General features: G+C 45.5%; 1 protein-coding gene across 1 annotated transcript; it reads left to right on the plus strand.

The window, feature by feature from the left end:
- Window positions 1-13,453: 13,453 nt before the first annotated feature.
- Window positions 13,454-50,836, plus strand: APOB (apolipoprotein B). The gene is made up of 29 exons (XM_044262005.1): window positions 13,454-13,529; window positions 13,786-13,824; window positions 14,779-14,894; window positions 15,885-16,030; window positions 18,074-18,227; window positions 19,075-19,230; window positions 20,758-20,882; window positions 21,572-21,657; window positions 22,827-23,046; window positions 23,794-24,021; window positions 24,245-24,362; window positions 24,469-24,615; window positions 25,276-25,487; window positions 25,762-25,999; window positions 26,569-26,745; window positions 28,112-28,303; window positions 29,409-29,576; window positions 30,250-30,461; window positions 33,191-33,373; window positions 34,191-34,312; window positions 36,062-36,272; window positions 37,073-37,248; window positions 37,370-37,557; window positions 38,010-38,155; window positions 39,124-39,497; window positions 40,021-47,202; window positions 47,588-47,702; window positions 47,811-47,994; window positions 48,922-50,836. The coding sequence occupies exons 1-29, from the start codon at window positions 13,454-13,456 to the stop codon at window positions 50,545-50,547; spliced, it is 13,317 nt and encodes a 4,438-aa protein (XP_044117940.1). The 3' UTR covers window positions 50,548-50,836.
- The last annotated feature ends 21,253 nt before the right edge of the window (window positions 50,837-72,089 follow it).

Raw genomic sequence — 72,089 nt, forward strand, 5'->3', positions numbered from 1 at the left:
CCTTCCACTGCAGCAAGCACCATGGCCAAAACCTATCTCAAGAAGCACTTGGGCACTAAGGAAGCCATACTTAGCTCTATGAGGTAGATACAAGACCATTTGGATCATATCTACAGTCAGGTAATCAGCTAACAGGATCTCCTTCTCAGGAAAAAACAAAACAAAAACAAAACTAAATGAAAGCAAAAACACCCTTCTCAGGAAACACAGAAAGTATGCATCTATATCACAGCCCACAATAAGGAGAACATGTACTTCTGTTTGTGGTCCCCGTTCAGACTAGTATGGGTGAAAGGGTGTTCACCACTACCCCCAACATTCACATATTGCTGTGGACTGAATTGTGTTGCCCCAAAATTCATATGTTGAGACCCTTATCTCCAATATGACAATATTTGCAGCACTCCTCTCTCCTCTTTATCTCCCTCTCCTCTCCCCACCTCACCCCTACTCTCCCCGCCATGTGAGGACAAGGCTTCCTAAAAGTCAGGAAGAGAGTTCTCACCAGAACTCAACTGTGGGGCATCCTGATCTCAGACTTCCAGCATCCAGACTGTAAGGAAACAAATTTGCATTGTTTAAGCACCCAGTATTTTGTTATTCCAGTCCAAGCTGACTAAGACGTATGTTGAAGCCCCAACCTTCAGTACCTCAGAGCATAACCATATTGGAGAAAGAGCCTTTAAGGAGGTAATGTAGGGAAACGAAGTCATTAGGCTGAGCCCTAGTCCAATATGAGTGGTGTCTTTATAAGAAGAGGAGATTAGGAAACAGACACAGAGGGAAGACCATGAGGACACACAGAAGAGAAGGCAGCCAAGGAGAAAGGCCTCAAAAGAAACCAACCCTGCCAACACCTTGATCTTGGACTCCTAGCCTCTAGAGTTATGAGAAAATACATTTCTGTGGCTTAAGCCATGCAGTCTGGGGAACTTTGTTACTGAAGTCCTAGGAAAACTAATACTCAGGCTACTGGGGAAGCACTTTGGTATGTTCCACATGTACCAGCATCACAGTCCATAAAGCCACTCAAAACAATAATTAATTCAGAGAAAATGGAGTACCAAAATGGTGGATATGATAAAGAAAATGTGAAGGAAAAGGAATAGGACAGACAACCTTAATAAAGTGGTGATGAGAGCTGAGACCAGGTGACCAGGGCAAGAGAGTGAGCACACTGAAAGGGACCCAAGTGAGGTCAGGGCATGGGGGAGGAGTCACACACAGGAGCTACCCCTTCTCCACCTGTGGAAGAACGGTAAGGCAGGGGAGTATGACAGGGTGAAGCCCAGGAGCCAGCTGAGGAGATCAATAGATGGGGTCCAGTCATCAGAGGAAAGAACTCAGAAGCTACTCTAGTTATGTGACTCTCCATACCCCCCCTACTTCAGGAAGGTTCTAGCTTCTCTGAGCAGTAAGGGAGTAAATAGTTCATTGACCCTCTAACAAGGAGACACAGGACTGTTATTAATGAAGTGAGAACAAAGTAATTATCTGGATAATTCAGACATCCATCCCCATTTTCAACTAAAATGTTCAGGTAAAAAAAGTATAAGAGTTAAGAGGAATAGATTGATTTGAATTAATTGCCTCAATTTACCATTTTATATTGGACTTGTCCAAAGTAATTTACAAAGATGACCTTTAGCTATACTCATGGGTCAGCCAGTGATAGAGAATGTTATCAGCCAGTGTTGCATGAAGGGACTCTGGTCCCAAGACCTGGTCTGGAAGGAGAGAACAGACATATCATTTCATACTGAGTCATCCTCAGAGGTGTTTTCTGGGTATGATGCAGTGTCTCACATCTTAGAGGGTGAATCCAGTAGGATGAGCCATGCAAAGACTATTATGTACAGAACAAGTCTGGAAAAAGAGCTGAGGTATCTGAGCCACCTTCTTGAGTACCTATTTGGGGAAAATGCATGAAGGCAAGAAGAAGGGGACATTGCAATCAACAGCATTTACATGAAGATCTCATCCAAAGAGCAGCAACCACCAGTGTTCCAACATGCCTGGACGTCCCTCCCAAGCACATGGCATCAGAAATCTGAATGTTATCAAAGACCTACTTTAGAAAATGCCACTCGGCCCCATCTCCTTCTCTGGTTGTGAGTGCTAGGACATGTTTATGTTGCTTCCCTGAGTGTCCTCTCTGGAAGCCAGCTGAATCTAAAAACCCCGTGCCTTAACTCTCTAAGAAGTGCCATAAAGAGTTCAGGATTTCCTAATCTTCTCATTGAGATTCAAGAGTACAAACTACTTGGGATATGGAGTCATAACACTTGAGTTCAAGTTTTAGCTCAGCCAGTTATAAGCTAGGCAATCCTGGAAAATGTTTAACTCCAGAGATCCTCAGATGCCTTCCCTGTGATATAGAACATAAAATACACCGGGTTATTAGAAGAATTAAAAGAAATAATGAATACCAAAACAATGTGGAATTGCAGCTCTTCTTAGTAAGACACTAGCTTACTCCCCAGATAGTAGGCAACTTGTGTGTGAACAGAGTCACTGAGATACAACCTTGTGCTGCTTATTTGATCCTCTAACACATTCGTAATTGGCCCTTGTAGGCATCTGTGCTTGCACAATGCAGATAGTAGAATCTGGTGAGTTATGTGGAATTTAACTCCGGTTTCCTTATTTGTAAGGCTGATGGTTAAAATATCCACTGGCAGATTTTTTCTTTCGAATATTAAATGAGACCATTTATGAGTTAAGTACCACAAGGACTGGTACATTTCTGGTGTTTGATAAATAGGGTTTTGGGGCACCTGGTGGCTCAGTTGGTTAAGCATCTGCCTTTGACTCAGGTCATGATCCTGGAGTCCGGGTTCGAGCCTATGTCAGGCTCCAGGCTCAGCAGGGGACCTGCTTTTCCCTCTGCCCCTTCCCCTGCTCATACTCTCTCTCACTCACTCACTCACTCTCAAATAAATAAATAAATCTTTAAAATATATATATTAGGGTTTTAAAACTATTCGTAATGATATGACTGTTGTTCCGTTGCGCTCGGAACAGAGAGATGGCCTTTCTTCCTTCTCAGGGGCTGGCACACTGCTATCATTGGTCTGTTGGTTTACTGGTTTGTATATTCCCCACTCTAACTCCTACCCCCACACTCCACTTTTGTTCTTCTCCTCCTCATCCCCAAAGTAAACATTTTAAGGTTTTTTTATGTCAGTTCATTTATTTTATTTATTTTTTTACTAGTTTTGTATGTTTCCTTGTAAAACATGTTAAACTGTTTTGGGTACAAAACAAAACAAAAAACTTCATTTCCCTAATCTCTGAATCCTTTCTGGAGAAAAAGAGATAATGGCTCTCACAGCATTATGGCATTTTGGACTATACCAGAAGCTTTAGAATTCAGCTTGAGACACCAAAAATATCTTTTTTCTTTCTGAAATGACAAGGGCTCCGGGCCTGTCCCTCAGGGATTGTGACTCTCAATCCCAGGTGACTGGTCACTGCTTGGAAAGCACCAGGGAGGAGCAGAACCCTGATAAGGGACTGATCCTGCTCCTTGAGCAATAGGACTGATGTCATCCTTGTGGGGGACAGGTCACACTCTATTAGCGGGAGGAAGGAGAGGTTACTCTGGGCCATCCATAGGCTTATAAAACTTGGACATTTCTAAAAATGAGGCTCAAAAGGAATCTTCTATACACAATAATAGCTCTAAATGGGTCATAGACATAAATACAAAACCTGAAACTATAAAGCTTTTAGGAGAAAACCTTTAAGGAGAAAAAAATTCATTTTCTTGACCTAGTTTTAAATGATATATTTTAGGTATGATGCCAAAAGACCAGCAAAAAAATAAAAAATTAATTAGACTTCACCAGAATTTAAAACTCTTGTACTTTGAAAAACACCATCAAAAAAGTGGAAGGAATCCACAGAATGAGAGAAAATATTTGCAAATCCTGTATCTGATAAGACACTCATATTCAGAATATATAAAGAACTCATGGAACTTAATAACAAAAGTTAAAACACTCAATTAAAAAGTTCAAAACTATGAGAGACTCTGGACTCCAGGAAACAAATTGAGAGCTACAGAGGGGAGGGAGTTGGGGGATGGGATAACTGGGTGATGGGTATTAAGGAGGGCACCCAATGTGATGAGCACTGGGTGTTATATGCAATTCATGAATTGTTGAATACTGCATCAAAAATTAATGATGTACTATATGTTGGCTAATTGAACATAATAAAAAAAAACAATTATTTTAAAAATACTAAAACAAACAAACAAAAAAGTTCAAAACCCAAAGGATTTGAATAGACATTCCTCTAAAGGACCTTTCTCAAATTTCCCAAAAGAACATGAAAAAAGGCCCAAGATCATTGATTGTCATGGAAATATCAGTTGAAACCACAATGAAACTACCTCTTTACACCCAAAAGGATGACTGTAAGCAAAGAGATATATAAAAATAAGTGTTGGCAAGGACACAGAGAAGTTGGAACATTCATATAACAGTGGTTAGAATGTAAAATGGTGCAACCACCTTGGAAAAGTCTGAAGTCTGGCTCTTCCTCAAATGATTAATCATAGAGTTTCCATATGACCCAGCAATTCCACTCTTACCCGAGGGAAATGAAAATATATGTTATGCAAAACTGATACACAAATGTTCATAGCAGCATTATTCATAACAGCCACTAAGTAGATATAGCACATGTCCATCAACTGATGAATGGATAAATTAACTGTGGTATAGCCACACAATAATATATTGTTTGGTGATAAAAAGGAATGAAATGCTACAATATGCATGACCCTTGGAAACCTTATGTCAAGTGAGAAGACACCAGTCACAAAAGACCATACATTGTATGCTCCCATTTATATGAAATGTCCAGAATTGGTAAAGCTATAGAGACAGGAGGAAATAGACCTATGATTGCCCAGGGCTGGGGAATGCAGAATTTAGGGGGTGTTGGTTAACTGGTTCAGAATTTCTTTTTGAGGTGATAAAAATGCCTAAAAATTATTGTGGTAAATGTTGTACAATTCTGTGAATATACTAAAAATGATTGAGCTATAGACCTTAAATGAGTGTATATTAATAAAGCTATTAAAGAAGTCCCTTTCAAGGGCAGATCTCAGAACACTGAAGGTGGCCAATATTTTTCAAAGTAAATGTATTAAGGTTGAGTGCCCCCATTTAAAAAAAAAAAAGAACAACAAGGGACCCCAGATACTAAATGGCACATATTTCTACCCACTTTCTGTTTCAGAGACCAAGAAATCAAAGTAGCCCAGGTTGTGGGGCTGGCTTGACCCCTCCTCTGCCACACCCTATATTAATAGGGAGGAAGGAGGTAAGGTGAAACCATCAAACAATCTGGTAATTTCTGGGTTTTGACTTCAGAATATCAGTAAAACCTGTCAGAGAAACTTCCATTCCCAGATTGGCACCTTTCTCAGCTTTCCCTGCAGTGGATGGTCTGTGACCTAGACCGGGGGCGGGGGGGGGGGGGGGGCGGCGGCTCAGAAACAGAAGGGGCGTGATGGGGCGCCTGGGTGGCTGAGTCAGTTAAATGTCTGACACTTGATTTCAACTCAGGTCATGATCTCAGGGTCGTAAGTCTGCTTGTCCTTCTCCCTCTGTTCCTCCCCCCCAGCTCTCTCTCACCCTCGCTCTTTCTAAAGTAAGTAAATAAAATCTTTTGAAGAAAAAGAGAGAGAGATGCGAGATATGGCCACAAAACATTGCTATCCATGCACAGGACCATTTGTCCATCTAATAAGCAGGCTGGGAAGCTTCCTTTTTAGGGACTCTGAATTGCTACACTGTCGGAAGCATTATTTAATTCCACAGAAAGTACACCAGTTAGGTGGTCTGCTAACAGGTGCCCAGCAATTCTCAGACTGATGGGACACTTATATTGGGAGACAAATAGGATTCAAGGACCTTAATGGCCCCTTGAGACCCCGAATCTCTGATTCCATTTAATTAGTCACATAGCAATATTTATTCTGAATATGAATCCACAAAAATTTCAATGAGCAGTAGATTACAAGGATACATGTCGATGTCAAGGAGTCATCTTCATAAAATAGTGTCCAAGCAATTTTTTTGTAATCAACATAGATTTAATGCAATTAGAGTAGAATGAATGATCTAGATTATAATCGAGGAGAACCAAGTTTTTGTCCTGACTCTGCCCTTGTCTTGGACACTACAACCACGACCACAGGCTGCCCGGGCCTCAGTTTCCCTATGCATCTAGAGTCAGTCTTTTAAGATCTCTGTGTCTAATCCTCTATAAATCCCTGCTCCTCTGTTTCCCTTTATGGCTCTGCAAAGGAGAACTGTGCCCAATCCTCATGGCCTTCTACACAACCTAGTGTTGTGGCATATGCACTATACTTAATGCCAAATATACACTGTGTATTTTATATAGTAACTCTCCATTAGATCAACGATTGAACTAGCCAGAAAGCTCAGTCCCTGGTTGGGTCACAACAAACTGTCCTCCCTCCCGCTGCCCAGCCCACTCTCTCCCCAGCCTTTTCCATGGACTCAGCTGCCTGACTCTCAAGAGTCCCAGCTTCCTGCAACCTTCTATTTTGGTGATGCCACCGGTCCCATTACCCAAATCCTGCCCATCATCCAAGATGCAGCTGAAGTCAGGACCTCTGAACCCCACATTGGACCTGTGAAGTCTGCAGAGGCCCCACACTGGGCACTTTATATACACTAACTATCAGCTGTGATGCGTATCCATGCTCCTCTCTTCATCTGTAAGCTCTCAGAGCACTTAGAGTGTGCTTACAGCCTCCCTGAATACTTGAGAATCCGAGATTGTGTGGGGATGGCGAGTCTTGCTAGCCAACCAGCCATCAGTTGACCATCCGCACAAAAGGTCTCAGCCTTTTGAGGGTAGTATATTCCAGTCCTTAGCCCTGTGAGAAAATAAAGGAAACTTAAGGGAAGAAAAAGTCAGCAAAGAGTCACTGACAAAAGTCATCAAAAAGTCTTTCAAAGAAAAGCTAAAGAAGGTGTATACCTAAGAAAGTTTATCTGAAGTCAAGGCAAAGACAAAGACCAAAGTTAGACATGAGAAGGAACTTCCTGAGAGTTTGCCAGTAACCCCAGGAAGGCATGTCTTCTTCTTACCAGGAAATCCACTTAAAATGAGTGGAGTATTCTATTTCTTAGATGCAAGAATGCAAGTCTTTATGGAGGCAGGTGGCCTCCCAGAAAACCCGTCCTTCTCAATGATTCCAAATCCTTTCCAACCCCTAACCACCATGAGGCTGGAGCCCAGGGCGACTTATAAATTCTTTTTTTAAGTTGCACAGTCTTCAGAGAATCAAATTAGTCAGAGCTGTGGAGGGCATAAGAGGTCACCTAGTCCTGTCTACTCATTACACAGGAGAGGGACAGACACTCAGACTTTTGGAGACGGTCCCATAATTGTGGTTCATAGCAGCAACTCTCTCGCATACAGATGCAAATGCACCACCACACATTCTAAATTAAGACTGAGAGCTGCTGGAGGGGAACTGGGTGAGAGGACGGGGTAACTGGGTGACGGGCACTGTGGAGGGCAGCGTTGTAGTGAGCACTGGGTGTTACCTGCAAGGGATGGGTAACTGAACAAGACCTCTGAAACTAACGATACACCGTATGTTAATTAACAAAATTTAAATACAATAAATAAAAAGATATAGGGGTGCCTGGGTGGCTCAGTGGGTTAAAGCCTCTGCCTTCGGCTCAGGTCATGATCCCAGGGTCCTGGGATCGAGCCCCACACCGGCTCTCTGCTCAGCAGGGAGCTTGCTTCCTCCTCTCTCTCTCCCTGCCTCTCTGCCTACTTGTGATCTCTGTCTGTCAAATAAATAAATAAATAAATAAATAATCTTTAAAAAAGATACAGACACACGCAGACAGCACCCAGGAGTAAAAATGAAGTGCACGGATAAAAAAGTACCTGTCTCACACCTACCATCTCACATTATCATCACAGGAAGTACATCCTCGCTACTGTCTGCCCAGCCTAATACAAGTTGTTGGTGAGCAAGAGGGACCAGGGATACAAAAGGGAAAACCACACACAATTCTTGCCCTCCTCACTTATGTCTCTGGCTGGCAAGGTAATATGGAAACACATGAAACATTAAATCATATTACCAGAGAAAAATAGAAGTTCAGGGCAATAGTAGAAGGCTATGTATGAAGAAATGTATGAAGGCTCTTCATGACCCGTTGTTCTAAAATGGAACTAAGAGACCAGAGTCAGAAGCGTTGAGGTCCAGCTGGGCTGGACCAGGAGAAAGGTTCCTTGAAGTAGGTGGGGCTGCAGCCTGCCCCGGAAGGTAAATGGATGAGATGGGCGTAATCCCGGAAGTGCTACTTCACAGGCACAGAACCTCATTGCCCAGACAAGAGTACTGATTTCTGAGGTCCCCCCCAACACTTGTAAGAGCTGCTGCTCTCCATTCTTACTTTATCTCTTGGATAGCAGAAGGAGGGAGTAAGAAAATTTTTCTTTTGCTTCCTCACAGGACTTAATCACCCAACCATCATGCCTTCATTTGGTTGACAATGCCTGACCCACTATCTTCCACCTATGCCCTCCACCTAAATGCAGGCCCCATTTTTTTCTTGACATTCTTATTTGTGTATGTGTATGTGTATGTGTATGTGCATGGTGTGTGTGTGTGCATGATGTGTGCATGCATACATGTACGGACCACACTGGGCCTGCATGGTTCCAGCTACAATTCCTTTTTTTTTTTTTTAAGATTTAATTATTTATTTGACAGACAGAGATCACAAGTAGGCAGAGAGGCAGGCAGAGAGAGAGGGGGAAGCAGTCTCCCTGCTGAGCAGAAAGCCTGATGCGGGGCTCCATCCCAGGACCCTGGAATCATGACCTGAGCTGAAGGCAGAGGCTTAACCCACTGAGCCACCCAGGCGCCCCCCAGCTACAATTCTTGAGGTTTCCTTTCCAGCTTCTGGGGACCATTTGCAAATACAATGTAGTCATAGGCAGAGAAGAGATAGGCTAATTAGTCCTGGTCTGTACTGGTCCCTATTTGTCAGATGAGTTTTTTGAACAGCATAGCTGGGAATAATTTGTATCAGATTGCATTTCCTTGTATTATGTCAACGAGAAGATTTATTTGGCATCATGGTCACTGTTTGTAAATATCCTGGAAGCAATGGGGTATAAATGAATGCCACAGAATCACCCAATAGTATGCAGCAAATTATGTACTGAACATCTGTATCAGGATGTGAACAGCTCTGAACTCAAAATATCAGGCTTCTGGGGGGCCTTTACTAACTCCCACAGTTCCCTTCTGGTCATCAACAGGTGAACCCAATGCAGAGTTTCACTTCTAGAGGTTCCAGCTGGACTATTCAACATTATCTAATTCCTTGAAAACTGGTCGGTGGCTTCCTAATGGGGACGCAGGCCTCTGTGTTTACTCAGACTGATGGTTCACCCAATGGGACTTTGCATCTAGGAGCGACGAAATCACCGCTACTCTCTGGGATTAATCTTGGTGACACCAGAATGCATCTCTGCTAGAGTCACTAGTCTGCCTGCTGTGGGAAGGCCCTCATGTGCCTCAGAAAGGGCAGTGATGTTGGTGGGAATGCAAGCTGGTGCAACCACTCTGGAAAACAGCATGGAGATTCCTCAAAATGTTGAAAATAGAACTGCCCTATGACCCAGCAATTGCACTACTGGGAATTTACCCTAAAGATACAAACGTAGTGATCCAAAGGGGCACGTGCACCCGAATGTTTATAGCAGCAATGTCCACAATAGCCAAACTATGGAAAGAACCTAGATGTCCATCAACAGATGAATGGATCAAGAAGATGTGGTATATATACACAATGGAATACTATGCAGCCATAAAAAGAAACGAAATCTTGCCATTTGCGACAACATGGATGGAACTAGAGCGTATCATGCTTAGCGAAATAAGTCAAGCGGAGAAAGACAACTATCATATGATCTCCCTGATATGAGGGAGTGGTGATGCAACATGGGGGCTTAAGTGGGTAGGAGAAGAATCCATGAAACAAGATGGGATAGGGAGGGAGACAAACCATAAGTGACTCTTAATCTCACGAAACAAACTGTGGGTTGCTGCGGGGAGGGGGGTTGGGAGAAGGGGGGAAGGTTATGGACATTGGGGAGGGTATGTGCTTTTGGGTAAATTGGAAGGGGAGATGAACCATGAGAGACTATGGACTCTGAAAAACAGTCTGAGGGGTTTGAAGTGGCGGGGGGGTGGGAGGTTGGGGTACCAGGTGGTGGGTATTATAGAGGGCACAGCTTGCATGGAGCACTGGGTGTGGTGAAAAAATAATGAATACTGTTTTTCTGAAAATAAATAAATTGGAAAAAAAAAAAAAAGAAAGGGCAGTGATTTCAAATACTCAGAAATGTAAGGAATCATCAAGAGACAAACAGATACTCTGGACTCTGGGAAGCAAAGTGAGGGTTACAGAGGGGAGGGGAGTGGGGGGATGGGGTACCCGGGTGATGGGTATTAAGGAGGACACGTGTTGTGATGAGCATTGGGCGGTATATGTAACTAATGAATTGTCAAACACTACGTCAAAAACTAATGATGTACTATACGCTGACTAACGGAACATAATAAAAAAAGAAAGAGACAAACGGACAGCTATGCCTAACCCTCCTGGATGCCCTGTTCTGCTTTGGCTTTTCCTCAACCCAGATTTCCTATTTTTGTTCTATTAATCTCTGCCTCTTATACAGCAGGGTTAACTAGTTCAGTAGGTATGCTACAAAGATACTTCCGCTCTGATACACACATAATAAGTTACTTTTCTTTCTTCTCTTTTTTTTTGGCCAGGTATCATGCTATCAGTGCAATTATTTATATAACTGTTTCATTTAATTCTCACAAAAATAGCTAGGAGGAAGGTAGAGAATTTTAATCCTATTTTAAGGATGACTACACAGAGGCTTAGGAGGGTAGAGTCACTTGCTCAAGGTTATAAACTTCCCAAGAAAGCCAGGACTCAATCTCTGGTCTTCCTGAGTCTACTACTCACACTGGTTTCCTTTACATCAGCTGACCTCCCTGGACCAGTGTGCTTTCTGCTCAGTGAGTAGCTTATACCATAAAATTTCCTGAATCTTAATTCTATTTAATGTCTCTATGGAAACTAGTCAATATCCTTTGAAACTTAGAACTTGTTGAGGAGAGGGAACTGAGAAATATTTTACTCAAAGGAAAAAGATGAAGGAGATGCCTGTGGTCACAAACAATGCTAATGTTTTCCAATAACTTTTGACAAAGGGTCTAAGTGGATTCATAATTTAAGAAAAGTCCATATATTAATCCTCATAGTATTTCTGTGAACGTACTCAGGTCAACTCAACGATTCAATGTTTGCTCCGTGGTGCTTGTGTCCTGGGCCCCGTCAGAGGATGGAGCCCAACACAGGGTGACTCTCTAGAGAAAATGAGGGAAACAGAGAAGCTAACCCCCATGTTTCCTTGTGTTGGGCTTTCTCCTTTAGAGAGGGTGACAGCTCAGAAGCATCCAAATACCCCACAAATTTTCCCAACATCCAAGTTATCAGATTCATTTTTGATTCCCCAGTCACAACAATTATGTTCCTGCTGACACAGACAATGGTACAGAGACCTCATTCATCACCTCCATTTGGTTCTTCCTACCTAAATTTTTTACCCATTCTCTTTAAAGTGAACATGCGTTTCCAAAAATACGAACATCAGCTCCTCCGATGGAAAGTCAGTCATAAAATCGTTCTAATAAAATGCTCAGAGAAATGATGTGGGGGGCGGATACTTCTTCCAGACCTTCCACAATTCCGTGGCTCAGGTACCATCAGCCTAATAACAACTTTAATACAGCGTGAACGCAAAACCGCTGGTCACAGCAGGGAGTTCCAAGGCCCAAGGAGTTCCTGGCTAAAGACCACCATACGCCAATGAGGAGAAATGTGGAAACAAGTGCCAGGAACAAGGCCTATGCTGTAGGGTGCATCTCCCCTGAGAGCACGGAAGGAACCTTTCTTTTTTTTTTTTTTTTTTTTGTTTAGGAACCCTTCTGGAACCACCCTTCTCACCACCAGAAGGCTGCAGCCCTTCACAGGTAGTTTATTCCATCTGGATACAGAGGCACCTACTTGTGACTAGTAAGCACTGGCTCATGCAACAGGCGACTGTGTATCTGGTAGTCCCCGGTCTCTGGGTCCTTGCCCCAACCCCTGCCCTGCACTCCTCCAGCCCTTCCGCCCCACCCACTGTAGCGCTCCTGACAGCCTACCTTCAGGGCCCGCCAGCAGTTTCCCGTCTCTGCATCTGTTCACCAAGTGGACTGGAGGTGCCTTGTGGACAGGCCAGTCCCCCGTGTCGGTTCATCGCATCTATCATACCTGAGCACGGCTCCTGGGTGGATCGAGTCCGCGCAGCTGAAATATCCATGCTGTGTGGATTCCCTACAGCTGCGAGAGGAGGCACCTTGTTAAATGTCTCCTGGAGGAAGAAGGGAAGGATTTGTGGAGGAGGCTCTGGGGTGTTTCCAAGGAACATGCAGTCTTCATCCACCACTCGGTTTCTCCTCACTGGCCTCCCCATCCCTGGAGGAAACCCAGGAGCTGGTGCATGCAGGGAAAAACCCGCTCTCCCCAGTTTCCCAAGAAGATGGAGGGGGCACCTCAGTGGGATTTCTTGAAGATTTTGACCCTTGCACTCTTGCTGGGACTGGGACTAGGTCCCTCAGGACACTGGGTCAGTCACTCACCAGGCCTCCTTCCCCTTTCCCTCTGCTCCCGCCTGGTGGGCTGAACCCCAGGCAGGTGACCCATAGCCACAGGTACCTATCAAGAGTAGGGGCGCCGGGCCACCACAAAGTCCAAAGTTTTGGTGAAAACAAAGTCACCATTTTGGCGAAAACGGAACAGAAAGGAAAATGTCTCAACCAAGAGGCCGTTGAGGACTAGTTCTGGAAATGGCTACCAAGTCAGAGCAGGGAGCTGGGGTGGGTTTTGTCCGGGTGCCTGGTCCTCTTCTGAAGGCACTACTGGGTCGGCGGCGGGGCAGGGTCCAAGTTCCCCCAACCCCACCTCCCAGGGCCCGGTTCTAAACAGGCCCCAGGACAGGAGCGCCGTGGTGCTGCTGCCTCGGCCTGGCCTCAGCCCCTGGCCGGCCCCTGCTGGAGCTCAGAGGCTGCGGAGACTGGTGTGCAAAAGCAAACAGGCCCGGCGGGCTGCCCTTTGGACCTTTTGCAATTCGCCGGGGCGCTACGGCCTGGGCGGGCGACCTGGTATAAATGGGGCGCGGGCGCCGGCCGCGCATTCCCTCCTCAGTGCGGGGCGGCGGCCTGCGGGTGCCCGTCCCTGAGGAGCCAGCCGGCCAGCCAGGCGACACGAGGCGCAGCGAGGGAGCCGCCCGCCCCGTCGCCATGGGCGCTCCGAGGCCCGCGCTGCTGCCGGTGCTGCTGCTGCTGCTGCTGCAGGCGGTCGCCGGCGCCGGGGCGCGTGAGTGGGGCGGCCCGGCCTGCGGGCCGCGGGGGCCTGGGTCCCGGGAAGAGGGGTTGGGGGGCCGGGGACCCGGACCGGCGGTGGCTCGTCCACGCACAACGCAGTGGGGGGCGGGGACAGCGCAGGCCGGGGAGAGGGTTCTCCAGAACCTGCTTCTCGTCTAAAGACGCCAGCGGGCCCCCTGCCCGGGAGACCCGGGGCCCCATCGGAAGAGGGGAGAAAACCCACCGCTGTCTTTCTCCTTTTCTTACAGAGGACGAGGTGCTGGAAAACGCCAGCCCCAGCTGCCCAAGTAAGGCTTTTCCCCACTGGGCGGGGAAGGGCGCCCCCAGCCCCCAACCCCTCCGTCTGCACCTCAGCTCGCTAAGATGCTGGGATGATATGATGAGTGTGCACGGCTCTGAGCCCCAGGAAGCCAGTTCCGTGGGACTCTGCCCTCCTCCAAGGGATCTCAACTCCTTCTGCCTGCGTTTCTACTCTGTCCCAAGCGCTTGGCCTGGGGCAGGGACTGTCACTCTCTTGGCCCGGGGCACTCTAAAGAGTCCCATCACCGTCTGTTTATCAGTGGCTAATCATTGATTCGAAGCACACGAGGGTGAGGAAATGCTGACTTTAACCTTTGTGGAGAAATCCAGACCCCCACTCCTTCCTATTTACCTGACCTCCAGGGATCAAAGGAGCTGGCCTCCAGGTGGTACCCAGCGCGCTCGGCCGAGCGGGAGGCTGGCCTCTGATGGGACAGCACTGCCATCTTGTGGCCACCTGGCATCACTGTCCTTGTGTTCGTGCCCCAAATGCTCTTTTCCTCAAATTGTTCAGCCAATTCCTCTCACAGTGGAAAACTCCAGAATTTCTTAAGACAGTCAGATATCCCTAAGACTTGATGAACTTTGCCTCAGGAATTTTCAAGCTTAAAAGGCATTAGAGCTATTTGCTTTATGTTGCTGACTCTTAATTCCCTAGTCTCTCTTATAGACTTTCTCAGCCCCATTGTTTAACACTCCCCTCCCTGCACCTCAGATAATACATTCAAAAACTACTGGCAAATTTAAGCATTATCCTCAACAAAACATAGTGGGGAAGTTAAATCTGTAAAGGGAAATTCAATATAATGCAAAGTCAATTAAATATAATTTGAGTTTAATTACCATTTTTTACGATCTTTGCCACGACCTCCCTCTTCCCAGTAGACTACTCTTTGGGGGAATTATCTACTATGTCGCTGACCTATTTCTCCCCATGTTAGAAGGTGCAACTCGCTTCAAGCACCTCAGGAAGTACGTATACAGCTATGAAGCTGAGAGTTCCACCGGTGTCCCCACGGCCGCTGATTCAAGGAGTGCCACGAGGATCAATTGCAAGGTATGAGGAGACAGGAAGAGCCACTGGAGGAACCCAGGGCTCCTGTTCTAGCAGACCCTGCTCAGGCTAGGACTGCCGTTAATCACAAAGTGAGGGACTATCTCTGGGTTTGAAAGTCAGCCACTCTGCTGAGTTTTCTGCCGCAAAAAAATTTTGCCAACCAGATTTATTATTCCATTAGCTTCTAAGATGTAACTGGAATACGTGATCTAGAATATTAGCATTGCAGCATGGTAGATTTAACATGATGAGAGAAGCCCAGGGGGTAAGCCAAAGGAGGGGGGCATCTCAGGAAAGCATTCTGGAGTACAGTTTTTAGACTCGGAGCCAAACAGAATCTTTGCTTAAGACAAACAGAAAAAAAAAAAAAGAAAGAAAAATTTGAACATGTAGTTTGTTTTCAAAACTTTATCTATCGCTGAAATGATTGTATTCATGTCCATGTTCACATGGAATGGATCTAAGGGTCACTATTAGGGGCCATGTGGGAAAGAGAAGTCAAGTTGGAAAACAGACCTCTTCTTTCTAGGGCCCCATAGTCTGTGTTGTCTTCTAAGGTGGCCATTGGCCACATATGGCTGTTTAAATTGAGTAAAACTTAAACTTCTTAGTTATACTAGCCACATTTCAAGTGCCCATGGCCAGCAGCTCTCCTATCAGAACATTTCAATCACTGCAGAAAGTTCTTGAACAGTGCCAAATAACCCTTAGGGATCTCTGTAAACTCCAGCAGTACATGAAGTTCTGAATAGGCCCCAAGAGATACGAACAGTTAGGTTGCTTGGTTTTTTTGATGACATTAAGGAGACATTTGCCGTTGAAACCAATGATGGCTTTCTTTCTGCTTCCTTTGTTCTTCCTCTAGCTCTTAGACTGTATTCCCTCTCACCAGTGGTCCCCAACAGTATTTTCCTCCATGTCCTGATTAGAGAGTAAGCCCTGGACTGTGAATGGTCTCATGTTCTTGATGCTGCTTACTACCCTTCTCAGGTTGAGCTGGAGGTCCCCCAACTCTGCAGCTTTATCCTCAGGACAAGCCAGTGCACCCTGAAGGAAGGGTATGGCTTCAACCCTAAGGGCAGGCCCTCACTGCATAAGACTGAGAACTCGGAGGATTTTGCTGCTGCCATGTCCAGGTAAGGCATGGGCCTGTCTGAACTTCTGAGCTCTGGGATTTGCTGGATGTGTTGTGGATATGTGTGTGTGTACATTTGTGTGTGTGTGCACATGTGTGTGTGTGTGTGCATCCAGGGAGGGATGAATGCTTGTGTTTTATGTGAGGCCTGTGTGTGAGGACAAACATTTCATTCTGTATTCACTATGGATCAGGGAATTGCTAAGTTGTCCCAAGAATCAGCAAGAGGTAAACATTATTTACCCTCCCCTAGTGAAGTGCCCCTAATTATCATTTAAATGTGTTTCTAAAAATTCCCATGCTTTAAATCTCCTTGAGACAATAAAGGTGAGATGGTTTGTTTAAACAGGTGAATTCTTGTTTAAAGAATTAAACAAGACCCGCAGCCCTGTGGTCTTCAGGGAAGGTCCAGCAGGACTTGGTGTGGTGCAGGGTCTATTCCACAGGGGGCAGCAAGGCTCAGCCTCAGCAAGTGCAGAGAATGCCAAGTACCCTCTGGCCCCCACTGCCCTGCCCTGCCCAGGACTATAGTTCTGCCCAAGCATAGTGACCAGGCCACCCTGGTGTTTGCAGCTAGCCTGTCTTCTGATTGATCCATGTCTGTATCGCTCCTGTTGTAAATATTGTGAACATCACCCCTGCCTCGAGTCCAGATCACAGTTGGTAGTGTCCTAAGTGTGTGCAAATACAGACAGTCATAGGGTTTTTGGTCTGGGGGCATCAGAAACTCCCCACCCATCTTTTCGATTTGTTAAACATTAGACAGGAAAGCCAGTCCTTTCTCTGCCGAGTAAGCCTTCATGCTTCTGTCTGTTGCCAATATTTTATCCAAGACCTGAATATGTCTGCAGTACAGGGATCAGTGACAGGAGGGACTAGTAGTTTCCTTTTGGGTTTTACCTTCTCCAAACTAAAGGGACTCCTGCTTTTGACTATCACCGGCTTTCCAAGCCTACACTGCAGTATCTAGAACTTTCTGCAAAGATGTTGAGCTATGGAAGATGTGCCTGGTCTCCTTCTCCTCCTTATGACCTAACCAGAGCAGGTGCAGTCCTGAATTTCCAAAAGAAGGTCCCTGAAGGGAAGTCCCTAAGACCATAGTTGATATGGGCTTCAGACATGGTCTCAAGGCTTATTAAAGAGTGATTACCCAACAAATGTATGAAAAGAGGTTCAAATTCACTGTTAGTCAGGAAGTGTAATTAATGTAACAACAATATATTTATCACATTATGCCCATAAGATTACCAAAATATAAAGCAGCCAAGCGCCTGTTGCTGGTGACCTCTGAGGAAAAGTGAACATTGCTGGTGGAAATGAGAGCCAATAGTCAATATCTATTATAATTAAAAACTTACTACCTCTGACATAGCAATTTCAAAAGGTTGGGACTCTCTCCCATGGAAAGAAGAGCAGTAATGTGTGAAGATAATATGCATAAGCGTGTTTATTTCAGTGTTATTCATGTGGGAGGGAAAAATCCAGAAAGAAAGTGAATCCCATCAAATAGAGGGACTGTCTGTATCAATTACATATAACCATAAAATGAGAAAGTTCTATAGCTTAAAAAAAAAAAATCTGTCAGACCTGTACCAATGGAGTCAAAGGATTTCTGTGGCATATAATTGAGAAAAGAAAGTTGGGGGGGGGGATGTGAAAACATTGTGTCGTCTATGTAAAATAGGCAATGAAAAAATCTTTATGCGTGAATGTTTCCACCCCACACCTCTATATAGGAGTGCCTGAGTGTGGAGAGAGAAGTGGAAAACCCAGTGAGTTATTCTGTAAGGAACATGACAGCAGAGACTGGTGTGGGTAGAAAACAGAGTGGGGATGCATAAGGCAAGAAAAACAGGTAAAGAAGTCGAAGAATACAAAAAACATACACATATTTGTACACTTTTTTGAAAAATGTACACTTATAAAGAAAAGATGGGGGAAAAAAAACAGTAAGTAAAAGGAGGTTGCAAAGCTACCTAGCTTACATCCAACAGGCTTACAGCAGAAAAAGGACACGTCTGTGACCTCCCTCTCTCTGAAACAGGCACGAGCTCAGGCTGGCCATTCCTGAAGGGAAGCAAGTTTTACTTTACCCAGAGAAGGAAGAGTCTACACATATCCTGAACATCAAGAGGGGCATCATCTCTGCCCTCCTGGTTCCCCTGGAGACAGAAGCAGATAAACAAGAGTTGTTTCTGGTGAGAATGCAGAAAATTGATAACCATGCCCTTTGAACTCATCTTCACATATTTGAGCTGGGTCCCACTCTGTATATAAAGTGGATTATTGACTTAGCCACATGACTAGCTACACCCAGGAGGCCCTGTACTGGTGAGAAGTGCTGGTACCCAGGGCTCTCCCTGTCCCCTGGGCTCACTGATGGATCCCTCCTGAGCAGATAGAGAGGAGAGCCTAATTTTAAAGCAGTATTTGAGGAGTCCTGACCACCCTACTCTTCAGTTTGATTTTTTGTGTCCCCACAAGATATAACACAGTAAAGCTCTGTGTATTTTAAACCCAGAAAATAATGAAATCTGTTGCTAGCCTCTCTCAAGAATTTCAAGTTTTGATCCGAGAAAGAATTCAATTTAGTTGAATCCCATGAACATTTTTGAGCCCTTACTGTGTTCTAAGTTCTATACTCTGCTCCACCTGGAGAAGACAGAGATGTGTCCTTCAGAGACCTTTCCTAATATGCTCAGGATCTGGGGAGAGAACCAAGACACACTGAGCACAAGGCAGACTGGAATCCATGCTGTAAAGGAGCAATAGAGAAAATCCTCTGAGAGCACAGAATATAGTCAGAGTCCGCTGGGAACTAGGTGGCCAGGTGGATGTGCCTCAGAACCAGAACCACCCTTCATGGCCTTCTCAGTCTAGCTCTGGAGTAGCAGCAATGCCCACTGTCAGTCTAAGAGGAAGAAAATCCTTTCCCAATCCATGGTGCGCCTGCCTTTTCTCCCAGGCTACTTTCCTAGCCCCTCTAAAGCATCCAGAGCTGTTTTCCCACGTTGAATACACCTGTCGTATCTTCTACTCCCATAGGATACTGTGTATGGAAACTGTTCCAGTGACTTAACTGTTAAAACAAAGAAGGCAAATGTGGCAACAGAAATATCCATTGAAAGGAACCTGGAGAAGTGTGATCACTTCAAGGCCATTAGCACAGGAGTTAGCCCACTTGCTTTGATCAAAGGCATGGTAAGTTTCACATCCACATTGCTCCTTGCAATGAACACTGTCCTCTTGAGTCTTAAAATTCTGGAATGTTAGAGCTGGTAAGAATTTTAGGGAAGAATCAACCCAGACTCATTTTCGTCTAGACTGTAGCAGGAAACTGAGGACAGGAAAGGACTGCCCAAGGCCACGTGACCTGTTATTAATTGAACCAAGACCAGAGTCAGGTTTCTGACTTTCCAGTCCAGAGCTCTGTCTTTCTTGCTGTCTTTCTGTCACTGACACCAAACCATCCACCATCCCTGGAGAGTAATGACTGTCCATCCCTGAAAAGGTTCTAGAGCTTAATGGAGGATAGCAAAGCCATCTACTGCTATTTCCTACAAGAGGACTGGATGTCCCCAGCTCCAGGCATCCAACCTCTGAGGAAGTCCCAGGACCTGTTTTCTGCCCTTCTCTCCCTCACTCCTATGAGGTGACATTACCAAGAACATTCCAGTGTCCTATCCTTTCATCCCATGTATGACCGTGATCAATGCCTGGCGTCTCTGCCCCCTGCCTAGGCCAGCCTCTTAGTATTAGCCTTCTCTCCTGTCACCTCAACAGGGATCACTAAGCACCATATTACCAGAGCTTACCCAGTGCCTTGTAATCTTCTGGGGCATGAATCACAGCTTATCTCAATAAACAGGAAGGACATGAGCAATCACGGCCATGCTTGGCAATGTTCCTGGTCATTGTCCTTGAGGCTGAATATATGATGTCTGACAACCATAAGGGTCATATTCAGAAGAAGCCAAGGCACTGGCCTGTGTGTCTTTTCTGAGAACTTGCTGTATGCTTAGCCCCACTCTGGGCAGAACTGAAGGTCAGAGACAGTAGCAGATGAACCATGGGCCTTTCCTTTGTACTTACAGTCTAATCCAGGAACAAGGTTCCTACACATGCCAATAAAGGACAATAAATGGCATACTAGATAAAGTTATAAACTGACCAGTGCAGACAAGCAATCCTAACCCTGACCAGGAAGGAGAAAGCACTATTCATGTAGTTCATTGGGAAAATTTGGTAGTAGATCTGCTTAGAAGGAATGGTGGGCGGGTATCCATCAGTCTAGCCTCAAAGATTTATGGGGGATGTGGAGCATGAACCTGTAAGATACAAAGGATGTGAGAGATATAAGACATAAGGACAGGCTTCTAGGCAAAGAAAACTTAAGAAGCGGTGTGAAGTGTTAATGTGTGGTGGGTGGGTAGGTGTATAATACCTGGTTAGATATACTTTGTGCAGCATGAGATGTTCATTGGGGTGGAATAAGAAGAGTCTACAGCTTGACTCTGCCTTGGGTTTACTGTGCTTTGGGTATACTCTGCTTTGGGTATGCATCCCTTTGTCTACATGCCAAGTACCAAGTTTCCTTCTTTAACTGAGTTTATCTAGTGGGGCAGAACTCCCATCTCCCATCTTCCTTGAAGTTAAATGCCCATGGCAGAAGAATCAGGTTCAATCCCCAGAGGCTGATCAACACGGTTTTTCTAATCTCATTTACAGCTCCACCCCTTCTCAACTCTGATTAGCAGTAACCAGTCCTGCCAGTACACTTTGGACCCCAAAAAGAAGCATGTGTCGGAAGCCATCTGCAAGGAGCAACACCTGTTCCTGCCTTTATCCTCCAAGTAGGTCACCTTCTGCACCCTGATTCATTATTTTTGGGTTGATGGGAGACAAATGCTTCTCAATACCCTGTTTCGAGCAAGGCTGTGTTTGGAGGAGACTATGAGGAGGCACAAAGCAGAGCCCAACCCCGTCTCTCTTTTCAAGCTAACAGATAATTAAGCAAGAAAATCTTAGGTATACAAAACAGTTTGAGACCAACAAAAGATATCTTAGACCCAGACTCTAAGGGTTATGGATCAGGAAAAACCAAGGATCATTGCAGGCTTCCGTGGTTAAAAAGGCTTTATCAAAGATTTGGGATTGGGACCAGAGACTTGTATATCCCAATCCATTTTGAAACCTGAGACATCAACTAGTGTTTACTGATTAATTGCTCTATTCTTGGCATTGTGCTGAGGGAGAGACAGAGTAGTTTGAAGGCACAGTGTTAGTCCCTACCCTCTGAGGACTCCAGAGTAGTGAAAGGGATAAGTTACAGATGTCCCTCTAATGGAAGGGCAGGTAGCATGACCAGGAGGAGGTGGAAGGTGTTCATTGGCAGGGAAGGAGGTCAAGGAGGCTGGATTCAATGGTTTGAAAGGTAGGCAGGATTTGGGTAGAAGTAGAGAGGGAAACATTCAACATGAAAAGAATATTACTCTCTAGGGAACTGGCTATCCATGACATGATGTGCTTCCTTTGTTACCAGGAGTCAGTATGGGATGAATGCACAAGTTACACAAACTTTGAAACTTGAAGACACACCTAAGATCAACAGCCGCTTCTTTGAGGAAGGTAAGATTTTATATGTATATTGTTGCCAGGGCCTGGAAATCTGCCCAAAACATAGCATGTATTATGGCTAGCAGATGCCTGCTGACTGGTGAGTCCAGTGGGGTTTGACGTTCTGGGTATGGGCTCCTCTAGTGAGAAAGCACATCCCTTTCAAAATGTTAAGTGCTAATGCAATAAATGAAAAAGAGAAGTATCCCAAAGCTACCTAGGTTTTCGTAAAAAGGAAATTGGCCTCCTAAGTCTACCTTTCGTAGGTCTGACAACCTCCTACACTCTGAAATAAGCCTGGGACCTGGATGAGATGGGGCAAGTGGGAGAGGCCCTTCGGAGTCAGGAATTAGTCTTTAGAGCAGGAAAAAAACCTTAGCAATCTCTAGTCTAACCCTAACCCTGCATTTGTCTTATATTTAAATCAGTCTTATGCATTCCCTCATTGTTCCCTCATATGCAACCTGTGATGTCAGGTGGTAGCCATGTGTGTTTTTATACCCATTCTACAGAGGGTGAAATGAAACTTCGAGAGGCTTGTGATATATCCAAGGTCTCCAAATATTGGAAGTAGTGCAAAATCAGCCCTCGGGTCTAACTGAAGCCAGGACTCTTTCCATTGCACCACATTTCCCCCATTCCCTCCACATTTTCCACATTAACCCCCATCCTGGCATAGGTCAGGGCAGGGTGATGAAGGAGACACAGAAGTGTTTTCCCCCATCATTTTCTTTTAGATCCCATGGGAAAAAATGGCAGCTAAGCATCAATGGGTCTAGCCTCAGCCATAGTCATGTCAGTGGCAGCCACAGTCATGTCTAGTTCCTTCCAGCAGAGAGGTAATCTGATCAAATTCAGATAAGCCTGGATTCAGTTGCAGCTCTGCCCCTTACACTCAGAGAGGTCTTAGGCAAGGAGAGTTCCTCATCTCTGGGTCTCAGTTCCCTTATCTTTAAATTGAAAATAATAATAAACCCGTAGGACAGTGTGATGAGTCAGTAAAAACACTGAAGTCGAACACCAAGCACAGAGCCAGATACATAACAGGCGTTGAGTATAGGATAGTTTTCTTTTCTTCTTTGCTGTACCTCCCTAATTTCCAATTTTCAGTAGACCTGGAATCGGTTGAAATGTAGAGGTAAGCAAGAACCCCTTTGACACTCCCCCCACCCCGCTTCCAGGCACTGAAGAGGTGGGTCTTGCCTTTGAGCGCACCAAGTCCACACCACCCCCACAGCAGGCTGAGGCCATTGTGAAGACTGTCCAGGAGCTGCAAACATTGCATGTCTCCGAGAAGAATGCCCAGAGAGCTAACCTCTTCAGTAAACTCATTACTGAACTGAGAAGTCTCAACAAGGAGGCCTTCACATCCTTCTTGCCAAAGCTGTTCGAGGTGTCCAGGTATTTCTTTAATGGTTGTAGCCATATATTTTGTATGACCTGTGGTAGGGGGCTAAACTTTCAAACCTTGGCCAAGCAGAAAATCTCAGAGGCCACTGAAATATCAATCCAATAATTCCACTATTAATTAATCAATTAATCTTTGCTGGATAGAGAAATATCAGCTAATGCGCTTAGAGTTCCATGGGACGGACACACACACACACACACTCCCATGCTGCATTCAAGGCAGATAGGCATTTCTGTGTCAAAATGGGAGAGCAATGTTTCCCACATTTTGATGGGTATCTTCTAGCTCCTCATTCTATTGTGAGTACCTTGGAAAGTTGGGGAGGAAAAGAAGTCTGTGCCCTCTGGAAGCTTACACTAGTGGAGAGAGAACTAGGCAAACAAAGTGATACTGTGATTTCTCCATACTTTAAGGCACGGTACTAACTGTTGGGAAGACCAGAGGAAGGACTAAGGACCGAAATGAGGCCATGCCAGTGCTTGTCTGGCATGGTCTATGTTCTGAATGAAAGGCAGTGATAACAATCCTCTTTGGGCAGTAACTCTGGGGTCCTTCTTGAGCCTTTCCTCTGTGGTGCTTCTCCAGTGGACAGTGCTTATAGAGAAGGCTTCCTGCTTCCTGGGATCTGTGTTGGATTTTGGAAGATGGTCAGATTTGGAGAGCGAATCTCAGAAATCATGGGCCAAGGAGCTGCCTGAAGGTGATTTCTGTAACCTTCTCTGTTCTTTCCTTCTCAGCCCCATCACCTTACAAGCCTTGATTCAGTGTGGACAGCCCCAGTGTTATACTCACATCCTCCAGTGGCTGAGAAGTGAAAAGGCCAACCCCCTCCTGATAGATGCAGTGACTTACCTGATGGCCCTGATGCCAGAGCCCTCAGCCGAGAGACTGCAGGAGATCTTCAGCACAGCAAAGGAGCAGCAGAGCCGGGCCACGCTATATGCTCTGAGTCACACAGTCAACAAGTGAGTTTCACACTGCTTCTCCTAGTAGGAGCTGAGGAAGACCCCCACATCTCTGTACTAAGATTATACCCCACCTTCCACTTTCAGACTCTCTTGAGTACTCTTGTTTTTTTCCACTAGCTATGTTGAGAGCAAAGACTTGAAATAAGAAATATTCACACACAAGTTTCGTATCTTAAATAAACTTGGCTGTGTTTGCTAAATCCTAACTCTCATTCTGCAGCTATCATAAGGCTAACCCCTTGGTGACTCAGGACCTACTGGATGTTGCTGATTACCTGTCAGAACAGATTCGTGATGACTGCACTGGGAACCAAGATCACACCTACTTGATTCTGAGGGTACTTTCAGTCTTTTGTAGGACATGCATTGTTTCAGAAGCAATTTCATGAACACCCCCTACTTCTCCTTCTGCACCTGACTTGCTTTTGTTTCTTTTCAATGCAGGTCATTGGAAATATTGGCAGAACCATGGAGACAGTAACCCCAAGACTCAGGTCTTCAGTCCTGAAGTGTATCAAAAGTACAGAGCCATCCCTGCTGATTCAGAAGGCTGCCATCCAGGCCTTGCGGAAAATGGAGCTTAATGATGAGGTGAAGTCCACAGAGGAAGTCCGAGTGTAAAAACTTTAGTCAGATTAACAAGGACTTGGAAAGAGATTCTAAATCTCATCATTCTACTGCTTTCTAATTGTCAATTTCAACAAGCCTCTTGACTGCCTAGCAGTATGTGGATAAGACAGAAATAATAGACCACACTCCGACTCTAGCCTCAGAATATGAGATTTTAGTTACATGCTGTCCCCCTTCCAGATCAACCATCACTCTCACCTTGGGAAAACACGCTTGATTTCCACCATCTTCCCAAATTGGGTGCAAATGACTCCAGAGCTTTGGAAAACGCCTTATTTATTCACTCCAAACTCTCACTTTCCCTTCCCACCTACATTCCTGCATTGAAATAACTTACGGTTAAACAGATTTGTTTTCACTTATAGTAGCAGATCTTCCTCAAGTCCCAACTTGAGTATGTTAATGCATTGGATGTAACGTGCATTTAATCTGAGACCCTTCCTTGAGCTGGTTGTTCTGAGAGACACTGGTGAGAAGATACCATACCAGCATTTGAAAAGTTATCAGAAAGAAATTTGACTTCTACGTAGTAAACCACCAGCAGACCACACTGCTGTTTACCAGGCATGTTCTGTGTTCTGACCAAAGGACAGTGGTAACAGTCTCCTTTTTTGGGTACAGGTCCGGGAAGTCCTTCTTCAAGTTTTCCTCAGTGATGCCTCTCCAGGGGATAAGCGACTAGCTGCCTATCTCATGCTGATGAGGGGCCCTTCCCAGTCAGATATTAACCAAATCATCCAGCTTCTTCCACGGGAACAGAATGAGCAAGTGAAGAACTTTGTGGCTTCCCACATTGCCAACATCCTAAACTCAGAAGAACTGTATATCAAAAAGTAAGTAACAGTAATTGTCCCACATCTGCCACAAAGGGCAAAGAGTAATTTCCCACCCCCCTTATTCCTAAAGGCCGCTGCCTGCCCTTTATGGAGTGTTCTTTCTTCTGGACAACATGTACACAAAAATGCAGCAGTCCTGAGCCAAGCTCTTGGGCAAATGAAATCCAGATCGTTTGGTAGCATTCGGCAATCCATATTTCCTTGGGGTGAGAGAGACATGGATTTGTAACATGGTGAGTAAGCTAAAAATATGCTCCTTCTTTCCATCTAGCTTGAAAAAGTCAGTGGAAGAAGCTCTGAAAGGATCTCAACTCCCAACCATCATGGACTTCTCAAAATTTTCCCGCAACTATCAGCTTTCCAAGTCTGTTTCCTTGCCATCACTTGACCCTGTCTCAGCCAAAATTGAGGGAAATCTCATATTTGATCCAAATAATTACCTTCCTAAAGAAAGCATGCTGAAAACAACCCTCACTGTCTTTGGATTTGCTCCAGGAGATCTCTTTGAGGTATGTGTGAGACTTAGAAGAAGCTCCCATCCTTTCTCCAGTTCGGTACAACTCCATAAATAGAAAGTCAAGGGGGGGCATGAGCCAGCCTGGGGAGGACCTAAGATCAAGCAGCTCATTCCTACCATCAGTTTGAGGCCTTCTTCTTTCCCTCCTCCCTCGCCCTCCTGCCTTCTAGCTAAAGGTCACCTGAAGCATGACGCTGTAGTATTAAGGGAAATGTCGATGTCTTAGGGAAGCCCTTAGATCCAAAGCCAACAAAACACATGTGCTGTGCAATCAGACTGATCTGGTTCAAACCCCAAATTCATTCCCAATCTGAATCTCTTGTTTAATTGCTTATGCTCTCTGACCTTAGCCTTTTCTGGAAAAAGGACAAGTAACAAGTTCTGCCTTTCAAGATTCTTGTAAGATTTAAATAAGACAACTCCTGTGGTTGCCGAGTTCAGCTCCTACTGCATAGTATTCATTAAATATTTGCTTAATTAAATGGACATTAAAGAGGGATTGGAGGCTGACATAGAACAAAGCAACCTGATGGCATTTTCTTGCCTGATTTTCTTTCTCAGATTGGTTTGGAAGGGAAAGGTTTTGAGCCAACATTGGAAGCTCTTTTTGGAAAGCAAGGATTTTTCCCAGACAGTGTCAACAAGGCTTTGTACTGGGTTGATAACCAAGTTCCTGATCATGTCTCCAAGGTCTTAGTTGACCACTTCGGCTATACCAAAGATGATAAACGTGAGCAGGTATGTTTTCATTAAGAAAAGCTTTGGATCTCAATGCAAAACATTTTCCTCCTAGCCTAGAAGTCGTCAAGGAGCTATCTAACTGAAATGACAATTGTGGCTATTATTAACCAGTCCCGTGGAAGGAAAGACTAGGGTCCTCTGCAGTTATAAGCCTCCTAGAGATTCAGTGTGCCCAGGAGCCAGACTTATTAGAGGCGCTCTCCCATTATGATGACCTGTGGAAATTCTGGGGCATGGATTTAAATTCTGACTTACTGTTTTCACACTGTGCACGCCTGAGAAAACTGCTTGATACTCTGTCTGTTTCTACATCCCCAGAGTGCTAATAATCCATACTTCACTGGGTTATTTAAAGACTAAATGAAATAAAGTATGTAAAATGCTAAGCAGAGTACATGACTGGTACTGATTGTTCAATAAGCAGATATTACTTTAATTTTTGAATTCTTATTTTCCTTATTAACCGCTTTCTTCGGCTCTTACTCGTATAGTGGGAGCAAAATCTACTTTGAAGCTAACATAAGCCCCCACTTAAGGAGTAGAAAATAGATTGTATAATCTGGAGTTTCGCCTTCTTTAGTTTTTTGCTACTCCAAGTCTGATTCAGTCATTGGCTCACATCACGGTTTGTTAGAAACGCAGGTTCTGAGACCCCACTGAGATCTACTGCATCAGAACCTGCATCTTAATGACACTCCCTAGGTGACCTGTATGTACATTTCAGTTTGAAAAGCAGGGCAATAATTTACTCCTGGATGCCAACAGATGGCCCAAACCTCCACTTTCTAATTTACTCATCTCCCCGTGAGGCTGGGGCTCTTTGCTCTGTTGGAGTCTGTCAATCGTTCTTTTTTTTTTTTTTTTTTTTCCCACATGTATAAGCATCAGTCTATGGTGTTCTTCTAATCTCTAAGAAGAACTTATCTAGGAAAAGGTGTTTTTCAAGGTTTTGGCCAATTTATATAGCAGCTATATTTTCTCAAGAAACCCCTGGTATTCATCTCTCATCAGAGGAAAAAGGGGTAATCAGGAGATATCTTCTACTCTTTGTGAGCCCTAGGAATCCTGGGATCCTGGAGAACAGAGGTCCCTCTTATTATGTCTGCATTCAAGTTTCCAACAGCATGGAGACACCTCCTATCCCTGATAAGACCTCAGTTTCTTTTTTTTTTTTCCATCTCAATTTGGTAGAGCTATCTATCTTTCAATAAAAGGTGGGAGTGATTTCAGCGGCTTCCCTATATCCCCACCTGTGTATTTATGTTTAACCCACCACGGCTGCAGCAGATGGCCCCACAGGAGGACTCTAAAGGTGTGTGACGATGCTGACATCTCATTAGACATTTTATTGTTAAAATCCCAGGACATGGTCAATGGAATTATGCTCAATGTCAAGAGACTGATCAAAGATTTGAAATCCAAAGAATTCCCAGAAGCCAGAGCCTACCTCCGCATCTTGGGAGAGGAGCTTGGCTTTGTCAGGCTCCATGATATCCAGCTCCTGGGAAGGCTGCTGCTGGATGGTGTTCACACTCTTCCTGGTATCCCCCAGATGGTAAGTAGGCCAGGTGCCATCACAAGCAATGAGATTAGCCCATGCCCTTTGTAGATCTCCCAGACCCCTAAGATCCTGTCCCACAAACCAGAGAACGTGCTTTTACTTCCTTCAGGGAAGCAGTTTGCTTTGAATTTCAGAGAGGAAGATTCTTGGATTGCAAAGAATTGGTAACATTTAGAAATTAGGCCTTTGATAATATTAGGTGTATCTTTTGAGGGCATCCATTTGTTCATGTGTGTTTCTCTGTATGTATGCTACAAGTGTGTGTTTCTCTATATCTATGCTACAAGTTCTCTATATCAAGTGATTATGAAATCATTTGTATAGTATTTGAAAAACTGTCATACACTATCTAAATATGAGCTATAGTTTCCAACATTATTAATTTATTCATATGGGAGAAAAATGTGTAAATATATCCCCTGGTATTTGATAAATAATAATGTTGGCTTTAAGAAACCAGATTTCAAGTTATTTTCTAAAAATTTTATTTAAAAAAATGCATACTAATATGTTCATCATCTCTGTAGCTTGTCAGTTTAAAAAAAATGGTTTTGGGGTATGTGGATGGCTCAGTCGGTTAAGCAGCTCACTCTCGATTTCAGTTCAGTTCAAGATCTCAGGGTCCTGGGATCAAGCCCTGAGTCAGGCTCTGTGTTCAGCAGTGTGTGTGCTTGTCTCTCTCCCTCTGTCCCTCCCCCACTCTAAAATTAATCATTCTTTTAAAAGAGTTGTTTTATCATAATAGATTATCCTTCAGTAAGCCCTCATTTCCATGTAGACTCCAAATAACCAGAATTAATCCTTGCCATCCAAGGCTACTTAGAGCTCAGAAAGCTCTGAGGCCCAGCCCTATTCTTAAGTGACTCTGAACCACTAGTTCAAAATGACATGGTATCTGGGAAGGGCAATTTCTTACATCCCAATCTGCTGAAACCAGTAATCATGCATTTGATCAAATCCTCAGCTAATCAAAATATGCTAGTCTGTTCCTTTCTGGATAAAGAAGAACAATTACTGTCTGATATGTGGGAGACTGCCTTTCACAAATCCCGCTTGGATGAGGCTTACTTGTTGTTGCCATCCCCTGTTGGATCTACAGATTGGAGAGGCCATCAGGAAGGGCTCAGTGAATGACTTGTTTCTTCACTACCTCTTCATGGACAACGCCTTTGAACTGCCCACCGGACTTGGGTTACAACTGCAAGTCTCCTCCTCTGGGGTCATCACTCCTGGAATCAAGGCCGGAATGAAGCTAGAAATAGCCAATGTAAGACCCTGCTCACTTTCTCATTCCTCGGGTTGTTCATTTCCTCCGCGGCGGGTTTCTTGTACGATTTTAAAATGTGTGTAGTTCAAGTTGAAGTACATCATCCCTGTTATCACCTTATTCATTTTTTAAAAATTTTTATTTATGTTTTAAATTCCTTTTCAGTGTTCCAGAATTCATTGTTTATGAACCACACCCGGTGCTCCATGCCATACGTGCCCTCCATAATACCCACCACCAGGCTCACCCAACTTCCCACCCCCCGCCCCTCCAAAACCCTCAGATTGTTTCTCAGAGTCCACAGTCTCTCATGACTCATCTCCCCCTTCCTCATTTTTATAAAAAACTTTAGGATTCCACTAGGAGGCTCCACCTAGCTAGCTCCTAGCAGTAAGGGACAGGCTATTCTCAAGAAAATCGGATTCCTGTCCTCTTCTCATTCTATTCCGTTAACTTTAAGGAGCTCAGGCACTTCCTGGTGCTGGTATCAGTGTAGTGTGGCTCTGGGGAACTGACAACATGGCTTTTCTTCCTCCAAAGAAATCACAGTAATGTTTCCTGAGGTGTGAGTGGTCCAGACATGTGTGCCCAGGGATGGGGAAGGGTGGTTGATCTGACTGCACAGGGACAGGGGTATTTAATGAAGCTGAACAGGTCATTTTCTGACTTACAGTTGCAGATGGAGCTGGTGACAAAGCCCTCTGTGTCCGTGGAGTTTGTGACAAACATGGGCATCGTCATCCCAGACTTTTCAAGGACCGGGATCCAAATGAACACCAACTTCTTCCATGAGACAGGCCTGGAGATGCAAGTTGCCTTGAAAGCTGGGCAGCTGAAGTTCATCGTTCCTTCTCCAACGAGGCCAGTCAAGCTGCTCAGTGGCAGGTAATCCACCCGCCAGATGGGACTAGCCAGTGTGAGAGGGAGAGTGGGAACTGGATCCGTAGGACTTGACTGCCTGAGATAATTCAGGGTCCTGTGATCTTGGGGATGTGGGGGGAGAGAAGGTAGTGAATTACCTACTTTTATCATAGGATAGACTCACCAAATAATACCAATTTCCTCGACTGTCCAGGTTTCACCAAAGTGACATTTAGGACTCACTGATTAATCACTTAATAGATTATGTTTTTTCATTGTTTGTGTGTCTGTTTTGAGAATGAAGAAACATAAACTCTAGAGAAATCATCCTTGGGAAATGAACCTTTTTTTCACAGGAAAAATACCAGGGAACATACTAATCTGTGGTAGCTAGCTCAGTGGATAGAGCATGAGAGTCCTAATCTCATGATTATGGGAAGCAGCATATATGGAGAGCTCCATTTCAATGATATCCTTAAACACTGATTTATCTTAGTTTCTATATCTTGGACTCATTAATTTGTTGATTCCAAAAGAGTAAAAATAGTATTTAAGTGCCTAATGCATGAAGCATGTGGAATGAAATACACCTGACCTTCTAGGGCTTACACATGGAATGAGATATACCTGACCTCTGGCACTTAGTTCATGGGAAGGACATAGAAGTATCAAGTGCACGCTGAGAGGAAACACTGGAGGACATGAAGTTCTGTAAGACCTAGTCTGTGGCTCTCGGGGAAAGCTTTCTGAAAAAGGCCATGCTTGAACTGATACCTGAAGGCTGTCCGAGTTCTGCAGACCAAGCAGAAAGAAATGAGTGTTCCCAGGCCAAGAGAATGGCTTGAAGGAAAAAGAACAGTTCGGGAGCTGCAAGAAAGTCAAAACTCAGTGTGGCAAAGCTCACAGGGGTCATGGAGGGAAGTGGCAGAGGCTGGCCAGGGTCCACCTTCTGAGCCACCTGAAGGATGGTGGACTCTTCTGAAGGCAGAGGACTTTAAAGGTGGGAGCATAGATAAAGAAAGGCTGGTGTTTTAGAGGACATGCTCTGACTCCAGAGTGGGGCATGGATGGACAAGAAACATGGGTGGGGGTGGGGAGACTGGTTGGAGTCTGTCACATCCAAATGTGGTTGAGAGATGCTCGTGACCTGAACCAGACGAGGGCCAGGGATGGTGTCGGAAGGAGCAAACCTACTCCAGAAATTCTTCCATGGTGGAAACATGAGCACTTGGTGATTGACCAGTTGCAAGGTGAGGAAGAAGAGGAAGAGCAGTGAGGGTGCCTCTCGCTGAGACAGGGAGAGGTTTGGAGGAAGTTAACAAACTCAGTTTGGGATGTGCCTCATTTGAAGTCCTGTGAGACCACCGGTTCGAATATCCAGCTGGGAGTGGGACCAGTGGGTCTGGGCTCGGTAAACAGGCTGGAGCTACAAATACCAATTTGGGCATCACCTGCAGAAGGAGGTTGTTGAGGTCGAACAGCAACTGGTGTAGGGTGAGACGTGATGGACTAGGACAGACATGTAGAAAATGTGAATGTGTGAAGCAGCAGAGGAGAAGCAGGAAAGAGTGAGGAGTAGTGTTCAGAGAGGTGGAAGAAGGGCCGAAGTTGTAAAGGGTCTCAGCAGCCCAAGAGAGACCCAAGAGAGACCGCCAGGATTACCCCATAGGCAGCTAAAGCTGACAGAGTTCCAGCTCACCAGCAAGGCTAGCTTTTTGGGTACCCTTAAAATGAGGAAATAATACTGAGAGAAGAACATGATATTTCAAAAAAAAAAAAAAAAAAAGCATTCTTGGATGAAATCAGCACATTGTTGAACTTTGTTGGACTTACTAATCTTTTTAAGTCCTTTCTTGAGAGGAGGATTCTATCTATCATCTGTTCAGAGGTCAGGGACTCTAAAGTCTTAATCTGGCCATAAGTGAGCAGGTCTCCCTAATGCTTCTGGGAGATCAAGGAAGAGAAAGCCTCAGAAGGTCCTCTGGAGTTAGGAGCAAGAAGGTGATTGGAGATGCTGACGGAGGCAGGCCCAGAAGCATGATGGTGTGGTGCCAAATCACAGTTCGTGAGAGGCGTGTTGAAAGAGTGAAGACCATGAGACCGACCCGTTTCTTGACTGTGAGGGAGACGAGGGGGAGGCAGGGAAAGAAAAGAGTGTGTGTGCATGCGTTCACATGTGCACACATGTCATAGGGAAGGTGTGCAATGGAGAGGTGTGCATGATGGGAGAGGTGTGCAATGAGAGGGGGGTGTGAAGGAGGTTTGCGATGGGAGAGGTGTGCGGTGGGGGAGGCTTGCAAAGGGAGAGGTGACTTAGTCTTGTTCCGTGTGGGAAGGAAGTAGAAATAAGCCAATACAGTAAGAGTTACCCTTGGGCTTCCCTTCACTAACGGAAGGAAGGGGACACCTGAGTTCAGGGCCCAGGGATCCTTATTCAACATCTGAGTCTTTGTTTCCTCTGTAAAATAAAGAGCCTCCTAATGCCTGCCATTGTGGGGATCCCAGCGAACAAAAGCGAACACCTCAGGGCAATGCCTGAAACACAAGAGTCCCTGTGTTTGTTGCCTTGTTGATGTTTGTGCTGTTAGTTGTTTCTGAGTGAATGAGATAACCTGAGGTGGGTGCCGACAGAGGGGAGACGGAGAGCACGTTAAGGGGGCACATGTTGGCACTGCGACCTAAGTACGGCCATCAGTGTTGTTCACGCCCACTGGTAACGTGAAGGTAACACAGGTTTCTTCTTTCTTCCCCAGGAACACATTGCATTTCGTCTCCACCGACAAGACAGAAGTGGTTCCACCTCTCAACGAGAACAGGCGGTCCTGGTCAGCTTGCAAGCCTCTCTTCCCTGGCCTGGACTACTGTACCTCAGGCACTTACTCCACCGTCACCTCCCTAGAACTGGCCTCCTACCATCCGCTGACCAGGGACACCAGGTCAGAGTCGCTCAGTGTCCCACCCTGCATCTGCCCCCCTTCCACATTATGGCCACTTGGTGGGGTGAAGGGAAATCTGTGTGTTGTAAGAGGCCTGTGCCACCAGCCTTGGGGGTCTGCACCATCCTTTAATTACTTAAAATAGCGGTCCTCTGTCCAGCACACCTGAAAGGCACTCATATTCCTCCCTAAACTTTGAGTAGGACTGAGTTTTTTCATAGATGAGGTGGGGCGGGTGGGGGTAGAGGCAGCTGGAAGGTAAATCATGAGCCTCAAAGAGGTCCTAGCTCAGAAAATAAACAACCAAGATGATTCTGGCTCACTCCCTCCAGGGAGCTAAAGCCATTGTACATGTACAATTGTACCATTGTACTCCTTTGAAATCATCTCTTTATAGATGGTGTCTCCCTTTTCTCCCTTATGCATTAGGGAGGGGAATCAGAACACAGATTCCACTTTGCTCCTAATTCAGTGTCCAGGTTTCTGAGCCTCCACACCCATTAGCTGGATTTCCCCTGGGAGCGCACTGAAGTGTTAGAAGCACCGGCCGTGCTTGAGGGCTCCTTGTCTTCAACTCTCTCTGCCCCCATTGCTTCTTGTCAGCTTTGCTGACACAACCAGTCAGCTCCTGCTTTGTGTGTCCAAACTCCCTGGGGGCTCCCCCTGCCTTGGGTTCTTGGAGGGATGGAAAGTGATCAGAAAGGTCCTCCTGAGTAAGGGCCATACGTTGGTTGCCATGGAGGAAGAGTTATTTGGGGGCAGTTAACATCATCACCGAAAGCTCTAACATTGTGCACATGCCCTGGGACGTCTTTAGATTTGAACTGGAACTGAAGCCCACAGGAGAAGTTGAGCAGTATTTGGCCAGCGTGACCTATGAACTGCAGAGAGAGGCTGGCGCCCCGGTGGACACACTGACCTTTGTAACGCAGACAGAAGGCAAGTATCTGGAAAGGGCTCCTCCAGCTCTGCCTCGGTCTCAGATCCAGAACTCACAAGGAGCACTGACTAATTTACTGAATTTAACAAATATTTACTGTGGTCAGGCCCCTGTAAGAGCAGAGGTTAGAGCAATGAATGGTGGTAATCAAGTCTCTGTCCACATACCGTTTATAGCCGACCGCCAAACACGTAACTCTTCAGAATGCCAGACTGGTGCTGGGGAGAAAAATAGTTAAAGGGATCTAGGGAATGTCTAGAGTGACAGGGAAGAGGAGGGGTGGGGGAAGACAGTGCCATTTGACATGATAAGGGAAAGGGTCACTGGTAAAAGAACGCTAAAAAGGGACTTAAAGGAGATAAGGGTATGAGCCATATAGAAAGTGTTACAGTCTGAGGGACTCATAGGTGCAAAGGCCCTGAGGCAGGTGTATGGCTGCCAAGTTTGAGAAGGAAGGAAGCTGGTATGACTGAAGAGGAGAGATCAGGGAGGAAAATGGTAGAAAGTGAGGTCACAGAGATAGGGGGTAGTACAGGAAGGATGTGTTTGTAGGTTGTGGCAAGGATATTGGCTTTTACTGTGAGTGAAATAGGAAGTCACTGAAGAGTTTCCATGATTTGATCTATGTTCATAGTGGGGAAAGACATTACGGGGGACAGGGACATTGCAGTGGGCTGTTGCGGTGATCCAGGCCAGAGATATGGGCACTTAGGATTAGAGCAGAAGCAGAAGAGTTCTAATAGTTGGATTCTGGACATATTTTGAAGTTGGGGTTTCTTGGGATTTGCTGACAAGGTGGGTGTTGAAAGTAAGAGAGAAGGTGGAATCATGATGAAGTTTTTTGGCCCGAGGAACTAAGAGTGGAATTGCTGTGTACCTAGATACAAAATGACTGGTGGAGAAGTAGGTTTTAGGGGACATGGCAAACTTAGATGCTCACCTTGGAAGGTTTTTTAAATGTAGGAATAGTATGTCGCAAAATTAAATGAGAAAAACAAAACCCACAAGAAATGGGGTACATGCTGGGAAAAAAATAGTCACGTAACAACTTTCCAAAGGTATAAAATGGGCAATCCTGTGAATTGAAAACCTAGGAATCTTGTGACAAAGGAAGGAGAATTTGGGGAGAGGGGAAGCCAGGACTGGCATGGCTAGGAACCAAGAAGGATGTCACAGGTAGAGAGTCACATAGAGATGTCCTGTCTGCCTGACACAGAAGGACCTCGAGGCTTGGTTGTTCCCTGACTTTGCCAGGTGTGCCCCATGTCAGATCTTTTCATTCCAGGTCCCAGTGCCTGGAATGCTCTCCCTCCAGAACACGGTATGGCTCAGACCTACTCTTCATTCGGGTCTCTGCCCACACCTGGCTGTATCAGAGAGAACTCTCACCACCACACAGGAAATAGCACCTCTATTGTCTTCCTAATTTTTACTTTTCTTCATGAAATCTAGTATCATCTGACATAAGTAGTATGATTATTGCCTGTGCACCCCCCACTAGAATGTGAGCTCCATGAGAACAAGGACTCCCCAATACCAAGAGCAGTGCCAAGCATGTGACTGGCAATCAATAAATATTAGCAGACTGAACAAATGTATAGTTAGGAATTGAAGGCAAACTCCTAAACTGTGTCCCCATTTGAGCACATTGAATGATTACTTAGGATTTCTCTGCCTTTTCCTCTCCTTCCTTCCTAAACATAGCTTCTGAATACACATGTCTTGATTCTCTTATATACCCTTTCTAGGTGCAAAGCCGACTGAGGCTACTATGACGTTCAAATATAACCGGCAGAGGATGACGTTGTCCAGTGAGATCCAAATTCCAGATTTTGACGTTGACCTTGGTACAGTCCTCAGAGTTAGTGATGAATCTACTGTGGAAAAAAAATCTTACAAGCTCACGTTGGACCTTCAGAACAAGAAAATTACTGAGGTCACTCTCACTGGCCGCATGAGGTATGGAAGGCTTGGATGATCTGACCTGAACAGCAGGCCCTTGTAGCTCTGTCCTTGCTTCCTTTTTAGCTGTAAGGCTGACCAAACCAGGGGCACCTGGGTGGCTCAGTTGGTTAAGCATCTGCCTTCAACTCAGGTCATGATCTCAGGGTCCTGGGATCGAGCCCCACGTCGGGCACCCTGATCAGCAAGGAGCGTGCTTCTCCCTCTACCTCTGTCTGCTACTCCCCCTGCTTATGCTCTCTCTCTCTTTCTCTCTCTCTCTCAAATAAATAAATAAGTCTTTTTAAAACTTTTTTTAAAAAGTTCTGACCAAACCAGGGGCATCCCCAGTCTGTGGTCCGAGGGGGCAGATAGAGCCCTCAATACTCCGACCGTCTGCACATGTCTAGTTGGCCCTTCCTACGATTCACTGGGCACTTACTACTCATCAGGCATTGTGCTGCGTTCTCTGAAGGAATCATCTCAGTTCTTATAATAAACTGCAACCTACATATGAGTCTCCGTGTTTTATAGATAAGAAAATGGGAGCTCAGAGGGGCTAAATAATTTGGCCAAAGCCAGAGAGCTAGTAAATGGTACAGTGGGATTCAGACAATTTCTGAACATCATTTCTTTCTCCCACACCTCCTTGGAAAAGTCCCACATTTGTGCCAAAGTCAGCTTCAGAAGTTAATGAGCTCATTTTCGGAGCCGTTCATGTATCTCATTTTTGTCGCCACAAATGACACTTTTGTTTAATCCTATGTATGCCCTTGGAATGGATAGTCATGGATATCAAATCATTTTCTTTTCAATAGTTACAACAAAAAGGAAGAAGGCAAAATCAAAGGTGTTATTTCCGTGCCCCGTCTGCAAGCAGAAGTCAGAAGTGAAATCCTTACCCAGTGGTCTCCCACAAAACTACTCCTCCTAATGGACTCGTCCGCCACAGCTTACGGCTCAACGATCTCCAAGAAGCTGGTCTGGCGTTACGGTATGTACCTCCTCTCCCCGTGAGCACTTCCGAGAGCACCGTGGACAGGAGGGTATTTCTGAGAGGCGTGGGTTAGGACTGACCCCGTACGACGAATGACATCTCACATGTGCACTTTCAGACGAAGAGAAGATTGAATTTGAATGGAACACAGGCACCAACGTGGATACCAAAAAAGCAGCGTCTAATTTCCCTGTGGACGTCTCTGATTATCCTAAAAGCTTGCATATGTATGCCAATAGTCTCTTGGATCACAGAGTTCCTCAAACAGACATGACGTTCCGGCACATGGGTTCCAAATTAATAGTTGTAAGTACAAATCAGTCAGTTGATAAATATATGGTTAAAAGAACTAATTACATACTTAACTCTGAGTTAGGTGAAGAAGAGTATCCAAAGATGGAGAAGGTATGCTTCCTACCCCAGGGAATTCCTGGGGAGCAAATAAACATGAATGCATGGTTAGTTACCCAGTTACACAGGCCATATGTGATAAATACCTAATGAATATTACTAAGCTTCAAAGGAAGCTTCAAGACCTTGGCTAGGAGTTTGCCTATGTTATATATTCTTTTTATAAAATCCAGGAAAAGATCAATGATGAACACCCAAAATTCATAATTTTCTGTGATTTCTTTTTAACTTTCAATGCATTATTCTGCTTAATGATTGATCTGTCAAATATAGATTATAACCTGATGTTAATTGTACTTTGAAGTCCCTCCATACCCTTTTCTCTAAAAGCTTCTTTTATTTTTTAGGCAACAAACACTTGGATCCAGAAGGCATCTAATCATCTTCCTTATGTCCAGAATTGGCAAGATCAACTCAGTAGCCTAAAAGAATTGTACCTCCAGAAAATGGGATTGCCTGAGTTCCACATCCCAGAAAACCTCTTCTTGAAAAGGTAAAAAAAAAAAAAAAAAAGGAAAGAAAGAAAAGGAAAAGAAAAAAGAAAACAGAAAAATTTCTTGAACCATGGAAAGTAAATGGAAGGTTTTACTTAGCATAACTTAGACTCTTTTTAAATTTACCTTTTTAAGGGAAATAATTGAAGCATCTTAAGGGATTAATAACTCTCACATAAGCATGATGGCATTTTTGCTTTATGGGTCATGGGATCTGAATATGAACACCAATCCAGTCAGAAAGAACCTAAGAAAGTAATTGGGGGATTCTGGTACATTCCCACAAAGAGGTTTTATGCACTGCAGACTGAATTTGAAAGCCATCTAGTTTTCCTCCGTTATAAATGAACTATTATAATCCACTGTATGTGCATAGTATTGAAAAAATTTCAAAGGGCTTTTAGGTATGTAAGGCCAGCTCTGTGAGACGGGTACTATTATCCTCTCCATACAGATAACTTCACTGAGATTCAGAGAGGCATAGACACATAGCATCACCACTCCATGGAAGCTAAAACTATAGCCCAAGATTACTGCCCCGACACCACACTCTTTTCACACACCCAGTTGTCCCATTTCAGTTTGGCAAATAGGAAGTATCAAGTGTCACGTGTGTGTAAGATGCTACACTAAGTGCAGTGAGGAGCTAGAAACCAGATGAAGTGTCGTCCTTCCTCCCAGGAAGAACATGTAGGCACTGACAACTGAACAAGTTAATTATGTAAGCAGAATTGCGACATGTTCTTTGAGATAGATTTAAGGGACTGGCTCTTGGAAGGGTTTTGAATGGATTTGAGTCTTTGATGGTTGGAGGTAAAAAGCAGGGTTCTGGACACAGGGAGCAGCATGAGGAAAAGGCAGTGTGGGTTGGGGAATGGGGCACATGTGCCCCTGCCTCTGTCAGAGAGCAGGGAACTCTGAGTTCTTGATGTCTGACTGTGGGGATGTTGTCTTTCTTTCATTGTAGTGATGGCCGTGTCAAATACACATTGAACAAGAACAGTATGATAATTGAGATTCCTTTGCCTTTTGGTGGAAAATCCTCGAAAGATCTAAAGATGTTAGAGACTATTCGGACACCAGACCTCAACTTCAAGTCCGTAGGATTCCACCTGCCATCTCGGGAATTCCAAGTGCCCACTTTTACCATTCCCAAGTTGTATCAACTGCGAGTGCCTCTTCTGGGTGTTCTAGACCTCTCTACAAATATCTACAGCAATTTGTACAACTGGTCTGCCTCCTACACTGGTGGCAACACCAGCACCAACCACTTGAGCCTTCAGGCTCGGTACCACATGAAGGCTGACTCTGTGATTGACTTGCTGTCCTACACTGTGCAAGGTGAGCCATGGTCGGGTAGAGGGTACACGGGGTGAATTCATTGCACGCTCTGACAGGATAGTCTCCTCTGGGAAGGAAAAGACTTGGGCTTTCTTACAGATATTTCCCTTCTATTTAGAATCCTATTCATTCATGCATTCATTCACTCAACTAATAGAAATATTAATTAAACGTATAATATGTACCAAGCATTCTACTGGGGCAGCGACAGAGTAAGAAGGCAGCTAAACTGATAATGAAAATTCAACATAGGAGATACTATGAAGGGTATAGTGGAAAAGTACAAGGCACAGAGAAGCACTTGATAAGGGAACCCAACAAGATCTGTGGTGGTCAGGGAAGCCTTTTGCTGTCAGATTTTATGCTTGTGTTATGGATGAGGAGACTTGCATGACTAACTCAGATTAAGGGGACTTTATTTTTTTTTTTGAAGGGGGGGTACTTTATTACTGAAAGACTTTCAACATAGAAATTGCTATGGAAATTTATTATTTGATTTAACTAACTTTAATTTTTATATCAGGGTCTGGAGAAACAACCTATGACCGCAGGAATTCATTCACATTATCATGTGATGGGTATCTACGCCACAGATTACTGGATTCAACGATGAAATTCAGTCACGTGGAAAAAATTAGAAATAATCCAGCCTCAAAAAGTTTGCTAACATTTGAAGCTTCCAGTGCCTGGGGACCTCAGATGTCTGCTTCAGTACATTTGGACTCAAAAAAGAAACATCATTTGTATGTCAGGGAAGCCAAGATTGATGGGCAGTTGAGAGTCTCTTCGTTCTACGCTAAAGGCACATATGGCTTGACTTACCAGAGGGATTCTAACACTGGCCAGTTAAGTGGAGAGTCCAACCTGAGGTTTAACTCCTCCTACCTCCAGGGTACCAACCAGATGACAGGAAGTTATGAGGATGGAACTGTCTCGTTAACCTCCACCTCGGATCTGCAAGATGGCGTCATTAAAAATACTGCTTTCCTAAGATACGAGAACTATGAGCTGACCCTGAAATCAGACACCAATGGGAAGCACGAGGACTTTGCCACTTCTAACAAAGTGGACATGACCTTCTCCAGGCAAAATGCATTGCTACGTTCTGAGTATCAGGCCGATTACAAGTCATTGAGGTTCTTCACCCTGCTTTCCGGATCACTAAATTCCCATGGCCTTGAATTAAATGCTGATATTTTGGGCACAGACAAAATTAACAGTGGTGCTCACAAAGCAACGCTAAGGATTGCCCAGGATGGACTGTCCACCAGTGCAACTACCAACTTGAAATATAGCCCGCTGGTGCTGCAGAATGAGCTGAACGCCGCGCTTGGCCTCTCCGGGGCGTCTATGAAATTAACAGCGAACGGCCGCTTCAGGGAACACAATGCAAAATTCAGTCTGGATGGAAAAGCTGCCCTCACAGAGGTGTCACTGGGAAGTGCTTATCAGGCCATGATCTTGGGCGTCGACAGCAAAAATGTCTTCAATTTCAAAATTAGCCGGGAGGGCCTGAAGCTTTCAAATGACATGATGGGATCTTACGCGGAGATGAAGCTTGACTACACAAACAGCCTGAATATTGCAGGGTTATCTCTGGACTTCTCTTCAAAACTTGACAACATTTACAGCTCTGACAAGTTTTATAAGCAAAATGTTAATGTACAGCTACAGCCCTATTCTCTCGTAACTACTTTAAACAATGACCTGAAATTCAATGCCCTGGATCTGACCAACAATGGGAAGTTACGGCTAGAACCCCTGAAGCTGAACGTGGGTGGGAACATAAAAGGACTCTACCAAAACAACGAAATAAAACACATCTACACCATTTCTTATGGTGACTTATCAGCAAGTTATAAAACAGACACCGTAGCGAAAGTGCAGGGTACGGAGTTCAGCCATCGGGTCAACACAAACATGGCTGGGCTGGCTTCGACCATCGACATCAGTACAAACTACAACTCAGACTCACTCCACTTCAGCAACGCTGTTCACTCTGCCGTGGCCCCATTTACAATGACCATTGATGCACACACAAATGGCAATGGGAAACTGAGTCTCTGGGGAGAGCACAGTGGGCAGCTGTATAGCAAATTCCTGCTGAAAGCAGAACCTCTGTCCCTTACTTTCTCTCATGATTACAAAGGATCCACAAGCCACCATCTCCCGTTGAAGAGCAGCATCACGACTGCTCTTGATCACAAAGTCAGCGCCCTGCTTACTCCGGCTGAGCAGACCAGCACCTGGAAGCTCAAGACCCGCCTGAATGAAAATGAATACAGCCAGGACTTCGATGCTTATAATAATAAAGACAAAGTTGGTGTGGAGCTTCAAGGACAAGCCCTGGCTGACCTCACCCTGCTAGACTACCCCATTAAAGTGCCATTTTTGTTCAGTGAGCACACCAACATAACTGACGCTTTAGGGTTGAGGGATGCTGTTGACCAGCCCCAAAAATTCAGTGTTGTTGCTTCCGTAAAATATGATAAGAATCAAGATGTCCACACTATCAACCTCCCATTCTTTGAAACCCTGCCAGAATATTTCGAGGAGAAACGAATGGTGATTATAACCGTACTGGAAACCATACAGAGAGAACTGAAACTCATTGATGTTGATCAGTTTGTGAGGAAATACAGAACAGCCTTGGACGAGCTCCCACAACAAGTGAATGGTTATTTGAATGCACTCAATTGGGAGAGACAAATTTCGAGTGCCAAGGAGAAACTAACTGCTCTCGTGGAGAATTATAAAATTACAGAAAATGATCTACAAATCACATTAGACAATACCAAAATCAGCCTTAATGACAAACTGTCTCAACTAAAAACATATGTGATACAATTTGATCAGTATATTAATGATAATTATGATTTAGATGATTTTAAAACTGCTATTGCTAAGATTATTGATCAAATCATTGAAAATCTGAAAATTCTTGATGAACATTATCATATCCATGTAAATTTAGTAAAAACAATCCATAATGTGTGTTTGTTTATTGAAAAGACTGACTTTAGCAGAATTGGAAGTAGTACTGCATTTTGGATTCAAAATGTGGATGCAAAGTATAAAATCAAAATCCAGATACAAGAGAAATTACAACAGATCAAGACACAGATTGAGAATCTAGACCTCCAGCACCTTGCTGAACAGTTAAAACAGCAGGTCCAGGCTACTGATGTCAGAGTTCTTTTACATTGGTTGAGAACTATAATTCCATTTCAAAGAATACAGGAAATTATTGAGCATGTGAAATACTATATTATAAATCTTATGAAAGATTTTGAAGTAGCTGAGAAAATCAGTGCACTTGGAACCATGTCCCATGAGTTAATTAAGATGTATGAAGTAGACAAACACATCCAGGTTTTAATGGATAAATCGGTACAGTTGGCCCACCAATATAAGTTGACAGAGACTGTTCAGAAGCTAAGCAGTGTCCTACAACAAGTTAAGATAAAAGATCACTTTGAGAAATTGGTTACATTTATTGATAATGCTATCAAACAACTTAAAGCATTGTCTTTTAAAAAAATCATTGAACAAGTAAACAGATCCCTTGACTTGTTGGTAAAGAGATTAAGGTCATTTGATTACCACCAGTTTGTAAATGAAACCAATAACAAAATCCATGAGGTGACCCAGAGACTCAATGGTGAAATCCAGGCCCTGGAACTTTCACAGAAAGCTAAAGCACTGACACTGTTTGTAGAAGACATCAAGGCCAAGGTTTCAGTCCATCTGGAACACCTCAAGGGCACCCAAATAAACATATTCTTTGATCAGTTGCAGAAAGTTTTAAGTTCAACATCTTTAATCTACATGAAAGAAAAATTCCAAGAAACCCTAGAAGATATACGAGACCGGTTGTATCAAATGGACATTCAGCAGGAAGTTCAACGGTACCTGTCCCTGATCGGCCAGGCTTACAGCACACTTGTCACTTTTATTTCTGACTGGTGGAGTCTCGCTGCTAAGAACCTCACTGACTTTGCAGAACAGTATTCTATCCAAGACTGGGCTGAGAACCTGAAAGCCTTGGTAGAACGAGGATTCACTATTCCTGAAATCCAGACCACTTTCGGAACCATGCCTGCCTTTGAAGTCAGTCTCCGTGCTCTTCAGGAAGCTACGTTTCAGACTCCGGACTTCATAGTCCCCCTGACAGATCTGAAGGTTCCATCAATTCAGATCAACTTCAAAAGGTTGAAAGATATAGAGGTGCCATCCAAGTTTGCCACGCCAGAATTTACTGTCCTTAATACCTTTCATGTGCCTTCCTTTACAATTGACTTGGTAGAAATAAAAGCAAAGATCATCAGAACTATTGACCAAATGCTGCATGGGGAGCTGCAGTGGCCAGTTCCAGAAGTGGACCTGAGGGACCTGATAGGGGTGGACACTATTCTTGCTAGTATCACTCTGCCAGACTTCCATCTGCCAGAAATCACAATTCCAGAACTCATAATCCCAAATCTCGATTTTAAAGATTATCAAGTTCCTGACCTTCACATACCAGAATTCCAGCTTCCCAGCATCTCACCCACAGTTGAAGTCCCTACTTTTGGCAAGCTTCATAGCCTTTTGAAAATCCAGTCTCCCCTTTTCACATTAGATGCAAATGCTGACGTTCAGAATGTAACGATTTCAGGGAACAGGGCAGAGATCGCAGCTTCTGTCACTGCCAAAGGAGAGTCCAAATTAGAAGTTCTCAATTTCAATTTTCAAGCCAACGCACAGCTTTCAGACCCTGAGATTAATCCACTGATTATGAAGCAATCCATGAGGTTCTCCAGCAAGTACCTGAAAACAGAGCACGAGAGTGAAGTGCTGTTTTTTGGAAATAGGATTGAGGGAAAATCAAACACGGTGGCAGGCTTACACACAGAAAAAAATACGCTGGAGCTTAGTCATGGTGTGCTTGTCAGGATAAACAATCAGCTTACTTTGGACAGCAACACAAAATACTTTCACAAATTGAACGTCCCCAAGCTGGACTTTTCTAGCCAGGCTGAGCTGCGTAATGAAATCAAGACCCTATTGGGAGCTGGACATGTAGCATGGAATTCTTCTGGTCTAGGGTCATGGAAATGGGCATGCCACACATTCTCAGATGAAGGGTCCCATGAATCACAAGCTGGCTTTACTATGGAAGGCCCCAGTGCTTCCTTTGGGTTATCTAATAAGATCAATAGCAAACACCTAAGATTAAGCCAAAACTTGGTTTATGAATCTGGCTTCTTCGACTTTGCTAAATTTGAAATCCAGTCACAGGTTGAATCCCAGCATGTGGGGCACAGTGTTCTGGCTGCTAAAGGCACAGCACTGCTTGGAGAAAGGAAGGCAGAGATAACTGGCAACCATGATGCTCATTTAAATGGAAAAGTTATTGGAAATTTAAAAAATTCTCTTTTCTTTGCAGCACAGCCATTTGAGATTACTGCATCCACGAACAATGAAGGGAATTTGAAAGTTAGTTTTCCATTAAAATTGATAGGGAAGGTAGACTTCCTGAATAATTACGCATTGTTTTTGAGTCCCAGCACCCAACAAGCAAGTTGGCAAGCAAGTGCCAGGTTCAATCAGTATAAGTACCATCAGAATTTCTCTGCTGGAAACAATGAGAACAGCATTGAGGCCCACATAGGAATAAATGGAGAAGCCAACCTGGATTTCCTTAACATTCCTTTGACGATTCCTGAAATGACTCTACCTTACACATCACTCACAACTCCCCAGGTGAAAGATTTCTCCCTTTGGGAAAAAACAGGCTTGAAGGATTTCTTGAAGACAACAAAGCAATCATTTGATTTAAGTGTAAAGGCTCAGTATAAGAAAAACAAAGACGAGCACATCATCCCAATTCCTTTTTATGCAAAAGATTTCCAGGTACTGAGTACCCCAAATGATATTTTCATTCCAGCCATGGGCAATATTACCTATGACTTTTCCTTTAAGTCAGTCCTCATCACGCTGAATACCAATGTTGGACTGTATAACCAGTCAGATATTGTTGCTTATTTCCTAACTTCCTCTTCTTCTGTCACTGATGCTCTGCAGTACAAATTAGAGGGCACCACGAGTTTGACGAGGAAAAGAGGTTTGAAGCTAGCCACAGCTTTGTCTCTGAGTAATAAATTTATGGAAGGAAATCATGACAGTACTTTTAGTTTGACCAAGAAAAACATGGAGGCATCAGTGACAACATCTGCAGAAGTCCAAATTCCTATTTTGAGAATGAAATTCAAGCAAGAACTTAATGGAAATACCAAGTCGAAGCCTACTGTCTCTTCATCCATTGAATTAATATATGATCTCAATTCTACTGCTACAGGAACAATCAACCACAAACTCAACTTAGAGAGCCTCACCTCTTACTTTTACATTGAGTCATCTACCAAAGGAGATATCAAGGGCTCAGTACTTTCATTAGAATATTCAGGAACTATTGACAGCGAAGCCAGTACTTACTTGAATTCCAAGAGTACTCGGTCTTCAGTGAAGCTGCAAGGGGCTTCCAAAGTTGATGGTATCTGGAACCTTGAAGTAAAAGAAAATTTTGCTGGAGAAGCCACTCTGCAACGCATCTATGCCATCTGGGAACACAACACAAAAAACTATTTACAGCTAGGAGGCTTCATTTTATCATCTGGAGAGCATACAAGCAAAGCCACCCTGGTACTCTCCCCATGGAAAATATCAGCCTTCATTCATGTCCATGAAAGTCAGCCCCATTCCCTCCTTGAAATCAATTACCTTGGCCAGGAGGTGTCCCTACATGCTAACACTGAGAACCAGAAGATCAGCTGGAAAAGTGAGGTCCAGGTTCATTCTCAGTTCTTCCAGAACAACATACAAATTTCCAATGGCCAAGAAGAGGCACGCCTTGACATTGCAAGTTCCTTAAAAGTGTCCCCATGGTTCCTCAAAGATATTGTCCTTCCAGTTTATGACAAGAGCTTATGGGACCTCCTAAAGTTGGATGTCACCACCAGCATTGATACGAAACAGGATCTTCATGCTTCAACTGCCCTTGTGTATACCAAAAACCCCAATGGCTATCATTTCTCTTTCCCTTTGCAAGAATTAGCTGATAAATTTATTATCCCCAGACTGAAACTAAGTGATCTAAATTCAAGTTTTGTCATACCTACATTCCAAGTCCCATTTACAGATCTTCAGGTTCCATCCTACACGTTTGATTTCACTGAAATAAGAATCTATAAGAAGCTAAGCACTTTGCCCTTTTCCCTCTATATACCAACACTACCCAAAGTAAAATTCCCCCAACTTGATGTGTTAACAAAGTATTCTGAACCAGAAGACTCTTCAGTTCCCTTTTTTGAGATAACTATGCCTGCATCTCAGTTAACTGTGTCCCAATTCACCTTTCCAAAAAGTTTTTCAGCTCACAGTGCTATTGGGTATCTAAATGAGGTGGCCAGGAAAATTGCAGACATTGAGTTGCCAGTCATTACCATACCTGAGCAGACTATTGAGATACCTACCCTTACATTCTCTGTACCTGCTGGAATTTTCATTCCCTTCTTTGGAGGACTGACTGCACATTTTGGAGTGGCCTCTCCCATGTATAATGGTAATTGGAGTGCTGGTTTGAAAAACAAAGGAGAATATGTTGAAACATTCCTGAATGCTACATGCAGTTCAACCATTCAATTCCTGGAATATGATCTAAATGGTAAGATCCTCTCCTATATGCTCTATATTTGCAATGAGAGTTGTGAATGAATAATTAGATATTTTTGTAAGACTGGAAGCAAAATTACTTCCACAGCAAAATTTTAAAAAGAGAGAAGGAAAAGGGTATATACCCCACATGTAAAAACCATCCTATAGAAAACCTATGATATTCAAGAGAAATAGATTCCAAGAAAGTGTATTTTTTTCCTGTGATGACCTTAGGACTAAAAATGTCTCCTTCTGTTTATCGTTGTTAAATATGGACTGCATGTTTCAAACATGTAAAGCATGTAGTTGAGATGGAATTCTCCTGGTTTTCACAATGAAAATGCTTATGTCTTGAAATTCTTAATCTAATGAAATATAGCTTTTCTCCTCTACAGTTGTGGGAACACACAAATTTGAAGATGGCATGTTCATCTGTAGGACGAAAGGAACATTTGCACACCGTGACATCAGTGCAGAATACAAAGAAGATAGCAAATATCAAGGACTTCAGTATGGAACTTTTATGGAAATCTCACCTCTTTTCAAATCACTGTGATATTTTTTTCTTCCCAAATCCGTGCCCCTTTCATGATGGCTCATCTGCTTTTCTACTTTCAGGGACTGGAAAAAAGAGATTCACCTTGACATCACCAGCCCAGCATTCACTGATGTCCATCTGCACCACCAACTAAGCAAGAACAGCCTCTCCTCCTCTGTGACCTCCCCAGCCATAGGCACTGTAGCCTTGGACTTGGAAGAAAATAACAGTACCTTAAAATGGAACTTGTACTATCGCCCTCGGGTGAGTCCCATCTAATGGGTTACATACCCTAAGAATGGGTAGAGAATTTGGGAAGATCAATTCAATTCATTACAAGTATTCTCTCAAGGCTTTTCCAAAGTACAGGAAAACAAGCAATGAGCAGGCTGAACTTTTTCTCTGAGAAACTACTCTCCAGAATGTACTACCATGATTTTGTTGATTTTAGTTATGATGGGCACATATGACATCCTATTTCCGCTATTATTTTATTACTTTATGGCAAATTTAGAGTGATGAGGGTTATGCCTCATCATCTAAATCATGAGCAAACTCTTCTGAGTACAGTTTTTCCATAGTGATTTCCAGAGTATCTGAGGCTTCAAAAATTTTTCCCACAATAGAAGCGTTAGCTGAGATATGCCAAATTTTTCTCATGTACTTTACACGTTCTACTGGGGCCAAATCAAAGCTGCCATTAGTAGAAACGAAGAAGCCATAAAGTTCTGGTGCAAGAGTTTGTCATAGGTTTGGAGAATGAATGACTCCTCATACGAGTATCCTAGAACTCTGCTAGATGGGCTCTGGACTTTTCCCTTTTTGCTACTTCTCCTTTCTCTGAAGTAGTCTTTTTCTACTTTCTCCTCCTCCTCCTCCCCCTCCCCAACACTCTCCCCCTCTTCTAATCTTCAGTCCTTAAGAAGGCCTTAATGTTGAGCGTTACTGTGTAAATGCCATGCATAATTTTATCTTTCCTGGGTTACATGATAAAGAGGAATTAACAACAGTGAATTTGTTTAACCATAACACAAACACATGAACTGACATATGAAAGATAAATCCCCTTCAGAGTATGAAAGATCCTCTGATCTTTACTTTTAACTGCTAATGAAGTTTTAGTGTAGTATATTATGTATCAGGATAATGGAAAACATGTTCTTTTCATCTTCTTTTTTTTTTAAATTTTAGTCCTCTCTAGATAAAAAACTTGACATATTCAAAACTGAATGGAGGTACCAGGAATCTGGTGAGAACCGTCAGATCAAAGTCAGCTGGGAAGAGGAAGCAGCATCTGAACTGCTAAGCTCTCTCAAAGACAATGTGCCCAAGGCCACGAGGGCTCTTTATAACTATGCTAACAAGTACCACCAGGAGCACACAGGACTCGATCTGGGAGATGCTTCTTTAAAACTGAGAAGAAGTCTGCAGAATAGCGCTGAGTGGGCCTATCAAGGTGCCATGAGGCAGATTGATGAGGCAGAAATAGAGCTCCAGAGGATAGCCAGAGATACCACTAGAACCTACCAGCAGTGGAAGTACAAGGCCCAGGATTTGTACCAGAAACTGTCACTGGCTCAGGGAGACCAAGCTGATCTCCAGGGACTCCAGAATGACATGTTTGACAGATTAATAGTAGTTACTCAGAAATACAAAGTCTTAGTCAGTCATCAGATTGACTCGTTGGTTGATTTCCTGAAGTCCACCAAATTCCAGCTCCCAGGAAAAGCCGGGACATATACTATAGATGAAGTCTGCACTGTGGTCATGAAGAAAGTAGGGCAGGTGCTTTCCAAGATATATTCAAAAATCCACAGTGGGTCAGAAATACTGTTTTCTTATTTCCAAGACCTGATGGAGAAATCTGAATTAATCAAGGACCTAGAAATTAAAATTCCTTTTGAGTCAAAGAATGTTAAATTAAAAAATTTAATCTCAGAGTTTGGGAGTCTATTGGAATATTTATCAGATAAGCTACAGGATATATTTAATAAACTTCAGTCTCTCAAGACTACAGAGATGCTAAGTGATCTTCAAAACCAGTTACAAGACACTTTCAAAGACATAGAAGAAGTTATTCCATACTTAAAGGGGACAGAATTTACTTATCTCATTGATTATATTCAAGACAAGATCAACATAATTTTCAATAAGTCTATCACATATGTTTCTGAACTCCTGTCCCTTTACCTTGGCAAGTTTAATGAACTTGAATACAGGCTTCAGGAAGCTTCTGAACAGTTACAGCAGTACCGTCAGTACATAAAGGATCTTCACAAAGAATCTGTTGATCCAAGTGTGTTCAGCTGGACAACGAGGTTTTATGAACTTGAAGAAAAGATCATCTGCTTCCTCGAGAACCTAGTGGGTGTCCTTAAGGACTTGCACTCCACTTACATTGTCAGCACTGCTATGTTGTCTTCCGAAGTCTCAAATCATGTTGAGCAGTGGCAGAAAGATATCCAGGAATACCTTAGCATCCTTACTGATGCAGATGGAAAAGGGAAAGAGAAGATTGCAGAGCTTTCTACTAGGGCTCAGGAAAAAATTAAAAGCTGGGCCATTGCAACGAAGGAAATCATTTCTGATTACCATCAGCAGTTCAGATATAAACTACAAGATTTTTCAGAACAACTCTCTGATTATAATGAAAAATTCATTACTGAGTCCAAAAGATTGATTGACCTGTTCATTCAAAAATACCACATGTTTCTAACATATATCACTGAATTGCTGAAAGAGATACAATTGACCACAGTCAATAACATGATCCCCTACATCACGGTTTCTCCAGGGGAATTTACTATCACCTTCTAATTGTTTATAGCAATTAATTAATTGTTTCAATTAAACTTTCATATAGTAGGGGGAAATTCAAACTGTACTTATTGATATAACCACACACTGCGCCAACCTTATGGCAAGCAGCTCACTATAAACAGAAGCCCATATGAACTGGATCTGCACGGAAGCTGGTTATCAGATCTCTGAAGGTCTCTCAAGTCTGGGAAATAACATTTCTTTTGCCAGTTAAAAAAAAATCAGGATCTGAGTTATTTTGTGAAACGTGGGGGAGGGAGAACAAATAAATGAATTCTTCATTGCATATACTAGCACGCAATTTGACTCATTCATATTGAAAAATAACAAAATGAGGGTATTGGTTCTAATATCTGGTATTTCAAAACTTCTAGAAGAATACACGCAGACTTTAGAGTAATAGAATAAAAGAGGAAAGGGAGAATTTGAGGAGGGAAATATTTTGCCACCTAAAAGAAAAAAAAAGGTAAGTGATATCAAGGATTGTATTTGCCAAGTGAAAAGGAAGAACTATCTCCAAAGGCTTTCATGTAATATGATTCCAAGGAGCAACTTACTTGTCTTCATGGGCCACAGTCTTCTTTGTCCACCAGTCTGCCCTCACCAGGTAAGGCACTCTATTGGGCTCTGAGATAAAACAATGGGCTCTTTGTTTCACCAGCCTGCCAGGGATGGAGAAAAGATAGTAAGGAAATCCTGGCCTAAAGGACTTTATGATAATAGGGACCTCAGATGTCTCTCTGCGGCTTAGCAGCTTCCACTCAAAGCACAGAAAATAAGGGTGGAAGAGGGAGCATGGAGACATAAATTCCTAACATTTCTGAGACCAAGCATACATTTATGTTCTTGAGTTTCCTTATTCCCCCAAATTTAGTATCTAACAAACCCAAGTATAATCAAAACTTAAGAATGTCTCCTGCCATATCCACTCACCTCAAACTCTTAGTTTTAAACCTTGGCAACCTCCGGTCAGAGCGTCCAAGCTGAGCTCCAGCAAGGGAAGGCTGCAGAGAATCTGTGCAGCACAACCATCACCAATATCTTGGGGAAGGTGAGCTCTGTCTTTCCTTTCAATGGCATTGAACAACAAAAGCTGGATGCGGCCTCTGGAGAAGAAGAAATTGGAGATTACCACCCCTTCTGAATCCTAAATGAGGTCTGTTTGGAAATGACTCTTTCTATCCCCAAATTCCTTCAAACTTCATTATTTCCTAAAGCTTTCACATTCCCTTGGTGAATCTCTGTTAAATCCCTGTTAAAATACACAAGCATTACCTGGAAAAGAAAAACACATTAGCCTATTGGTATCTTAGCAGGATTCTTTAGAACTAAGGAGCCAAAAATAGTCCTAGGGAAGTGGAATACATGGTAGTGTATGGATCTGGTCCTGAAGAAACCAGATAATGAATTGGATAATGAATCAATAGATGGATGGACAGACAGATGGATGGATGAATGGACAGAGAGCTGAGTGAAAGAGTGGGTAAATGAGGGGTTAATTCCAAATGTGATAGATGGAGGAAAATGAGCCCCAGGTCCCAGGGCATCACATGAGTGCTTCTAGGCATCGCCCTAGAAGAGTTCCCCTGATGAGCTCTGAGTAGCAAGAACGTACTAAGTGCTAAATTGAAAGGAGGCCTGGAATTGCAGCTTAATTTGGAGGGGGAGGGGTAGTCCAAGGTTTCTGATGTTCATGTAATGATATCTACATCTAGGGCATAACAAGAAGAAGAAATAGAACCAAATCTGAAATGATCACGTAATCCCAGTGCCCACCTGTCCCTTCACATGGAGCTCCTGGATGACTTAGAAAACCTTCAGTATGCTCATTCAAGTTGGGATAAGGGATACTTGGGAGGACTTCGACTTTGAGTTCTTCTTTGGTCTTCTACCATCAATCAGGAAACTTCCCTGGGATCGATTATTGGCTACATTCCTTACTTGCTTATCAATTTGGATTACTTATTTCCCCTCAGTGAGCCTATTTTCTAAACTACCAAGTGAGGCTAATATCTATCCTGCCTGTCTTTGAAGGGTTGTTCATTAAAAAAAAAAAAAAAAATCCATTGGAATAATACATGTGAAAGAACTTTTACAATCATTAACTTTTTTTTTTAAGTGCCATGATTTTTAGATGATAATCTAAATGACTTTAATGCAAGGAGAGGAAATAGAAGCAGGGAGACCTATCCAGTTCAATGAGCATTCATTAAATGTTTCCATAGGTTAAACACAAAGGCTCTATAGAGGAAACCAAGGTCCATACGATGCAGTTCATAGGTACCTTCCCATTTGTCTATCAAAGGTAGAATGTGTTATCTTGTGATGGGCATAAAGAAAGTACTGTGAAGGCTTATAACAGGAAAGAATGAGAATCAAGAAATTTTCATGAAGAAACTGGAATGAATCTTGAAAATGCAATGACAAGTGATAAGGTGGAAACTGCATTCTAGATGAAGGAAAACATGCAGAAAAGAAGATGGGGGTGTGTGTGTGAGAGACGCTGGCTCATCTAGTCGCCAGAGCACAGGAAATGGAAAGGGAGACAGGATTGCAAAGGCAGGTTTGGCGGGTTTGCAGAGATCTCAAAAACCAGGGTGTAAGGTGGTACCTTCGTTGCTGGAGAAGGGCACCCAATGAAAGTTTTGGAACAGGACGGGTGATAGAAGTTGTGATCTAAGAAAACTGCTATGGCAACTCATGTAGAATAAATTGTAATTGGATGAATATGGATACAAAGCTGTGTCAGCATCCAAATAAAAGATGCTAAGTGCCTTAGCCAAGTCATGATGGCTAGGAATGTTGAGGAGGGATAGGACATAAGAAGCATCGTGAAGGCATATTTGACAGAACTAAGGGGCTGATTATTTAGAACAGAAGGGATAGTGCAGAAGCTATTGGAAAGGAAGTTGCCTTGATAAATCACCAGCACCAAGAATTGCAGAGGGTACAGGAGACACCAGAAGAGCAAAGGAGAACAATGAGTGAAACAGACAGGAGAGTTATAAAATTTTGAACCTGAATAGCTTGAAGACCTATGGGGCATCATGGAAACAGAAGGAATGTGCTGGGGGCAGATTATTAGTGTAAGGCATGGACTCACAGACTATCACAGCTGGAAAGGGACTATGGCAGGGTTCAAGTTGTAGCAGTATGCCTAAGCAGAAATTACAAGCAAGCTATTAAGCTGGAGATATGTGCTAGAGAGACAATATTCAAAGGAATAGAGACAAAGGAGAATTTTAACTAATATTGCATTAATTTTATGACTTATAAGTATCTTTAGAAACTTAACAAGAAAACAAAGAGGTTTTTTTTTTCTTGTACAATTAATTAGGTATGATCTTGAGAGTGAGCCAACATATACATCTTTTAAAAACATATCGTGAGGTGACATGGAAAATCCTACTATAATCACAGATCTTCTTTCTGTAAAACAAATGGCCAATGTTTCAAACCAAAGAAGAAGTGAAATAATGGAGCCCAGGCCAGGTCCCTGGAACCTTGGAAGGAAGCTTGATCAGGCTGTGTGCTTTAGTTTTACTTCTGGCTCTTGCCTAGTGTAGGGGTGTTGTCCCCACAATAAACCTTATAATAAATGAGTTCACTGGGAGTGGGCACCCCCAGGTGCATTTAGAGCAAGGCTGGTTAGGTGAGGATCCCAGTGGCCTTTTACCCATGAGATGAGCAAAGCACCCCCCCACCCGACTTCTTATTCTAGGTCCCCGTTCTGGCTCTAATTTATGACTTAGTCCCCATTCAGTCAAAGAAGAGGCCAAGCTGGCCCTCGAATAGGGCCTGCAGTATGGGAGCTGGAGTGGCCAAGCAGATGTTCCCTCTAAACGTGTCTAATAACCAGAGATAAATGTGCAGAAACAGCCCCTCCCTCTTAGCTCATCTCCTTGTCTTGCAGTTTCACATTAAGAGGTCAGCTGCACCTCCCTTCGGAGCACTCCATTTGTTGGTGCGATGGTTGGGTGGTCACCAGCAAATAACATTCCAGTTCCTCATAAAAGTTAGTGGGGTTGGTGCACATGTTTCTGTGAGGAAAGGGCCCTGCCTTCTCCTCCCGCACAGACTGCCTCAGGCCCTACTCAGGTCTGAGCGGTCAGTGATGCGGGTCACTGATGCCTGGGACACCACGTGCTAAGCCCTAACCTCGGTGTCCGTTTTACACCTCAAATGGCACCACTCAATTTCAGGTGAAAGGGATGATTCAGGCCTGGGAGGTGGCCTGGTCCATGAGCAGTGGATTGGTGTCCCCATCCTCGTGTTTAAGCTGTGGATAGGGCTGTGGCTGTGCAGTGTGATCTCTAAGCTACACTGAGTGGAAGGGTTTGGAGTTGACCCTAGAAAGTGGCCTGAGGGAAGGGTAATCGGTGAACAATCCAGCTCCACCAACTCCCCCTGGTTCCCCAAGTGCATGCCTCCCCTTCTCTGCAGGCAGGGAAGGTCAGGCTCAGGATGTCATGTGGGTCCCTGTAGAGCAGGGGGCACTAGGAAAGCTCCAGGAGCCTTAGAGCAGGTCTGAGCTAGCTTGGTGGGACCCGTGGTCATTAGAGCACTTCTGGAATTGCAGGAGGTACTAGAAGATCATGGAAACTCATTCACAGTAAGAAGATGACTGAGTGCTATCTGTGGCTCTACTTCACAGAGAGAAGGAATCCTGGGGCAGCCTGTACTCATCTCTTTTCACAAGAATGCCTCAACACTGGGGCCAAGTTCAGGCTTCACTGTGGGTGGGTTCTGTAACGTCAGGAAACTGACTTGGTTTTTCCAGTTTCGTCTTTAAAATGGGAGTTGTGAAAGAATAGGTTGAGCCATTCCGAGCAGTAGTAGAAAGTGGTTGCCTCTTATTCATAGGGTTGTAATGAAGATTAAATGAGAGAATGTAGGGGCGCCTGGGTAGTTCATTCCGTTATGACTGTATTCAGGTCATGATCTCAGGGTCCTGGGATCGAGCCCCACATAAGAGTCCCTGTTCAGCGGGGAGTCTGCTTCTCCCTCTGCCTCTGCCCATCCCCCCCTTGCTCGCTTGCTCTCAAATAAATAAATTAAATTAAAAGAGAGAATATATATCAAGTGCTTGGCATATGAAGAGTGGATAAATTGTCACATTCACAGAAGTATAAATGAATGATACACGGTTATGATTATACACAACTATGTAAAGGGATTTCACAAATAAAGGATGCAGTGAAAACGCAAGATGAAGTGCAGCATAATACCCTTTTTATAAAGTTAAAATCAACTAAAACCAAACAATTTGTTTTCTAGTTTTAGAATTATAGTTTTAAAGACAGGGAATGATAAACTCAAGAGTCAGGATAGGTTATATCTGGTGGAGACGGGCAGGGGCAAGGATGGGTATATTAGTCAGAGTATTCCAGGAAAATAGAACCAGTAAGATATGAGAGGTTTAGTATAGGAATTGGCTAAGAAATAGAGGATAAGACTATCCAGAATCTGCTCTCTGCGAGCTGGAAAACCAGGAAAGCTGGTTTTGTCCAGCGGGGTCCAAGCCCAAAGCCTGAGAACCAGGAACACTGATGTCCAAGGGGCAGAAGGGAGAAGACAGATGTCCCAGCTCAAGCAAAAGGAGCAAATTTACCCTTCCTTGTTTTATTCAGACCTCAACAGATTGGAAGGTGAACGTTTTTCCTGGGGAGGGCCATCTACTTTACTTAGTCTGCTGCTTCCAATGCTGATCTTTTCTGGAAACATCCTCATAGACAAAACCAAAATGAAGACTTCACCAGATATCTGGGCATCCCTGGGCCCAGTCAAGCTGACACCTGCAATTAGCCATCCCAAGGACGGTGCAGTAGATGTGAATTACACCCTGTTCTTATTCTTGTGGGGACTGATGAGTTTGGGAGTGTTTAATATGTTACTAATTACTTTAACTATGTTGTTGATTATTTATGTAAAACAGAAGACCGAAAAGACAAGCCTTTACGTGCCCAGCACATATGAAGCACTTAATTTATTTTGTGTTTCCTTTTCCCCTTCAGGGCATCACCCTGGGATTTTTGGGTGGACAAGCCCTCTTTTCAAGAGGAAATCATCTCATGTCTTTAGTAGCTACTTTTTTTTTTTTAAGATTTTATTTATTTATTTGACAGACAGAGATCACAAGTAGGCAGAGAGGCAGGCAGAGAGAGAGAGGGAAGAAGGCTCCCTGCTGAGCAGAGAGCCCAATGTGGGGCTCAATCCCAGGACTCCGGGATCATGACCTGAGCTGAAGGCAGAGGCTTTAGCCCACTGAGCCACCCAGGTCCCCCTAGAAGCTACTTATTAAGCTCCTTCTCTGGGCCAGTCACTCTCCTAGGCATTCAGGGTACTGCTGGGGGAGGCCCTCAGTGTGGGAGGGGCCCAGATGAAGATGACTAACAGGGATCCTGGAGCCCTGGGGAACCATGGGGACAGGGAGGGAGAAAGGTAGACTGGTTATAGGGGCCTGGGAGATTCACTTTACCTCTCTGACCTTCAGTTTCTTCATCTGCAAAATGGGAGTTCTACAGTAATGCACTCCAGGTGCACTGAATTAGTCTGGGTCCTCCTGCATGTGGAGAGTCTCCACAACTGGCTCTCTTTTATCCTCACTAGGGAGATTCTTCAAGGCCCAGCAAACAATGTCTCTTAGTCTTCAAAGTCTTCTCCGATCATCTCCGGAGCATACCCAGGACTTGTGCTTGCATTGGTCTGCTATTCCTTAACGACTCATGTTGCTGCCCCAGACCTAACCCTGAAGTCAACCAGGCCATGTGCCATGGGCTTCCCCTAGGGCCTTGTCAGTTTTCCTCTATGTTTTATCTTAGGGCTGGGGAGATGAGGGGTCCAGCCCTTCTTTGGGATTCACTGATTTTGCTAAAACAATCATTCCCTTCTGTGAAGTCCTGTCAAGCAACTCACTCAACACTGGCACGTGCTGTTTGTTGACTGACTAACCATATCAATGAAGTAGTACTTCAAGGCTTTCCCCTCACAAAGACATTTGAATGGTCGGAGGAAGAAGCTGAGGACCCGTGAGGCTGACTTCTGTCCTTTGAAGGAAGACAATCCACATCCTCCCAGGAGATGAGTGGCCAGGGGCTCCTCAGGATGGTGGGGAGGCAAAACTTCCTCTACAACTGCTCCCATCCCAGGAACTGCCTCCACCCCCCCCAAGACCTGGCCTCCTCCTTCCTGACTCCCCCCCAACCCCCAACTGAGTCTTCAGAAACCCCAGTGGACACCAGGCCTCCCGGTCCTCCATCCAGTCAGTGGAGCACTTGGCAGAATCTGCAGTTGTCTCTCCTCAGAAGCTCCTTCATGGTTGTTGGGAGGCCTGGCTCCTGCTCCATCTCTGTCCCTGGCCTGACTGCTTCTGTGAATTAGAGACCTGTCCTTATGGTCCTCTCAGAGTCTCTATCCTTATGTTCTTCCCAATACTGACAGCCTGTGGGCTGAATATGACCATGGTGTGCCCTACCTTAAGCAAAACCTACCTATCCAGAATGCAAGCCTAAAACTCACTCTGCAACCAAGTGTTGGCTGCCTGGATATGCCCACAAAATCCAGCCTTCAAGATCTTCCCTCTTTGACATCTGAATGCAGCAGTTGAGCGCCATCCCACATGCCTTCCCGAGGCTCTCTAACACATGAATGTCCCATGAGCTCTCCACTCCTGTCTGTCTAGGTCTGTCTCTCTGTGTGTCCCCCATTTAACTTTCCCCAGGTCCCCAAACCCTGTCTGCCCCACCCAACAGAGGAAGACTCTTGCCCCTGTGGCATGAGGAGCAATTTGTCTCTTCCGTGGTTATATCTAGGGAGGGGGTGGGCTCTCATGTTTTATAACCAACAGGCCCATTGACCTATTTTCATTTAAGAAAAAGCAAGCAGTCTTCTTACTAGGAATCATGTTGCCTTCCTTTTAGGCCTCAGACTCCTAGTTGCATGCAGCCAGCCTTAAAATACTTTTTAATCTTTTACAAATAAAACAGAGCAATGACTCATCTTACCATGTGTTTGAAAGAATCTATTGATCTAAAACTCTGCACACAACTTTCCTGGAACAAGGTAGATTGGCAAAGAGACGTCCCCCTATACTTGCCTTCTCCTAAGAGGTCAAGATGAGAGCCTTGCTCAGGATGAATTACTGAAGTCTTTGGTTTTGTTCTAAGAGATGGGTCCTCTGGATTCTCAGCTTCTTCCTCCAACCATTCAAATGTTTTTGTGAGAGGAAAGCCTTGAAGTACCACTTCAGTGAAATGGTTAGTCAGTCAACAAACAGCACTTGCCAGTGTTGAGTGAGTTGCTTGACAGGACTTCATAGAAGGGAATGATTCAGGTTCCTGATAGCACATTCTTTGCCTGTGCCCTTTCTGGGCCTAAAGGAAGGAAATAGGTGGGATAGGGTAGGGGAGAGAATTTGCAGGCAATTTTCTTTCTTTTTTCTTCCATTATTACGTTCAGTTAGGCAGGCAATTTTCTAATCTAAGAGTTACTTGGGTTGTAAGCTGGTGGCTGAGCCAGTCACAGCCTTGCCTCAGGTTCCATACACATTTACTAGGTTTAATAAAATTGGGGCATTCTCTTTGCTAAATCAAAGAATATTCGAAATTTACAACGTACGAGAACCAGGTGGGGAATAGTCTTATAACGCAGTTTCTCCTTATCCTGTGAACCATTGTACCTAAAATGAATCTTCACTGCAGATTTTGGGTTTTTTACAGAGTGTGCTTCAGTCAGTTTGGCGCCGGGCCAGGTCCTACTGAGGCCACTGGGACACTGTACACTCTAAGCCCACCTGCATAGCAAGAAGGATTTGTTCTATTGTTACTGAAACACTTCTAGTCCAGGGAATAATCAATCAAGGAAAATCAAGCAAGTTACTTATGCATTGTCTTCACAGAGGCCCTAGACTGACAGGAACAGGAGATACTTCCTGTCACCTCGTCATCACTGACACATACACGAGAGCGAGGTTTCCTGGGAGAGTCAGTCAGCTGATCCACTCTCACCTCCGGGGAAGTCCCCTCCTGCCTCCTTGGCTACCCATCATGCTTTGCCATCCACCCCTAGGCTTTTTTCAGTCCCTTCCCTGTGCCTGAAACCCCCTCCCTGACTGTCTGTGGAAATAGTCAAGGTCTCCTCAAGTTCCACTTCCTCCCGGAAGTCTTCCAAGACCGGCAGCCCTTGCCTTGATCATCTGTCTGCCCACAATGGAAGCCCACTGTTCCCTGTCAGGTTCGAGGTTCCCTCTGTGCCTGACCCAGCCTAGGCATGCCACAGCACCTCAACAGCACCTGCCCGCGTCAGTCTCGTCTGCAGGCCCTCTCCTCAGAGTGGGATGATGTTCCTTGCACACCCGTAGCCCCCCTCGAGGACAGAATTTGGTCGTGCTCCCCCAAGAGTGGCATCCCCCTGCCCCAGATGTGGCCCCGCTTCCGGCCAGCCAGCAAGTCCGTGGTGGAAAGGGCAAGTCAGGTCAAGAAAAGCCTGGACCTGGGAATCAGAAGGACCAGGTTCTAGTCCCAGCTCTGACCTATGGCGAGGAAGTCATGTCACCTCCCCAAGACTCCTGTTCTTCATCTCGTGATATCTCTCTCACAGGAAAGCAGAAACATCTTGTGGGTGCTGACAGCATTGCACACTCAGGTTTGCACACTGCTGGCCACAAGATAGATGCTCGATGAAGGTGCGCTGACTGGAAAAAGGATGGTCAGGGATCCACGCTGTCCCAGAACAGTGACCCTTCTCCTTCTGGGCTCTGACCTCAGGAACCAGCCTGGCTCCCTTGTTAGTCCAGCTCAGGCAACTGTCTGCACCATCTTGATTCTTGCAGAAACTTTCTCTTGTCAGACAGAACACACGCTTCCTGTCAGCTTTTATTTCTGTGAGGGCTTGCTTACAAGCAGGGCATTCTGTTCTTGGAATTTCTTGTTAAAATATTTCATTTAATTAAGTTTTTACAACCAGCTCTGCTTTGTGTCTGTCAGAAGGTAGGGGCCAGGGCAGCCCTCTCCTCAGCTCCCTGGGAGGCCATGTCACAGAGACTCTGGAGAGAGCCGAGGCCAGGCCCGGGGGCCGTGTCCCTAGGTCTCCAGGCGTTCCTATGCAGCTACAGGGGCTGGGATCCTCCACGGGCGCATCTCCATGACAGGCCCCGCTGGAGACCTAAGTGGAAATCTCTCTCAGCCCAAGAGCTAACTGTTCAGGCATAGTCCAGAACAAATAAGTTATGAATAATCTTAGCTACCTCTTAGCACCCCCAAAACTCCAGTCAAGACCCACTGCTCGTCCCCTTACTACTCAGGACCCTCCTTACCCATTCTTCTGGTCTGTTAAAGCCTTACTCAGGTCCTTCTCTCCTGCGGGTCCTACCGAGTCCCTCAGCTATAACTGCTTTTCTCTTCCAGTCACTCACTGGATGGAGATGGTACCTCCCAGGTCAACCTGGTGATTCAGCCATACTCTTGTCCCCTGCCGTAATGCACCCCAAGGCTACGGTCAGAGCACCTGTCTCTCCTTCCCAAGCTCCAGCTTGGGGCCGTGCTGGGGAAGCCACGGGAGGTCACTGAACCCGGCTGAGCGTGTCCTTCCCTGTCCTCACAGAGCCCATCTGCCACAGGACAGGAATGTGTAGTTAGGGACATGGCAGAAGGTGCTGTTCTCCCTCACCCGTGTTTTGAAAGGCTGCAGACCACGTGTGCCTAACAGGTGGAACGTGCGGTCACTAAGAACAGCGGGAGAGGAGGGGGCCCAGGTAAGCAGGCAGGTTTGTGCAGACTGTTCTCAGCAGGGGCGTGGCTGCACCCAAGGCTCTTCATGGAGCCTCAGCCAACTCTCTTTTTATAACAAACCAACCAACGTTTCTGCATGAGTCTCCAGGATTCCATGGTAAAGCTTCCCCCCACTCCTCACCGCCCCAGTGCTGCTGGAAATCCTAGGACCCATGCCTTGGGAACCAGGGAGGTGGGCTGCTTCTACGCCCTTCCCAGCTCACCCTCGGGGGCTAAGGCTGTGCTCTGGCCAGTCACAGGGTGGCACTGGAGGCCGAGGCTCTGCCTCCGAGGCCTCCTTTCCCCCAGCCGGCAGCCTCCTGACCTGGCCCATACCTGGCCTAAGGGAACCACTGTGGCCCCTGGATAATTCCAGGCTCCTCGTGGGTTGCTAAGAGCCTGGCTGCCACCTGTCAGGAATTCGCGGTCAGGGATGTGGCAGAATGCGCTGTTTTCCCACACTCATATTTTAAAAGGTTACAGACCATGTGTGCGTAACAGGCAGAACATTAGGTCACTTGTCTCACTTAGAACAATAATCCGTTTTGCTAGGGGTCAGGTTGACACAAAGAATCTGTCCAGACCAGGTCTCTGGATGGGACTTAGCCCTCCCCTCAAACTAATGAAATTTTCAACTCGTGGGTACTTGAGTTAATAAAGTGTGCCACACATCTGCTCAGGCCGCTGGCAGAAGAAAGCCCTGGGGTTCAATTTTGAGATCACTGACATAATGTTTGAGTGGCCTCCCGCTGGCGCCCGGTGGGACACCAAATTAAGGAAAGCCGCACAATGAATGTGTGAGAAAAAACATTAGTGTATAAACACAGAGGCCAAGGCTCCCCGAGGGGAGGGTGAGCGAGGGGAGGCCTTGGAATTACAGAGAGAGGGTCGGTGGGGGCTACCGCTGGGATTTCACGCCAATGGCCTGCAGGTAATGAATTATTTTAAAGGAAATTGGCATCAACATGATCTTAGGTCAAAGAGATGAAAAAAGTAAAAAGAGCATATTTTCTCTGGCTGTTGAATTAAGTATAATGTGAGTGGTTCTGAACAAAATAAAAACCTGGAGGTGAGACTCTAACACAGCCCCGGGAGCGGCTACCATTCAAGCTCGCAGACCCCTGAGAACCTAGCGGCTCCCTCTCCCCGGCCTGGCTGGGGCAGAAGGCCTGCCCCCTCCGGGGGGCTGGGGAGTTAGGAGCCCCTCGCCCACTGGAACAGGAACTCTTCACGGTCATTCCCAGCAGCCCACAGATCGAAAATCAAACTGAAAATTCCTCAGGAGAAGCCAAGCCGGATGGCGCCCCTCCTCCAGAGAGTCCCAGGCTCTGGAGAGGAAGGGGACAGGGAGCACGCTGAATTTTCTCTGCTTTCCTTGGGGAAAAGGGAGAGGACTTCTGACTTCCATGGCCCGGCTCCCAGGAAATGCCACGTGTTTGCTTTGAGGTCCGAGCAGGTCAGGCCTGAGACCTGCCACTGACAGTTGCCTGCACCTCCCCCAAACTGCCGGATGGCCGCAGGCTGTGGAAGCTGAGAGCCCCCCAAGTCCTAGGGCCAGGTCCCCAGGCTGCAAGTGGGGGTCCTGGAGGGTGAGGCCACATCACCGGAGCAGGTCAGCTTCCCCTCAGACACAAGTCCAGAGGTTGTGTGGGTCGAGGAGGTATATACCTAAGGCAACGTAAAGGCCACCTGCGGCCTTGGCCAGCCTTCTGTTCAGGTGCTCTGCTGGGGCACTAAGGTCAGGGTAGGGAGCCAGCTGTGGCTTGTCCTTGGTTTTTTTGTTCCTTCAAGTGCCTACCATGTGCTTCGGGGCCTTGCCCCATCGGGTAGGCAGAAAGGCCAGGGTGAACCGAGCACAGGAGATGAAGACATAAGCCTGTCCCAGGGGGTGGGGTTCAGCCCTCCTGACACATGACGAAAAGGGCTCAACAAATGTGGCCCCCAAGGCTTTGCCCTTAGCACCCCTTCCCCTCCCCTTTCCCAGCGACATGCCACACTTTGTCTATCCCCTTCCCCTGGGAAGTCTTCTCCGACCCCAGTCCCTCAATCTGTAGGGCCCTACTTGTCCTCTGAGCCATGAGCCCTCTCTTCTCCTGACTGTGTACTTTGATGGGAGTTTCACACACCTGGTCCCCTCTGTAGCCCACTTCTGGGGTCCAGGCTCTTGGTGGAGCTGGGGGGACAAGACCTTGTAGATCAACTTAGAGCCAAACTGGTCCCAGCTACACACCTTCAAGAAGGTCAGGAGCTTACCCACCAAACGAAAGCCACGGCCCCTTCCTCAGAGAGGACTTAGCAAGGGAGGGGGAGAGGCTGCAGCTGGTCCCCACAAGGGGCCACACCATGATTAATGATGTTCCCCAGAGGCTGTCCCAGCAACTGCACAGGGTCACTGCGGAATGCAAAACCAGTGCCTCTGGGAGCGGCCCAGCCATCCTGCTCAGCTCAGGCCTTCCCTCTCTGCTAGGAAAAATGTCCATGCTTACAACTTCCCAGCATTCAGCCCAGATCTCCCCCGGGGGAAAGAAGAGGCTTTGTCCTTCAGTACCACCTTCCAACAGAGGACACGGAGGAAACAGACTCCAGGCCCGGCCACCTGGATCTCATTCCAGCTCCCTCCCCGTCTTTTAAGGGCACTGTACCTCCATTCCTCATATGTAAAAGGGGGATGACAATAGCACCTACCTCAGAAAGTTCTGGTGAAAATAATAGACGTTTGTGTGTGTCAGTGGCTCAGAGGAGTGTCTCACACAATGAAATGCTATGTACATACTTGCTACTTTTATTATCTAATGATCTGATTTCAGAAACTTGTTCTTCCTTGAGAACCAAGCAAGCACCTCATGGGCCATCAGCCTCTCCCTCCCTCCTCAACCCCCGAAAGTAGCAATACAGTGCTGAAATATTCAGCACCCAAGGTGCAGGGAGGCCTTATGCTGCCTGAATTTCTTCCTCTGCCACGAACTTAAAGGCGGCATCTTCACAGGCCTCATAACATGGAGAGTTTTGCCAGTGATGGGACCAGGGCCTCCGAAGGACGTACACACACCAGCAAGGCCACGGCTGCTCCCAGCACGGAAGGAGCCCAGCAATGCCATCCCTGCTTCTCCCCTCTCCTCAGAGTCACTAGGAGTCGGGGCTCCGAGGAGGATATGTGGAGAATGGGAACAACAATCCGCACATTGACGGAAAGTAATGAAGGTGTAGGTAGCCCCAACACCTCACAAGGTCCAAAGGGCAGCTTTGGGGCCCAGGATCAGCAGAGTGAAAAGGCTGTTCCCGCCAGAGGCACACCGGCCTGAGGCCTCGGTTGCCTCCTCAGGCTGCTGGCCCCAGGGAAGCCTGAGGTCAGTCACTTGTCACAATTCTCCAGACCACAACAGGCCCATCTGTACAATGAAATGGTTGAACCCGGTGATTTTTAAAGGCCTTCGGGCTCTGAAGGACCGCAGAGGGGTCCCTCTGTTACCTTTACCAGCACCGTCACCATCATCATCAGGAATAAGAACCAACTCATTTATAATTACTTACTTTGTGCAAGGCATTGGGAATCACCAGAACAAGCGCATAGTAACATTTTGTGGTCTTCGTGGGGACCACAGTCAGGGAAACTGAGATTCAGAGAGGCTGAGTAGCTCAAGTTATCAATAGCAAAGTGGGCTTAAAATCCAGATCTCTGTGATCTCCGAAACCATAGCTGGTAACCTACACTGTACCATTTTTATGGTAACAGTGATGACACCGGTGCTGTTAACAACTCCTCTGCCCAGCGCACTCTATGAACGTGTTCTCATTTCGTCTTTACACCAATCCGACCTAAAGGTAGGGATGATCACGGTCATCCCATTTTTCCAAGGGCATTAATGCAACTCACCTAGAGCCGACAGGATCCTTTCTAATGCAGAAATCTGATCCTGTCACTCCCTTTAGAGCTCACGGTGACCAGAGTGTATTTCCTTAATTACTCACCCAACTTGATTTTTGGTGACAGCAGAACCGGTGTTCTTCCTGTGGGCACAAGGAAAACTATACCAGTTATTAAAATATTGAAATACATCTGAGCCAGTTGGTACGCAGCCACTGGCCCAACCTCCCCACAAAACCCCCTACCCTGCCCCCTCACTGTAGCACCTTCCAGGGGACCTGTGGGCCTCCCTAGGACTCCAGTACTGCTGTGTTCTGATTGGTCAGTGCCCACATCAGGCTGGGTGTCACCCCCTTGGTGAAGGAAACCTATGCACATACACAGGCGTGTGGGACACATTCCTTACATTCATACCTGGCCCTATGCACTTGCCCACAGGGGACCCGGGAGCTCAGAAATGCCGATGTTAAGTTAATTAAACACGGACGTCGTCAGCCTGAGCGGGTTCCAATGTCTCCATAGCTCACACTGGCAAACCAAAACCAGCCTGTAAATGTCTCAAGATTAAAAAAATTGAATTCTGGAACACTGAAAAGAAATTTAAAAAAATAAATAAAAATTTTAAAAAATTAAAAAAATAATGAGGAAAAAATTTAGAAAAATGGAAACTTCGAGCAAACTTAAATGGAAACCTCAAGCAAACTTAATCACAAACAACTAGGCTTTCCCAAAGACAGCAACCGCTTCGGCTATAGCTGATCAGACAATTTCCCTGTTTGGCTTCGGGTCTCCCAGACGAGTCTTGCCCCTAGCTCCGGCAGTGGGGTGTTCCTCAGCGCGCGTGCTCCAGCACTGCCCAATTTGAATTGACTGTGCTCACATAAACTCTCAAAAATTTCTGTTATGCTTCAATTTATCTTTTCAATGCCAGGACTCTGCCCGGCTTCTACGTACAGACCCCAGGCACGTGCGTGCACGCGCACAGATACACACATCCGCAGGAATGCGCGCACACGCAAATGAGCAGGTGCGCCTGCCTCATACATACCCCAGCTCGTGCCTCTGGCTGCCTCTCTGAGGCTGCCAGACATACTCCTTCCCAGCTTTACTGCCAGCCTCGGCTTCTGAAATTCTCTCTTTCCTGCCCCATGTTGCCTTCAGCAGCTCCCTGGAAATCCGGGGCCGGGCCTCTCGACATGCGACCGTTGTCGCTGCGGTCAGATGAAGGGGGACCGGGCGCACGTGCTTTGTCAGCCTGGCCTGGCACGCTGAGCACACGCCGCAGCTCGGCGTGATAGAGGTCGCCTCGACGAGGAGAAGTCGCCCGGTTGCCGGCAGGCAGTTGCTCTTGCCCCCAGCCTGCAGGCCTCCAGGAAGTCCTCCCTTGGGGAAGGAGGAGGCTTTGGTTCCACCAGCTTCCGGTGAGTCCCAGCTTGGCACCAGCTTCAGGGAAGGGACCAGGGACATTCCTGATGCTTTCCAGGGGGTACTCAGAGACACTCAGGGAAGGTGGCCTTCCTGTCGAAGTGATAGAAATCTCCAAGAATGCATCACAGCACTTTGCCCTCAATTGAACTCCTGTGCAGGTCAGTTCACACCTCTTGACTTGAGCACAGATGGAGGTGGGGGCTCCCTCAGCTCCCTGCCTCTCACTCCAGCAAGAGCCAATACGGTGCTGAGACAGGCCCAGGAGTGAAGGTGGGCTGTACTTGTTAACCCAACAAACAATAAATGAGCACCTGCTACGTGCCCGTTGCCCTTCAAGGAGAGAACACAAGAAAATCTCTAGATTCTGTCTGGAGTAGCTCTGCCTACAAGGCCAATCCCTTATCCCCAGGGAGCACAGTGACATTTTGGTGGTTGGCCTCTGTGACATCTATTGGGGCCACAAACTTCCCTTCTGTTCTACGATGTATTTGGGTCTTAGAACCTCTCATATCCCTTCTAACGTAAACTTGTTTAGCATGATAACCTCCAGAGACATCTAATCTTCATGGCCAGGAGAACAACTGAGCCTCCAAGGACAGACCTACAGGGTCTGGAGGTCTGGGGAGCACAGTGTCAGCCATGGTCTCTGCCCGAGAAAGGAGCGCTCCCTCCCAGCACAGGCACCGGGCTTGGGTTTCTCCAGGGAGTATCTAACTTTAGTGAGATGCCCTGAAATAAAACCCATCCCACCTGAAGAACTTCACCTAAAGGCTTGTTCATGATTATCTTCCCTTACTTTTAGCTGCATATCAGCTGTCTCTGTTGCATTTCAGGTAGAGTGGCCCCTGGGGACTTCAGAGGTGATGCTGATAAAGGGAAGGCATAGGACCCGACTGCCAAGACCCACAGAGCTGTTTGGGGGACCTTCCAGCCAAATTTCTGTTCCCTAGGCATCGTTCACTAGAGGGGCCACCCCAGGACAAAGCCACTCTCAACTGGGGCCACCCACCCACCTGCCTCTAGCCTGAAAGTGCCCTGTGCCCTCTCTGTGGGCCAAGGCCACATCCCACGGCATCTTCACACCCAGTGAAGGATCAGGCACAGAGTAATGACCCCATACACATACGGATTGTGCTTTCCTCCAGCAGAATCAGCTCAGTGAAGGCAAGGTCTCTGTTTCAGACCCTCTCCTTTCCTGAACACTCATGTGTCCTTCTCCCCACCAGCCATCACCTCTGTACCTGTACCACCTGCCTGCCAGGTAGACATCAGCTGAAGGAGTCAAGGTAGGGAGCCCATTTTCTGGAGAACTCCTGCCTCCAGGGGGCTGGCTCGAGTCATCCCTGCTGCTCATCTCCATTTCCCCCTCACACCTGCAACCCACTCGGGGCAGAGGAGGCAACATCTGCACACCGGCTGTCCTTAGCCCAAGGGCACAGATATTTTATATGCAGCCCTGAGGTTCAGACTAAGGCCCACTATTGGCACCAAGCAAAATTTCCAAATTAGCTAAAGCTCAAAATGGGCCAAAAAGGCTCAGCCCAAGAGAGGGATTTACAGAGCATGGACCAAGCCATGGGTGTTAAGCTGATGGTGCATTCCTCACTGACTAGAGGACCAGTGCGGAGCAGACCCCTGGAGCTACTCTCGGACCCCCAAGTCCTCTCTAGGAGGGGGCTATTCTCCCCAGCCTTGCCGCCCAACTTTGTGGTTCAGGACGGGAGGCAGGGGTTTGCTGCATGTTGGACCACAGTCACTGTCCCTGACAACCAGCTGGATGCCAGAGAGCCTCAGGCACGGCCAGTGGCAGAAAGCCTTGCGGCCAAGCCTGGAGCAGAATGGCACTTTGCTCTCTCCCCTTCCTGCACCGGGAACAGTACAAGAAGGGAAAAAGACAAGAACAAAATGCTGCTCTGACTTTGACTCACCTTGGTAATATCTGCCATTTCAAGTACCTCCCATCCCCAGGAAACATACTTGGAAGAAAACTTCAGCCCCCTCAGTAACATCAAGAATTCACATAATGTCGAGCATTTCCACTGAAATGACAGCTGTACTGAGGCTTGAACTCTACCCCGCGCTCTCAATGCCCAGAACAAGGCAATCATGTGGCTCGTATTCTCCAATGAGTGACAAGAGCCAAGTTATTTCTGTTTGGTTTGGTTTGGGGTTTTGTCCATTTCTTAAGCCTCTCGCCATGTTTTGTGCATGCCACACCAAGAAAAGCCCTAGATGTCCAGCCCATCCAAGAAGACAGGCATCCTGGGGCCCGTGAGAACTCAGGGCTTCACAGGAAATCTGCAGGACTAAGCGTAAAGCTGAGCTGAGGACCCCACGTCCCACAGTCTACGAAGGCGAGTGAGCATTGCTTCCTTTCTCCTCCCGGGGCTGTTGGCACTGGTTGGTACTGTCGTCTCTCTCTCTCTCAGGTTCTGTCCACTTCTTACCCTTTGTTCAGTTCTGTCTTCCAATGCCTAGCTGATAACTTTTGGGGGGATGAAAAATCATGGCACCACCCAATTTATCAGATGTCCAGGGGGCTTGAGAATAGTGGGCATTCACCATCTGGCAAGTAGAAGGGTTTTGGGAAACACAGAACTCGGGTCTGAGCAGGAGTCCTATTTCGGGTCTTAGTTCTGTCCCCAGCATCCCTCGAGACCTTGAGAAAACCTCCTCTTCCCTCTAGCCTTTGCTGTCTTTAGTTTCTTTGGAAGGAGGCCAAAGGACAGAAAAATGTGGAGGGACCCAGAGAGCTGCCCTCCTGGAAAAGATGCTGAAGTGAATGGGGTCCAACCAAGGATGGACTGATGAGGCTATTGTCCTGGCTAAGGTGCAAGGTCAGGGCCTTCTCATTGGCCCTTGGAATCATGCAAGTAGTCAGGTTCCCTAGACCCATACGAGGTAGGAGAGCACAGGCAGGGGCCCTTTCTTTCAACTCTGGGGTGCACAGCAGACTTTCTAAGTCACTACATGTAGCAAAGTCCCCAGGGCAGCAAGCCAAGCTATTCCCGGGCCTTTCTCTCACCCTGCGCTTGCCCTCCTCTGCAAGGGAAGTTGGTTAGCATGGTCTTGCTTACTCAGTGTGAGCTTCTACAGGACAGAGGTCTGGCCAACCAGCCCTGAGGCAGTTTGCATGTTCTGTGATCTTACATGATCACAGAAATGATAATGAAATCTTAGGCTCAGAAAGACTAAGACACCATAACCTCTCCAAGAGTGAAAACGGGTAGTAATCTCCACATCCTCCTGGGATTCTCAGTGTTTCTGTGAGATGCTAACACTGTGACAACCACGTTCTCCTCTCCGCCTTCCTTCCGCCCTGGGAAACAAGGCTGGTGGTGTGTTTTTGAGAATCGGGCAATGGGATATTGGGCCTCAGAAAGACAGGTGGAAGGCAAGCCAGGAGCCGGGGACTGCCCATACAAGGCTGGGAAACGAACCAAACCAGCACTTCCCCAATCCCCCCTTTCGTCCCTTTGCCCCAAGTGAAGCCCCAACCATGAGGATTCCAGAGTGTGCCTCACAGGCATCCCAAGACCCAGCTCCTTATGAAACATTACCATACTCATTTGGGCACAATCAGAATTTTTTAATCATCTTCCTGAGCCTCAGTTTACAGGGATAGATCATTTCCAGATGTCATTCAGCATACCAAAAAAAAAAATAAATAAATAAAAAAGAGCACACTCATTGATTAACAAATAATTTCTAGATGGCAAATACATGTGACTAGAATCTCCACTCGCAAGTTGTATCAAATTTTGTTTGAGTGGGAGAGATGTCAGCAACCCACACCCCCTGACCACCCGCCCCCAGAGAAGTCAATGTCTTTTCAGCTGAGGGCTCTTCCCCAGGCAGGCTCCAGGCGCATCTTCTTCCAACCAGATCAAACAGGAGCTGGAGAAAGAGCTCTGACCTTGGCCAGATCCCCTCTACCACTTTTACTGATGGCTTCCCACAGCCACCAAGGGCAAGAGTAAATGATACCTAGAGGAACAGTTCTGGGCTGCCAATCAAAAGAAAGCTTTCTTGTCCCTACTCAACAACAAGCTGCCTATGTGAGCTTCAGGGAGACAGTTCACCTGTCCATTGTTCTCGCTCTTCGTTTGACTATTTGATTTACAAACATTTCTAAATCACTTACTGTGCACTCGCCCCTGATTAGCCTAGGTGTGTGTGCCCTTGTCCACAAGCAGACATTGCTGACCGATGGTCGCACACTTTCCCAAAGAAGGTTCCCAAAGAACCTTCAGCCTCAGCAACCCCTGCCTAAAATCTACTTCTGCCTGAGATAAGGACTTGGTACAGGTCTGGTTGGACTTGGTGTCCTCAGTGGAGCTGGCAATTCAGCAAAAGAGGTGGATCCCGTCACAGCTGCCGCAGAAGGCGATGAGAACTGAAGATTCCAGAAAGGGAGGAATCTGGGCTTGGTGTGTGGACCCTGATGTAGGAGCTTACGGGTTCAAAGGGGGGTGTGTGCCCATCCTAAAAAGAAAATAAAGACCCTGAGAATTTGGAAGGATGACCTCGAGCCTGTCAAAGTCTCTGGACCAGCTTTCGTTTTGACCAGACTTAGCGACCCCTGTGCACACAGGGACACACTTTGCTCTTTCCCTGGCCTCTCAGAGCCCCTGCAGTTCCCCTAGAGGCTCCACATTCCATCAGTTAATTGGTTTGTTCCTCCCATTCTGTGGCAGCCGATGTCACGTGACATGTGCATTATTCTCAACCCTCTTTCAAAGGGTATCAATTCCTCCAGTGACCGTAAGTGATTCTTCGTTCCTGCATGTTTCACGGGGCCACTGGAAGGACGGATGCGCCTATCAAAAGGGAAAATGTCTGCATCTTGGGCTGCAACCAAGCCACAACTTAATTTCCTTCTCTGGCTGTACTTCTGGAGAAGTTAATATGAAAAATGGGGCTGGGGTGACTTTGTCTCAGATAAATAGGCCACACTCCGTAACTGGACAAACAAGGTGCTTGGCTGGAAATAAGATGTTCTTTGGCTGGCATCTCCGAAACGTGACAGATTCTTCCCAGATGCTATTTTAAGCACGCTGCGAGCTTTCCCCACCTCGATGCATTGCTTACACCGGACTTTAAAAATCAGGCAGAGTAGAAACATAGCACCAGCAATGTTGACTTTAGGAAAACTAATGTTTTCCAAGCACATGAAAGGGAGCAGTCACTGGGAGAAGCACTTTGCCTGTGTTTTCTCACTTAATGTTTACTGCAACCCCCTGATGAATCCGGTGTTATAATAAGGAAACTGAGGCTCAGTGAGGTTAAGCAAATTGCCCAAAGACACACAGTTAATAAGTGATACACTAGAAGTTTAAACTCAAGCATAACTTCAAAAGGTGTGGCCTTAACTGCTGGAGGCCATGCCTATCGGATCTTTGTCCACCTCTGTGCTCCTGGCTGAAGCTTGTCACCATGACAACAAGCCCCTGATCTGGGCCACAGGGATTCAGCGATGA

This window comes from Neovison vison, chromosome 8 (assembly GCF_020171115.1).
Source record: "Neovison vison isolate M4711 chromosome 8, ASM_NN_V1, whole genome shotgun sequence".
Taxonomy (NCBI): domain Eukaryota; kingdom Metazoa; phylum Chordata; class Mammalia; order Carnivora; family Mustelidae; genus Neogale; species Neogale vison.

What these genes read in the sequence shown, in the direction of transcription:
- APOB (XM_044262005.1), top strand. Translation starts at nt 13,454, where the DNA reads ATGGGCGCTCCGAGGCCCGCGCTGCTGCCGGTGCTGCTGCTGCTGCTG. An exon ending in CCACGAGGATCAATTGCAAG is followed by an intron (nt 14,895 to 15,884) that starts GTATGAGGAGAC and finishes TACCCTTCTCAG; the next exon opens with GTTGAGCTGGAGGTCCCCCA. An exon ending in CTCCAGGAGATCTCTTTGAG is followed by an intron (nt 26,000 to 26,568) that starts GTATGTGTGAGA and finishes TTTCTTTCTCAG; the next exon opens with ATTGGTTTGGAAGGGAAAGG.